Source organism: Canis lupus, chromosome X (genome assembly GCF_003254725.2).
Source record: "Canis lupus dingo isolate Sandy chromosome X, ASM325472v2, whole genome shotgun sequence".
Taxonomy (NCBI): Eukaryota; Metazoa; Chordata; class Mammalia; order Carnivora; family Canidae; genus Canis; species Canis lupus.
Genome location: NC_064281.1, coordinates 1,322,581 through 1,377,500, shown reverse-complemented (window position 1 = coordinate 1,377,500; position 54,920 = coordinate 1,322,581). Strand labels below are relative to the sequence as shown.

The window sequence follows — 54,920 nt, the reverse complement described above, 5'->3', positions numbered from 1 at the left end:
CATTCATCTATCCACCCATCCATCCATCGACCCATCCATCCATCCATCCACCCATCCACCCACCCATCCATCGATCCATCCATCCATCCATCCATCCATCCATCCATCCATCCATCTATCCACTCATCCATCCATCGATCCATTCATCTATCCACCCATCCATCCATCGACCCATCCATCCATCCATCCATCCATCCATCCATCCATCCATCTATCCATCCATCTACCTATCTAGCCAGCCAGCATGTGCCCTCCCCATTCATCCAGGCACTCACGCATGCATCCATTCCATCTCTCCGTTGATGGACATTAGGACTGTCATCACCTTTTTGCTGTTGTGAATCCTGCTGCTGTACACGTGAATCTCCACGTTTGCTGGACTCCCTGTTTTCCAGTGTTTCTGCTATATACCTGGGAGTGGTATTGCTGGATCATACAGAAAAACTTTTTGGGGTTTTCTGTTTGTTTGTTTTTGTTTTGCTTTGCTATTTGATTTGCTGCCAGAGGGTTCTCCACAGTGGCTACACCAGTGCCCATTCCTATGAACAAATGTACCGGGGCTCTGATTTCTCCACACCCAGACCGACTCTTGTTATTCTGTATATTTTGGTTCTAGCCATCCTGCTAGGGATGCGCTAATGTCTCTCCGTGACTAGGTTTTGCATTTTCCCGGTGAGTAGGGTTTGCCGTGAACATCTGCAGCCCCTTTGCACACTCAACGCCCCTGTGAACAGCCTCGCACACGCTTTGAGCAGCACCAGCTCCAGGGCGCTCGCTCGCTTCTCGCCAGCTGCCTCATCACTCACCTGAGCTTGGCTTCTTGGTGGGTTCTGTGAAACAACAAAGAGAAAACGAATTCAATAAATCATTGACAACGTGTCCAAAAGTCACAGAAGGAACCATCAACACTCTAATACAAGGTGTAGATTCCAAGTCCCCTATTTCGTGTTTTGAACACACATCCCATTGCGTAGGTAGGGGGGAAAACGGGACACGGTTACGATCTATAGCTACCAGTCTTCCCCAGGAGCTGGGCAAAGTTACGGGGGGGGGGGGGGGGAGGAATTTAGCCAGAGGATCAGCTCGGCTCATTAGCACGTAAGTTAGAGCCCAGCCTTTCTGGAGGCGATGGAGAGAGACTCTGCACACCTGCAGAGAGGCTAACTTAGCCAAGACCATGCACAACAGGTGGGAGCCCACCTGGTACTATGCAGGCCAGGAAAGCGGCCCTGTTTCTGGTGAGCAGAGGTAGGAGAGGTGGACGCGAGCTTAGGGACCTACTTCCTGCCTCCTCAACGATGCTTATGTGCTTATCCATTCAACAAACGTTGTGTGAGCGTCCACGGGTGCAGCCTGAGCGTGGACGTGGCCCGAGACCCCGCTGGCGAGGGAGGCGCCCCAGACCCCAAAGCAACCCCGGAGCTTCTGCAGAAGCAAAGCCCCCGGGAAACACGGCCACTTACCAGGGTCATCCAGAGCGTCGGCCAAGTCAAAGTCACGTTGACCTGTGGAGGGGACAGTGGGTAAGTCGCTGGGACGTGAAGCGTCAGGGGTGCTGGCTCCTGGCTGCTCCCTCTTTGCCCCGTGTCCCCGCTCAGCCAGACAGGAGCCTTGGTGCAAAGCTCAACCCCCCGCGAGAGCTCAGCGCAGGGTCAGAGGGTCCTGCTGTCCCCCTGTTTGCTGGACGTGTGCCGTTTGCAGACACTGCTGGGTGCTGGGCATGTGCCAATGAACCCCGCAAGCCCTCCGTGCCCAGCTCTTTCAGGGGGACAGGCGCGTGAGCACCCCTCAAGGCAGGGGCGGGATGCCTCAAGGACCACAATGCATGCCACCGGCAAGGGCACGTCCTGTGCAAGCACATATGGAGGCCTTCCTGGAGGAGGAGGTGAATGACCGATGCACTGTTTTGAGAACAAAACACCCAAAGGAGAGAAAGTAACATGTTTAATGGGGCTGAACGGCAGACAAGAGCAGTCAGGCGGACGCACACGAAAACCCACAAAATCCACACACAGGGCCTTGCAGCCCTTCTGCAGAGGCGGCCCCCGAGAAGGCGGCTGTATACCTGCTGCTCCGGCTGCTGCGAAGCCCCAAGTCGACGAGGCTCAGAAACGAGGCTCAGAACCGGCTGTTTCCCCGTGTTTCACCCCAACCCCAAAGCTCCTATTTCACCGCGACCCCAAAGCTCCCCAAGAGCTGAGCCCCAGGCAGCGGGTTATTACTTTTGCTTTGCAAACAGGGCCCTGCGACAAAGCCTTCCCTGGGCCCCGGGGGGCGGGGCGGGCTCCCCCGGGGGTGGTGGTTCTGCTGCTCTGCAATCTCAGGCCTCCCTGCTGCAGCCGCTTGCACCACCTGGTGCTTTCTTTACCCGCACTCCCTGACCTGCTCCCTCTGGAAGAGTTAACCTGGTGACCCACGAGCAAGTGCATTTTGTCTGAAACAAAACAAAACATTAAAAAAAATAATAAGAACCAGAAAATGTTTAGGATGAGCTGAGAGCGGCCCCGGCCGCCCCAAGTTTGTCTGCAGCCCATGGACACTCCTTCCTGCAGGCCTTTCCACCTTCGGCCGCATCCAGCGTCATCGAGGGAACATCAGAAGACGTTTCCATCATTTTTTCTTTTTAAACCGCTTCCTTGAGGGGCGCCTGGGGGTGGCTCAGAGGTTGAGCATCTGCCTTGGGCTCAGGGCGTGACCCCAGGGTCCCGGGATCGAGTCTCATGTGGGGCTCCCTGCGTGGAGCCTGCTTCTCCCTCTGCCTGATTCTCTGCCTCTCTCTCTGGGTGTCTCATGAATAAATAAATAAAATCTTCTTTTTAAAAAAGAAATAATAAAGCAGCTTCCTTGGGCTAGCATCTGGCCATTTGAAGCGCTCCCGAGCGCCAGCAACCACCAGCTCCATCCATTTCCAGAATGTTCGTTCGGCTGCGTGCCCTCTGCCCTTCCCCTGATGGAATCAATCCCACTGAGTGGGTTGGGGAGGGAGGGTCGCCCACGGGGCACCAGGTGCAGGTGCCAGACCAGGAGCTGGTTTCTGGGGGACTTGGGGGGCGGGGGGCGCACAGGGCCAGGTGGCCATGGGAGGGGGGTCTGCTGGCCCCCTGTGCGCTCCGCTGTGCAAGCACCCCTCTCCAGGGGGAGGCCCTGCAGGTTGACTAATAACCATCGCCCTGCTGTGCTGGGGGTGCCTTGCCCCCGAAGCTCCAGACACCCCCCAGCCCCCCCGAAAGCACACCCGCACCCACTAAACTGCTCCAACCAGCTCCGACCACGCCCGGCGTCCCAGATCAGCCAACGCCTCTGCATGTTATCTGCGCGGGACAGCCGGCCGTGACACCCATGCCTTCACGTGCCTGTCCCCGCGTCGCCACCCCCCACGCTCCACGCCCCCTCCTTTCTCAGCAGCACCGGGTGAAGCCCTGGGACACAGGGATGAGGGCCGGTGACCAGGCAGCCAGAGCTGCACCCTAGGTCTTGCCCTGCGGGCCGGACTCAGGTGTGCAGGGCATTGTCCCCAGGGGCCTCCTGCATCAGCTGGCGACACAGCGTCAGGCACTTGTGTGCAGCACACTCCGGTCCTCCAGGCCCGGAGGGACCCAGCGGGCATGCCCTGTGCTCTCCCGAGGGGCTGCAGCCACCCCCCCAGCCCCGCGGCAGGGGTCACCATGCATTTCGGGTCCTAGCTGGGCCGGGAGGTGTCGCAGGCTCCCGATGTTGCTCCGGGGGCTCAGCCTGCTCACCAGGCCTTCGCTCCCGTGGCCACGATTTTCCGATTTTCCACCGTGGAGCCCAGGAGGTGGGGCCGCATGTCCCAAGATGTGTTTGTGATCGGCTCTCCGCTTAGCGAGCTCGGGGACGTTTAATCAAAGCCACATGTCTCGGATTTGTGACCCCAGGAGGAAGCAGCATCCTGTGTGCCGGGGTCGTGAGGCTGGCGATCCCGCTGACATCCCGGGGTCGGGGGGCTTACGGTGCAGTTCGTGCTGCTAGGGAGGCTGAGGTCACCATTATGCACAACAGTCCCCTGCTCCCCATTCCCCATTTTGTGTGTGCGTGTGTGTTTTTTTTTTTAGAAAAAGCTATTCTGGGGTCTTTGAGTAGCATTTGCAGGAACTTTGTCGTCTCCAAGTACCAGACCGGGAACACCAGCCCAGTTTGACCCCTGATCGGACCCTCCCGTCTGATCCCCACTGCACGTGTGACTCCGGGGTCTCTCAGCTTCTACACACACCCTTGAGCTGACACGACAAACGGCAACATGCAGACCGCAGGACTGTTGTTGGAATAATAAGGACACCGCGCGGACGCCGTGGCTTCGCAGCAGCGCGTCCCCACCACTTGCCCGCCTGGCCGCGGCCGCCACGCACAGCACACAAGTGCACGCCCGAGCATCCCCTGCAAGCGCTGAAGGACCGCCCGCTCGGATCTAAGGGAGAGAATGGGCCCCAGGCAAGCCGTGAGCAAAAGGCCGAAAAAACACCAGCAAGCACAGCATGAGTATCACGCGACGCCGTGGACTTTAAAGAGGGTGGACCGCGTCCGCAGGGTGGCCCGTCACCCACACGGGAGTGCAGACGGGCTCTGAGAGGCTGTGATTCGAGCCCACATCCCTGTATCCGTGTCCCCCGCAGGAAATAAAAGAAATGCTTTTCCAGGCATTTATTTATTTATTCATATTTCTTCATATAAGGTTTTCTTTCTTTATTCAAGGCCCAGGCGGGTGTGGGTGCACGGCCGCGGGAACAGCTCAGCGCATGTGCATGAGTCTCTGGGGCGCTCACGAGGTTTCCGTGTGCACCGGGAGCAAGGGTTACGCAAGACGGCCGGGTTGTGAGTCAGGGCACTTCAGTGCACGAACGAGCGGGGATGCCATGAGGGACACTGCCCAGGGGCGGCCCGGCGGCTGCTCCGTGGAGCCGAGCAGGTGACCCCGCGGCTCAGGCCGCCCCTGGAGCCCCACCCCGTCCGGCGTGCCCTGCAGCTGAGCACAGCTGAGCCTCTCCGTGCAAGGCCAACCAGCTGTCCCCGTTCCCAGCGTCCCCAGGTGCCCTTTGGACGAAAGCCCGTGGGAGGGACATTCTGGTGGGATGGAGCGGAGGCGCTCACCCCACCCCAGGGCTCGGCGGAAGGGAAAGATTTTGTGCATGGAGAGCTGCGTGCACACCAGGGCTGTTCCTCAACCTCTGACCTTCTGCCTGTGTGGCTCTCAGACCCTCGCGGGAGTGTGATTCAGCCGTCATCTGCTCCCGTGCAGATTCCGGATCGGATCGGCAAGTCTGGGCGAGGCCGAGGCTGCATTGCTCAGCAGCTCCCAGGGGGTGTTGCGGTTGCTGCTGGCCTGGGGACCCCACTTTGCAAGTCCACCGTCCAAATAGGAAAGACATGCTTCCTCCCTGCTCTGTCCAGTGGGCCGAACCCTCCAGGACCCACTGAAGAAGATAAGAGCCGAAGAAGAGCCTCAGGCTGCTTCTTCTCAGAAGTAGGAGGGCAGGCCGCTGTGCACCGGCCATGGGGGCCCCCGGGCATGCGGCGTGCAAATATTCCAAGTCGATGCCACTGGGGCCACCTTGGGAGCAGCCCTGTCAGTAAGTCCAGGAAACTCCAAGGGATGGTCATGGGTCTTGAGCACACACAGCTCTGTTCACTTGCAGAAGGAAACCCACCCCCTTTTGGTGACTTGTATGCACATGGGACCCTGCTGTTTCCCCAGACACCCCTGAACACGATGCATCTGGCCTCATATCCACCCCGAGCGTGAAAAACTAGAGAGGCCCATTGATGTCATCTAGGGTGGGGGCTCTAGATGCTCCCCACGTGCTTCTGAAGTCCTCTGGGTAAGAGGCAGGGGCTCCCCGAATTACCAACAGAGAAGGTCCCCCTGGGAAGCTAGGAAAGCACCCAAGATGGGGCCCCAGAACCAGGCACTGGGACCGGGGACTCTGCATCTGGACCCCATCCCCCAGCATTCCTGACTCCCGCCACCCAGCAAAGTTTCCCATCTACCTCCCCAGAGGATCGGCACTCTGTCCAGGTCATATTTCACGGCGATCCACCAGGATAAAAACAAAACACCATCGGAAGAAAACGTTTTGAAAACTCTTGAGAACGGTTTGCCCCAGGGTCGCCCGGGAAAGCCGTCTGCACGCTCACGGCATGAGAGGACAACGCTTTGCACGCAATGCACCCTGTTCTCTCTCTTTTTTAAAGATTTATTATTAATTAATTAATTAATTAATTAATTTATGAGAGACACAGAAAGAGGGAGAGGCAGAGACACAGGAGGAGGGAGAAGCAGGCTCCATGCCCGGAGCCCGACGTGGGACTCGATCCCGGGACTCCAGGATCACGCCCTGGGCCAAAGGCAGGTGATCAACCGCTGAACCACCCAGGGATCCCCTGTCCCCCTCTGTTCTCAAGAACGTGGCCGTTTCTACAGCAGCTGCGCTCACCACCGAGGCGCCCCCTTCAAGGGCGCAGCTCAAGGTCACAGGGAAAGTAGGGACGCAACATGATTAAACAGCCCTGGATCCACCCCAGTCCTGCAACAGAAACAAACAGCGATATTTCTGCGAACACAGCTGCAGGAGCCCGGGTGCTGAGAACGGGCAGAAAGACCATGGAACCCTCTGGAAATCCAGCAGCGTGGGTGTCTCAGGCAGTAGAAGTGGATATATGAAAACATTCTGGATGGTTCATATTTTGTGTGGACGTGGCCGGGCAATGGTGCCTGGATGTTTGGTCAAACACTAGTGTAGATGTCACCGCGCAGGTATTATCATCTGCGGTCACGTGCCAGGAAATCACATCCCCCTCCGTAATGTGGGTGGGCCTTCTCTCATCTGTTGAAGGCCTTAAATGGAGTGAGGTTTCCCGGAGAAGGGACTCAGACTCAACACGGCAGGGTTGCATCCTAGCTGAGCTTGTAGCCTGCCCTGGAGGTTTCGGACCTGCCAACTACACAGTCCTGTGGGACAGTTCCTTAAAATATATCTGAGTCTGTAGATTGATGATGATGATAATGATGAGAGAGAGAGAGAGAGAGAGAGAGAGATGAGTAGTTGGTTGTATGGATGTATGGATGAGTGAGAGAATGCATAGATGCATGATGGATGACTAGATGAATGGATGGATGGATGGGAGGATAGATGGGTGGGTGAATGGATAAATGATGGATGGATGGGTGGTGCATGGATAGATATGATAGGTGAGTGGATGGATGGATGGATGGATGGATGGATGGATGGATGGAAAAACGGGTGGATGGGTGAGTGCATGGATAGATATGATGGATGGATAAATGGATGGATGGATGGATAAATGGATGGATGGATGGATGGATGGATGGATGGATGGAAAAATGATGGATGGGGATCCCTGGGTGGCGCAGCGGTTTGGCGCCTGCCTTTGGCTCAGGGCGCGATCCTGGAGACCCGGGATCGAATCCCACGTCGGGCTCCCTGCATGGAGCCTGCTTCTCCCTCTGCCTGTGTCTCTGCCTCTCTCTCTCTCTCTCTGTGTGACTGTCATGAATAAATAAATAAAATCTTTAAAAAAAAAAAGAAAAAAGAAAAGATGATGGATGGATGGGTGAGTGCATGGATAGATATGATAGGTGAGTGGATGGATGGATGGATGGATGGATGGATGGATGGATGGATGGATGATGGATAGGTGAATGGATGGATGGATGGATGGATGGATGGATGGGTGGATGGATGGATGGATGGGTGGGTGGATGGATGATGGATAGGTGAATGGATGGATGGATACATAGATGATAGATGGATAGATGGATGGATAGACGGATGGATGGGAGGATAGATGGGTGGGTGGATAGATAAATGATGGATGGATGGGTGGTGCATGGATAGATATGATGGATGGATAAATGGATGGATGGATGGATGGATAGATAGATATGATAGATGCATGGATGGATGGATAGATGGCTGGGCAGATAGATGAATGGATGGATGGATGGATGGATGGATGGATGGATGGAAGGATAGATGGGTGGGTGGATGGATAAATGATGGATGGATGGTGGTGCATGGATAGATATCACAGATGAGTAGATGGATGGATAGATGGGTGGACAGATAGATGGTAGATTGACAGACAGACAGATGTATGTACGTAGAGGTGGACAGATATTAGATAGGCAATATTTAGGTAGGTAGGTAGGTCAGACAGACACACAGAGGCAGACAGCTAACATCAGATTTCCCAGCCTGAGGACTAGCAACATTTGGGGCTGGGTCACTCTGTGATGTGTGCAGCAGACACCGGGCGGCACCCATTGAGGACACCAGCCCCCTACTCACAGTTGTGACAACCACACATGACTCCAGATACTGCCAAGGGTCCCCTGGCAGCAAAGCCACCCCTAGTTGACAATGGCGGTCTGTCACATGTCTCCGGAGGGGATGTCACTTCCGGCCTGGCCGTGCAGGCTGATGATGCGTCACTGAACGGGAAACCCCAAAACAGCTGCCTCCTGGTGCCACATATCCATGAGTCTCCACCCAGGGGTCAACCAGATGGCCCAGTGCTCAGTCATCATTCCTTCCAGGGAGCCCTGACGCTGCGCGGCGTGACTCTGGGTGCTTCTGAACCTGCAGATGCCGAGTCCCACCCACATGCCCAATGAGCATCTCAAGGGGCAGGGCCTGCGTGGTGCCTTTAATCCAGCTCCTCCCAGATGACTCTGCAGCAAGGATTGGGAAGCGCCGCCCTACATAGCTGGGCAGATCCAGCCCTGCCGATGGGCCTGGTGACAAAACAGGCTCCAGTGACCCAACTGGCTTTGGCCTTCACACTCCTACATTGGCTACATCCAACGTAGTCGGAGGCGTGAGGAAAGAGGCAAAAACCAAGAGACACTCTTGGTTGTCTTTAGAGTGTGGCCTGTCCTGGTGGCCTTGGGCAGGTGTCCCATCCTCCACATATCACCATCTCAGAAGCAAAACCAAAACGCCCTGCACAGCTCCATGCAGCAGGCGACACGAATAAATGCCACAATCCGTGGAAAATAGGAGAAAAAGATGCATGGGAACACGGGAACGTGGGTCACGGAAAACAACAGCCTGTCTATAAGGTAACGTCGCTCTGGCGGAACGATGGAGAGATATCTTAGATACGTGGAAATATTTCCTTTTTTTCCTGACAGACCGAACCCACAAGCTGGCCTCGGCAAGTTTCTCTTCCGCTTCGGCTTCCTCATTGGGACCGCAGGCAGAGGACGGAACCCTGCCGGGCCTCAGTTTACGCATCTGTAAGGCGGCGGCACACGTGGCAGCGACATCGGGCTGCGTGGCGAGCAGCGGCGTGCGTGGTGTGCCGGACGTGTCAGCGTCGCGCCACGCTCAAGGGCTCTCTGCTAACCGATCCCGCAGGTGCCCGAGGACCCGCGTGGCCCCTGAGGGCGTTTCCCTCCCTTCTCCCTGCACCGTGCAGGTGCACTTGTCCCAAGCGGGGACCTTCCACCTCCCGTTGACCCCACGAGGTCACGACAATAGACTCTGGGATGCGCTTTCCGCGGGAGGCGCTGGGTTTGCAGCTGCGCTAAACGCGAGCTGTCCCGTGTGACCCCTGCGCCCGCACACCTGGCCTGGCATCACCCCGCCTGCGGAGGCTCCCACGTGCCCTTCGGCACGTGCACACGCAGGTGAGACTCCCAGGTGACCCTGCCCGCAGCGGTGGCGTCTCGCTGCGCCTCCCGCGACAGCACATCGGGGACAGAGACAACCAACGCCTCGTCCCTGAACGTGTGTCGGTCGAGATAAACGGGAGGCGCCCCGGGTAACCGACACCCCACACACACCCCATGCCACCTGCTGCCCGCGCTTCCATGCGTGCAATGGGGTCTTCAAATGCGCGGAGTGGAGAGGGGGTCTCGATCCCGCACCCATGGGTGCGTTCCGGTTCCTACACACCCCGGCCTCGCCCCCGACACACGGAAGCCCCGCATCCGGAGGCAGCCCGTGTGCCCCCCCCCCCCCCCCCGCCCTCGCCGCCGCCCTGGGTGTAAACAACTCACATGTTTCCATTTGTGGCCAGGGGCGGGCCGTTCACCCGAAAGCTGCACAATCGGGCAGAGGCTCTCCCCTCTGCCCCGACCCCGAAGCCCAACCAGCCCCGGGGGCGCCGCCCGCACACCAGCCAGCTGTGCTCCCGCTCTGTGTCTCTCAGCCGGGCGGTGACAGCTAATACCGCCCCTCAGGGGAATTGAAAACACCCATCGCCCCCTCCCCGCGGAGATCAAGCCCCCAGAAAGACAGGCCGGGTTTGCAAAGCAGAACAAAACAGCAGAGCCGGGGGCTTGCCTCCAGGCGCTGCCGGCCTGCACCGGGCGGGTCCAGGTCCGTCCCCTGGGGCCAGCAGGACTCCTGTCCCCTGTGCCTTCCCAGAAGCCACATGCCCATCCCTGCCATTCCCGTCTGGCAACTCACAGTCGTGTATTCGGGGGAAGCTGCGCTGGAAGGAGTTTTGCAAAGCGGCCAGAGCGCCAGCCCAGCACCCACGGGGCTCCCCCTGGGGCCTGAGCGTCTCTCACCTTGTGTGCGCATCAGAAAGCCCAGCATCGTGACGCACAGGAGGCCCCACCGGCTCCCCATGGTTGGCGGCGGCAGGAAGGAGCCTCGGTGGAGGCCGCAGCCCAGAGGCTGGTGAGATCCGGCCTCCCGGACCCCACCCTCGATGTGTTGACTTCCTGTCTCCCGGCTTGGAAGGAAGGGAGGAGATGTTTCAAGCGGAAAGTATGAACCAAGCTGCAGTCCCTTTGCCAGAGGCTCGTGAGCCCCGAGCTCAGATGCCAAACCCCACGCCCTGGAGCCCGAGAGGCAAGTGCTTGCACGCCGCAGGCCGACCCGGAGTGGCGCCCGACGGCCAGCCCTCGGCCCGGCAGGGAAACTGGCATCGTCACCTGGTGCCAGTGGGCCTCCCTCCGCTTCGGGAAGCGGGCGCACCTGCTTGGCAGCTCTGCTCCCTGCAGGCGTGGGAGGCGCCACAAGATCAAAGGTGCCAACCCTGAGCCCGGGAAGGACACTCCCTACCTCTGGACTTCCAGATGCCCGGCTTTCTGCCTCCCGCCTCCAGAGCGTGGGACTTGACACAAGTTCCCACGTTCACTCAACAAACGTGGTCTGGGTCTGAGCCAGGCCCACGCTGGGGGCCCCCGGGAATGCGGTGATGGAGAGTGATTCCTTGTTCACCAAGAGGAGGGGACGTGGAAACTTAAACCAGATGGTGGCAGTGTGACATTATGTAACATACAGATGAGACCTTGGGCGGCCCCCGCAGGCTCCGAACTCAGCTGGGCGTTGCAAGGGCTTCTGGAGAGGCTGGTAGCCTCCAAATGATTTTGAAAGCGGAGTAGGAAGGACACAAAACGGGGAGGGACACAGTGTGGGCTTGAGGCCGCTCAGGAGGAAGCAGGAAACCCAGGGCCACTGTGCGGGGGGGACAGCTGTAGGGGCGCTGTGCACGTCAACTGTTACAGACTGAAGGTTTGGGGCGGGAGGGGGGGGTGCAAATTCATAGATTGCAGCCTTGTCTTTCCACCAGGTGGTGATGGAGGTGGGCCCTGTGGGAGTGATTACATTGACATCAGGTCATGAGGGTGGGGTCCCCATGATGGGATTCCAGTCTTTATAAGAAGACAAAGACGCAGTAGAGCTCTATGACGTGAGGACACGAGGAGAACACGGTGTCTACACCCCAAGGAGAGGCCTCAGGGTGAACCAGTCTTGGTCCTAGTGAGGTCCCACACTCCCAGCCTCACCCTGCCTGGATCTCAGGTCATGAGGGTGGGGTCCCCACGATGGGATTCAAGTCTTTATAAGAAGACGAAGACTCAGTAGAGCTCTATCATGTGAGGACATGAGGAGAACACGGTGTCTACACCCCAAGGAGAGGCCTCAGGGTGAACCAGTCTTGGTCCTAGCGAGGTCCCACACTCCCAGCCTCACCCTGCCTGGATCTCAGGTCATGAGGGTGGGGTCCCCACGATGGGATTTGAGTCTTTATAAGAAGACGAAGACGCAGTAGAGCTCTATGACGTGAGGACACGAGGAGAACACGGTGTCTACACCCCAAGGAGAGGCCTCAGGGTGAACCAGTCTTGGTCCTAGTGAGGTCCCACACTCCCAGCCTCACCCTGCCTGAATCTCAGGTCATGAGGGTGGGGTCCCCATGATGGGATTCGAGTCTTTATAAGAAGACGAAGACTCAGTAGAGCTCTATCATGTGAGGACATGAGGAGAACACGGTGTCTACACCCCAAGGAGAGGCCTCAGGGTGAACCAGTCTTGGTCCTAGTGAGGTCCCACACTCCCAGCCTCACCCTGCCTGGATCTCAGGTCATGAGGGTGGGGTCCCCACGATGGGATTCGAGTCTTTATAAGAAGACGAAGACTCAGTAGAGCTCTATCATGTGAGGACATGAGGAGAACACGGTGTCTACACCCCAAGGAGAGGCCTCAGGGTGAACCAGTCTTGGTCCTAGTGAGGTCCCACACTCCCAGCCTCACCCTGCCTGGATCTCAGGTCATGAGGGTGGGGTCCCCACGATGGGATTCAAGTCTTTATAAGAAGACGAAGACTCAGTAGAGCTCTATCATGTGAGGACATGAGGAGAACACGGTGTCTACACCCCAAGGAGAGGCCTCCTGGTGAACCAGTCTTGGTCCTAGCGAGGTCCCACACTCCCAGCCTCAGCCCTACCTAGGTGTCACACTCCCAGCCTCTTTCCCACCTGGATCTCAGGCACCCAGCCTCCAGGATAGTGAGAGCTAAGCCTGTATTGTGTAAGCCGTCCCGTCCTTGGCATGTTGTCATACCAGCCCCAACACACGGACGTGCCAACTAGGACAAATGCTCTCCAGGTGAGGACTAATCATTATTTGCCTCCTTCCTCAGTGACACAGAGCGTGACTCAGCTCCTGTCCACGTGACAGCACCTGATAGATCACTCGCGATACCCTGTACATCCCGGACGTAATATACTTTCCCTGCCAAAGCCTGACTTGTCCGAGTGGGGATGGCAGGATGGCATTTGGATGCCAACGGTGCTGCGCAGTCGACACTGGGACCCATTTGCCGCTTCGTGGGCCACCACAGCAGAGAATGCATCTGCCCTGATATTTATGGGCTTTGTCCGACTCGGCATTTACGGCTACTCCGTATTCCTAATCAAAATACGCCATAGCCAATGTCTCCAGCCGCCCGAGGTCCATTGTCTTTTGTGTCTCGTTTTGTCCTGGAGCAAAGGAAGCTAATGACCGCGTGGAACGGAAGGTCAGGACCTCTTGAAAATGATTTTATGGCTGTTCAATCCCCCCTCCCCGAAACAAAAATCAGGACCATGGACTGAATTGGGCCTTCAAGAGTGAGGGCAAATTCCACGGAGGGAAAGGGAAGGGAGAAGGTTCTGGGTGAGCAAAGCGGAGGGGGTGCAGCTCTGTGCTCTCGTGTCTGGGCTTTGATAATAAGGTCTGTGCGGGGTCCCCGGAGGGTTAAACCGATGACCGGCCGGGTCTTGACTTTGCTGGCCCTGAATGCTGTATAAAGATTGTGGGTCTTCTGCAGGCAGGGCGGACAACACCCCACTCATAACCAGGGCATGATGGAGACGCGGTCCTCACGTGAAGGGAAGCCCACTAGTCGCCAGGAGATGAGTTACAGATGGGGCTAAATTTTTTTTTAAGATTTTATTTATTTATTCATGATAGATATACACAGAGAGAGAGGCAGAGACACAGGCAGAGGGAGAAGCGGGTTCCCTGCAGGGATCCCGATGTGGGACTCGACCCCGGGACCCTGAGATCATGCCCTGAGCCAAAGGCAGATGCTCAACCGCTGAGCCACCCGGGTGCCTCCACGTGAGGCTAAATTTAACGGAAGGATATCACAAAGGCTGTTGCTGCCACGCTGGGGGAGGTGACGTGGGCAGAAGTGGGGGGGGGCGGTTCAAGCATCGTTTAGAGAGAGAACCAGCGGAAACACGGTGGTCACATTCCATCACAAGGGGACCTTCAAAATACTCTTCTACGGATCTGGAGAAATTTCAGTCACTAGCGTACGGCAGAGCGAGGATTCACACCCAGGCAGCCTGGGGGAGCTTGGGTGGCTCAGATCGTGATCTCAGGGTCGCGGGATCGAGCTCTGCGCTGGGCTCCGTGCTCAGCAGGAAGTCCGCTTGAGATTCTCTTCCTCTCTCTGCCTCATCCTCTGCTCTTTCTCTGTCTGAAATAAATAAATCTTTAAAAAATGTAAATGTAGGGAGCCTGAGTCCAAGACGTGTGCATCCTTAACCCGTCCCGCTGGTGGCTAGCCCCAAGCATGTGCTCAAACATCGCCCGTGAAGGTAAACTGAGGGGAAAATTGGATGAAGGCGGCTGGTGAAGGGAATGGAAGTGACTGTGGAGTGGGTCGAGTTGACCCCAGAATGAGAGGACGAAGTCAAGCGTGATCGGCAGCGCTTGGCTTCAGGAGTGAACTGTTCTCCCCCAGTGGCTTGACTTTCCGGTGAATAACGGACGCATCTGTTTCCCGGTTTCCTGAGTATTTTTCACATCTGGACGACTCAAGTCTCTCACCCGGCAACTATTTAGCAATGACCTGCTTGATGAGAAGCATGGTGAGGTGACATGTGCCACTGAGCTAACTCACGTGGCGCCTTCAGGAGATACTCAAGTAGGCGTTTTGGGATGGCTTGTGTCTCTCTTCAGAGGGATACGTTATAGTCCTAACTGCCAGGAGCTCAAAATGGGACCTTATTTGGAAACAGGGTTATTGCAAGTGTAAGTAGTTGACATGGTCCACGTGGGCCCAGAGACGGAAGACGAGACATATCAAGTGTCTGGAACCTGAGAACTTCACCTTGTTTGGAAATAGGGTCTTTACACATGGGAGTAAGTGAAGGGTCTGAGATGATCGCATCCTGGATGAGGTGGCCCTACATCCGACGACAGGGGTCCTTCGAAGAGACAGAAGAGGAGACGCAGGCGCAAAGGAGGAGCCGTGTGAGGATGGAGGTGGAGACGGGAGGGACGCGGCCACCAGCCCGGGGACGCCTGGGGCCCCAGACGCTGGAAGAGGCAGGAGGGACCCCCCCTCCCCCCGGAGCCTCCGGAAGGAGCGTGTCCCTGCCTGGCCTGGATCTCACCAACCCCATGTGGGTCTCAGATGTCTGGTCTCCACACCGGGGAGAGGATACATTCCTGTGGTTGAAGCCACCTGACTCGTCATTCTTTGTCACAGCAGCAACAGGACATTCCTACAACTTGCATTTTTTGAAAAAAAAGGGGGGGGGGGGAGGTAGTAGGCATCAACATTTTTCTTGTAGCACAGAAATCCACCCTTGAACCCCGACGTGCTAGCCGTTGGTGGACCCCACCACTGCCACGATATCAATGCCACATCCTGTTAATCAGCGCAATCATTCCATGCATCTCGTTTGTGTTGCTCTGTGTGACTTTTTTTCCCTGCGCCTCTTTTGTTGGGTTTTTGGTGTTTTTTTTTTTTTTTTTTTTCCCTTCCATCAAAGAAGATTTGGACTCGGACAAAATGTAATAGTCCTGAAAAAGGGTTGGAGCCGAACGGAATGCGTCTCCCAAGCCCACATCAGCCCTCCCTGACACGGTGACCTGCGCGAAAAAGGCAGGCGATTCACCGCAAAAGCATTGTCAGGACACAGAGCCCGGCTTTTCCGGCGGCCGCTCCGAGGTGGAGAAGGCATCCAAGAGGACGGCAGGGCTGCCACGCCAGACGACTGCGGCAGCCTGCGGCCGGCATCACCGCCCAGAAGCACTCAGGTGCCGGGAACGCGGTCCGAGATGTCACTTGCAGTGAATTAACCACTCTGCCCCCCCCCCCCCCCGCCCCCGCCGCCCGCCGTCCAGGACCTGCGGTGCTATCCAGGACGGGAACCCAGGCCCAGAGCTTTCAAGCTCCATCCGACTTTGCAAAAATTTGCCCTTTCGTTCCTCTTTCCCCACAAAAGGCAAACAACAACAACAAAAAAAAAAAAAAAAAAGGAAAAAAAAAAAAAACAATAAACACATCAGTGAAGTCGGAGGCACTCCAAGGAAGCACCAAGTTCTTTCCAGCTTCTGTTTGGAATCCATCTGGAGAAGAAATACAACAGGGTGGCAAATCCAGTGATTTATTTCCCCCCTATTTTCTCAGTTTATTACGTGTTCTCCCGCAGGCTCTGTGATTAAGCCGCCGTTGCACAGACACCCGTTGACCGACCCTTGCTGGCTGCCTACCTCCACGTGGCACAGAAGAATACAAAGTCACCGTTTCCGGGAGGCTTCGAACCTGCCTGATAAGTGGAGTTAGTGCACAAGTTAGTGCACAAGTGCATTTTATTTATTATAAAATAAAATAAAATAAAATATAAAATAAAGTAAAATAAAATAAAATATAAAATAAAATAAAGTAAAATAAAATAAAATAAAATATAAAATAAAATAAAATAAAGTAAAATAAAATAAAATAAATAAAAATAAAATAAAATAAAGTAAAATAAAATAAAATAAATAAAAATAAAATAAAATAAAGTAAAATAAAATAAAATAAAATAATAAAATAATAAAATAAAAACTAAATCTTGGTTGTGAAAGCTGTGTCTAAACCATCTTATCCCTCCCCCCCCAAAAAAAACTAGCTTTAGGTAAAACAGACATAAAAGGGGAAACGAATCCTGATGTTTTTTGCAAGTTTTGTTTCTTTGCACTTAGAATATGTGTGCATATTTCTTGAGCTCCTGGTGCTCTGGTCTGCTTCTGCGCAGAGCATCATTGTAGAGCGACTTTACCGATGCAGGTAAGGTGTGGGTGCACACAGCAGTGTGCACGCTTGTGTGTGTGACGCTTTTTATGTATTTTTTAAAAGACTTTAATCTATTTATTCATGAGAGACACACAGAAAGAGGCAGAGACATGGGCAGAGGGAGAAGCAGGCTCCCTGCAGGGAGCCTGACGTGGGACTCGATCCCGGGACCCCGGGACCCTGGGATCATGCCCTAAGCGAAAGGCAGACGCTCCACCACTGAGTCCCCCAAGCTGCCCCAATACTGCATGATTCAGAAGGCCATGGGCACATAGACACAGAGGTGGGACAAGCCAAGGGACGCTCAGGACCGCCAACAGCCCCCAGAAGCTGGGACACAGACATGGAGCAGACAGTCCCCTGGAGCCCCAAAGAGGAATCAGTGCCGTCCACACCTTCGTCTCAGACTTTGGTGTCTGGATCGGAGCAAGAACACGGTTCTGTGGTGGAAGCTTCCCCATCTGTGGTCCTCAGTCACGGCCACCTCAGGAAACCAGAACACGACGGTTTCGTATGTGGTGACAAAAATATCTTGGAACCAGACAGATGCAGTCGGAGGCACAATGTTGGGAACGTGCTACATACAGGGCAGGCATGAGGGTTTTGTTTATGCTCTTGGCCCTTGGCGCCAGATGATGACCTAGAATGACCCCATCCCAGCATGATGAGGGTGGGGAGCTTGGACGTGGATGAAGGGATGTGGACAGCTTCCCTCAACCCCATACAGATGGATATAAGGACAAAAATTTGCAGAATATAAAATGCCTGTCTCAATCACCCCAGGCTAACGATAAAAATGCAAAGAGCTGCAGGTGTCGTGGGAAGTGGAGGCAGCCAGCAGGGTGCAGGGAGGTGAGGAGCCCAGGGCCGCGTAGGGGGCCCACGACCTCCAGAGTGGGACCTCTGACGACGTGCCTCCTAGCAAGTGTTGTCTCTCTGGAAAATAGAAGTAGGAATGATCCGTGTCTACACGTGAGCTCAGAGGCTGGAATATTTACAATATTCAATAAGAAATGATGGAAAAGCATGGAGATTAGTGTTGGAATCAAGGTACGTCTGCGTGGAAGGCGGATGAACCCGACGAAAGCCAGCGACATGGATCAGAAATTAAAAGCGCAGAAATGGGGAAGCGTATCCTCCAACCCTCATTTGAGAACCGAAACTGGAGACACAACAATAGTACAAAGTCATAAGGATGTAGTGAATGTTGAACAATTAGAAGGAAATTCTTTGTTCAAATCAATGCAGTGGCATTTGAAATCTCAGGAAACATGGATGATTTTTCCAATGAAGAAGTGGAAATAAAATTTAAAAAAAATTTTTTTTAATTTTTGTAAGACAGAAGCCAATTACCCCCCCTACACACACACACACCCTCTTGCCTAACAAAGCTGCCCTCAGACAATAAACATACAGACGCTCCGACAAATGTATAATGTCAGGGATTCCTTGGTGGCAACAACCTGCACACAGCTCACATCGCCTGGCTAAATACATCATGACCCAGGTTGAAACCCTCTAACCGTAAAAAAATAAAATAAAAATAAAATAAAAAAATAGAAAGAAACCAAACCCTCTAACCATGTTACTGTGTCCCATTAGCCCTTACATACATTTTCTAATCCTGATTTCAAAACCGTGACACTATGCCTTCTTCATATAGAAGCCTGAAAATGATTAAACAAAGCCATTTTTGTCAAGATACCTAATGACCAAATGAGCCACCTAATTCCAATTTGATTTCTCAGAAGATGCTTTCTTTTCATGTCAATGTGAACTCAAAGCGGTTCTACAAAGATGGGCATCCACCCTCCATTAAAAAAAAAAAATCAGTGCCATTGATGTATCGCTTAAATGTAGATTTATTTACAAAGGAGTCATGATTTCATATACCTTAAAAAAAAATACCCATGGTCTCTGTATTCTCGTCTTTAAGGAGACATTTACGCTGATGGTATGACTGCAATGCTTACAAAAATGTCAATGTTGTTCACAGAGTTACAGAGTTTATGCATTTTTAAATTACAAAGCAAGTTTGCATGTGGAATCTGACCTTAAAGGCTCATTTGAGAAGAACGTGGATACTTCTGTGCTGTGTTTGTCACCTAGGTTTCGTGCTAGCTAAGCAACAGGGCCCAAGCGTATTAGATAATCCAGCCCTCAGCTGACAACTGGTCGACCCCAACTCTTGAGAGGTTTGTGTTATGTCCTCCAGAATCCAGTGTCCTGTCCAACTCCGTACACACTTGAGCCACAGGGGGGTAGCTATTTGCAGAATGAATTAATGAATGGATGTGATACACACTCAGGGGTCTCAACCATTTTTTTTTTTTTTAATTTTACCACTTCACAGACTCAAAGGTTACCATCGATGAAAAACAGGAAAAAGAAGTTAAATGCAAAAAGAGCCAGAGACCATGCTCCCCATTGGATCTTGAGAATGAAGCTTGAAACCTCGTGGGCAATGGAGGGAAGTAGGAGCTAATGGAGGGATAGTGTCCGGGGAGGGATGGAGTCCTTAACACAAGGGACGAAGGCTCAGGGGCCCACCGCCCAGACTGCCAGCAGTGTTTCTGAGCTTCCAAGTGACAAAGACCCATGATGGATGACTGATACTTCCACCCCAGCCCTTCCCCTAAATCTGGTGATATGTGATGGCACACCATCCAGGTGTGATGCCAGCATACCCCTCGATGGGGACTGATGTGTGTGAACCTGGCTTGGACAACATGCTGCACCTCTGAACATCACTACTGATGATGAGATGTGCATCCTCACGAGCATGCCATTCTCCGCACAACTGTCCTAACAGATTTGCATGAGCCTGCCGTGTCACTGGAAGCTGATGAAGGTGTCCTAATTCTTCTTCAGCGGAGGGAAGTGTACGCACCTAGAACATCAGGGCTTCTGCACGTCATGATGTGAACACGAAGATCTCAACGAAGCCCTTTGCAAACTGCCACATATAAGCATGCATCTCTGTCGCCTTGTGCGTGCATGTGCGTGTGTGTGTGCAGGGCCCTACATTGGGGACGTGCTTCTTGACGTAGAAGAGTCATTGTTTATTTCAAGGAGGAAGAGTTGATGCTTTCAGTTCATTTCGAGTCTTTAGGACACAAAGCAGGAGGTCCTCTGCCACAAAGCACTTTTACCGCAAAGTTAAAGCAAGCTCTCACATCAAAGCAGTTAAAACACTTTGTAAGGACGTTACAGTTGGCAAATTTCTACAAAAAAAAAAAAAACCCACAGAACAAGAGGGCAGTACCTGAATGCAGGGTGGTATCTGATGCAGGGGAGAATCTGAATCTACAGGAGTATCTGATGAAGAGGACTATCTGAATGTAGGGGAGTATCTGGATGCAGGGCAATAACGGATACTGGGAAGTATCTGATGTAGGTGAGTAGCTGAATTGCAGAGGAGTATCTGATGTAGCGGAATGTCTGGAGGCAGAGAAGTATCTGAAACAGTGGAGTATCTAAGTATAGAGAAATATCTAATGCAGGGGAGTATCCGAATGTAGGGGGGTATCTGAATATAGACAAGTATGCAATACAGGTGAGTATCTGAATGTACAGGAGTATCTGATCCAAGGGAATATATGAATGCATGGGAGTATCTAGACATGAGGGAGTATCTGAATACAGAGAAGGATGTAACCCAGGGGAGTATCTGAATGTCCTTGGTGTACCAGACCAGAAGAGGCAAACAGGCAGAGAAAGAAAATCCCGAAAATGCAGGGGGATGCTTCGGTCAATCAACTGTCTTACAGTCCCAGAAAAGGCACCACGGGGTCTATTCCACTACTCTCCACAGCCTCCTTTAAAGGTCACCCCATGGCAAGACATTTAAGTAAAAAGTACTTGGTTTTTTATTTTTTTATTAGTGTGGTGTGAAAAAAAATCTTACCCAATGAAGGAGGTTCTGAGGACACTAATTGAAGGCTTATGTCACTGTATCCAAGGGTCAATGCCAGGGGACGGTTGTGTTTAATTCACACGTTGTTGGTCACACGACCCAGAGTTCCGGGTGGGGGAACTTTGTGGGGTCAGCGTTGGATTGATGGGCTGACTGTGATGGACGATCGGCCTTTCACACCCCACGGGGAAACGCCTAACGGCCACGGATAGCGTGAGCGCCATTCCCCTCGGGATGCAACCCGCGGCACGAGTATCCCTCATCTACCCAGCGTGGTGCAAACAGGCACAACGCATGTCAAGGTCAAAAGAAAGAGTCTCAGCGTGAACAAAGGCATGGACAGGATGGGGCTGGATCCCGGCGTGGCTGGCTCTGCCCTGGTGCCTGCGTTTGTCGGGAGGACGCAGCAGGCCAGACTCGTCCTCCTGCGGGGATTGTCACAGAGTCGCATTTGTGGCCAAGCTTTTATTTTTCCAGAAGAGTCCACTGAACTGTCAAGGACAAACAGACAAGGAATGACTTCACACGGCATGCCCAGGTCTCCCGAAAACCCGCATGTCACCATCTGCGCCTCAAACACTTCAGACGCAGGTGACTCCCTCGCTGCGGAAGACGAATGCAGGCCAAACACATTGCCGACAGAAAGCAAACACCAACTCTAACCTCCCAGGGGAAACAGATTCAACAAATTTCAGAGTATGATCAACTCTAGCTAGAAAAAAAAAAAAAAAAAGATACCCCAGGAAAAGTAGGGAAAAAAATAGGAGAAAGCAATTTCTCCCACTGACTTCTCTGACACGGCCAAAAACATCTGTGATCTGCCAAATCTCACCACACATAATTTTCTTAATCAGGTGCCGTGGTTTTTATTAATTTAAAATGATTTGGGACTACCATTTTTCTCATCAAGTCATTTACGGTGTAGAGGTCTACTGTGCATTTTTGGGGACTTTAACAATGATGCCTTGTGTGACACATCTCTCCCCATTTTGAAGTTGCCGCAAGTAAGACATGCACTTCCTAAAAGTGCCTATTTTTCAAATTCAAAATAAGTAAAAATCTCATGGAAAATTCATTTGCACACCAGCCAGCCTACCTCCCGAGCATGTAGTAGCCACGAGGGGGGCACCGCGGGCCAAGTCTCATCATTGATCGTTAAAGAGAGTCGGAGACAACAGTGGGTGTCATCTGAAAGCCTCAAGCCCCAGAGCATCTACACAGCATCACTGGAGCCCGTCCCCTCAGAAACGTGGGTACAGAGAGGAACTCATGCAATGCCCTGCAGTGCGCCATGGAGCTGCGCAGAAGCACGGCGGGAGGACAGAAGATACAAGGGCTGGTGCCCGGCTGCTCACCTGGTTGCTCGGCGTTGGTGCTCTGCTGGTTTTTCGTGCTGGTGTCACCTTGGTCGGCTGAAAGGAAGCACAAAAGATGCCCCAAGGGGATGAATACTAAGAATGCACCCTAATGTCACTGTCATTGGAACCAGCTCCCCGCCCTCCTATCCACCCCCCACTATCAGTGGGGCCAGGAGGGACGGAGATGCAGACCCGCTCAGTGCAGCCCCATCCACAGGGAATCGAAGATTAACAGGACATCACAGGGTCCCGTTGGCTTGCTTTTGGGTTTTCTTGTTGTTATCTGTTGCTTTTTTTTTTTTAATTCTTAATTCTATTTTGAAATCTGCCAAACACACATCAGAGCAGACACGACCAAGGCCCCTAATCGTCCCTCCACCCCCAAGATCTACAGCACGAGTTGACCGAATTCAAGACAGCGGACAGATTTCACAGGCAAAGAGGCGTTTATTTCTCCATAGTGGTGTCGCTCAGGAACAGCGGCCGCAAAGGGGCCCGAGCAAACGACATCCAAGACCGTTCACAAAGCTCAAACTGTTATACAAAATACATTGCTTTTAGCGGGGTGGCGGGTGGGGGGAGAATCCTGTCATGAAAAGACACACCATGTGACTTCTGCTCCAGGTCACACAAGAACGGGTCCCAGTGGGCGTGCGAGAAAGCCCGTAATCTGTCCTCCGTCCCCCAGCCTCCAAAAAAGGAGACCCAGACGGTTGTAAGAGAGCCGTAAGTGCACACATGTTGGGTCTCGTGCTGGCAGGGCAGGTGGCGGCCATGGGAACACACAAGGTGTAGAGCGAGCACATGGCAACAGGACAGCTCATCTGGTGGCGACTGAGAACACAGCGGTACACGCCCGCGAGGAGCAACAAGATGGACTAATGGCCACATCCGTTGTGGCGGCAACACGTCAAAGGGCATCTTCTGATGCTTCTTGACGTTGCCGTCACACACCGCCAGCTTCCGAGGAGAACCTTCTGGAGGCAGCGGTGTAGGGAGGGTGCCGCGGAGCGAGCAGGTGGATGCTGCATGGTCCACGACCCGTGTACGTGCCCTCTGGGGAGAAGGACACAACCTGCGCTCCCCGGAATCAGCGTGCACGGGGGACAGAGCACTAACGCCAGCACCGTCGGGGTCAGTTGGCTGTGATTCAGACGTGGCTTTGCCCCCCAGGCGGTTCTCCCAGATTCTGCTGGTAATGCTGTTTGCTGGAGCGCCACACGGCCATTGGCAAGCGCCAACTCTTGAGAAGGACCCCAGCTGAGGTGCCCACCAGGGATACACAGCCAGATTCCCCGTCTCCCCAGAGGAGACCCATGCAAGCCCTCGAGACCCAACCACCCGTAGCCCCGTTGTGCCACAGGCTCTTACAGGGAGACCGGCCAGGTTCTGGGGAATCCACTCTGCATCCAAATGTAAAAACCCAAGCACACCGCATCTCAACATACACACAAAGGCAATGCGCGTGCTTTCCTGCGGCCCTAGGGACCACGTGTGGCTGCTAGAGCGGTTATGGAATTTGCAGCTTTCGCGGCTCTCCGTGCCTGGGGATTATTTAAGTATACACACAGCATGCATTTGGAGGCAAAACCATGGCCCTGGGGGACCACTGACCAGCAGCACCTCATCGTAGGCCACACTGAGGACTTGCTTCTCAGGGGCACACAGGTCCAAGTGCTAACCTGAGAGCAAGCGTCCTTTTATAAGAACTAAAACACACACACGCACATCATCCAAAGCACCAGTCAATGGCCACGGTGACAACTGAGGGGTGACCAGACTCAAGAAAAAACCATGCAGGGCCCCCATGACAGCTCACCTCCCCATCCACCAGCCATGCTAACCCCAGAGCCGGCCAGCGATCCAGCCCCGACATCACCACCACCCACCCCACCCCAGGCCGGAGGCGATGCCAAGTCTCTGCATGAGGTTGAGATGAGAAAAGCGATTTATATGCCCGAGGGAAGGAGATGCCCAGATGTACGCAGGGGTAGAAAAAACCTTTAGGAAAAAAAAATAATAAAGAAAAAGAAAAAACCTATAGGTGATTTTACGTTTACGGGGATTTCCAAGATGCACGGATTCTCACGTGTCGGCACAGCCACCCTGATGTCACCTAACTTCAAAATTCTCAGATCGTGACGTTTGTGGGTCATTCCTAAATAAGTGGATATTTTTCTTCCCCCCCTGGAGAAGTGGGATAGCCACCCATTTAATTAAAAAAAAACTGGTCAGAGAGACAGCAAGGACCTGCTTCGTGGGATGCGGCGTGTGGCGGGGAAGTCAGACGTTAAGGGCTGCGCTGCAGGATGAAACGGAGTAAGCGGTGGGCTTTGCGTCAGGAGGACGCGGCCAAGGCTCGCGGCTCCGGCGGCCCATTTGCGGAAACACGAACGCGGCAGCCAGGCGGGAACTCGAGGAACGCGGGGAAGCGCCCCACGTGCGCCACCCGCCACCATCTCTCTTCCCTTGGCTTTAAGTTTACTAGAAAATATTCTGCATTCCTCTTGGTGTCCTGAAGCTACGTATGCGTGAACGCCGTACGCGGGTAGGAGCTTCCGTGCATGTGGAAGGGGGACACGGTCGGCTGGGAGGCGTCCCAGCGCCACGGCAACGGCTAGCCACGGGGACGAGGGCAAGGGCCAGGCTTTGCTTTAGACTCTGCGTCTCAGCGGACAAGCCCTGATCGCACAGGAGCGGCTCCGGGCTTGCACACGGCTTTCTGCTTGTCCCTACATCTTCGGCTCATCTGAAACGAAAGGTTGAAAAATGAACAAAAAAAAAGAAAGAAAGAAAAGAAGAAAAGAAAAGAAAGAAAAGAGAAGAGAAGAGAAAAGAAAAGAAGAGAAAAGAAAAGAAAAAAGAAAGAGAAAAGAGAAAAAAAGAAAAGGAAAAGAAAAAGAAAAAGGAAAAAAAAAGAAAAAGAAGAAAAAGAAAAAGAAAAAAGAAAAAACAAAAAGAAAGAAAAAAGATAAAAGATAAAAGATAAAAGAAAAAGAAAACAAAACAGAAAGGAGGTAAACTTCGGAGAGGTCCACACATGTCCAAAGCCCGAGGCAGCAGCCGCCGCTGTTACAAAGGCACTCTTCGGGCAGGAGCAGAGCATGATTTTAGGATTTTAGGATTTTCTCTTTTTTTCTTTTTTTTTTTTTAAGCGATGCTGAAAGCCCGAAGTGCCATGGAGGAGCCAAGGAGAGATGAAAGCAAAATCAAGGAGGACAGGGAGGTGGAGATGGGGATGGATGCAGCTCACGCCAGCAACGCCTCAAGCATCCGCTGCGGACATCAGGCGGACAAGCCCGCAAGCAGCCAGAACCAGCCGAGACGACAGCGTCGTGCCCGCCAGGTGACAGCTCTGTGAAAGCAGGTCACCACCCACGCCATTTGCCACTCAAACCGGTCACATGGAGCCAGCACAGCAAACCACGCATCACGTCGGTGGGGAGCCCACGCCCCCAAACGGCTCTAACAGGCCAGCACGCGTCATTTGCAACAAAACCACGTTACACTCTTGGGGACACATCCAGACCTCCAGGAAGACAGGACACATCTACCAAATCCCATCGGCCATGGATGCCGGGCATCAGCTCGGAACGAGATACTCAAAGCGCTTCAGTACATTTACAGCAGGTCGGCTCGTATTTGCCGGATGCGTCTCGGGGCTGAGAGCGCCCCCGTTTGCGCCCAGTTGATGGCGCCCGGGTCAACAGACACCACAAAATTCAACGCAGTGACAAGGTCCTGGAAAACCACCCTCTTTATAAATAATCACTCTTCCAGAACAATGGTTTTCCCCCCAAAACCATGGTTCCTTCAAGCAGTGGGATGCGCCGTGGCCACACCCTTTTTAGGAAACGTCCAAGCTCGCAGCTACCCGTGGATGCGCACTTCTTGACCCCCATGAAGAAAACCCATCAATATTCCTATACAGATGCCCCGAAAGCTCTAGGATCTTCCAGGGCCCAATGCCCAGACCCAACACTTCATTTCTACCTCTGTTCATAACAACGCATCACGGAGACAAACACCGAGTTCCCCACTAACACAGGTCGAAAACACCAAAATATCAATTCCTGGACTCCAAAGAGATACTCACTGTCCCGCGTTAGCGTCTTGGGGTTTATAGAAAAAGAGCACCCGGTTTTCTTTATCTTAACGCTGGGCATTTTATGGCTACAGATAAAGGTCCTTAACAACTGATATCGGAAATACCAGCCTACTTCCCTTCTTCCAATCCACCACTTTTTTCCCACCAATTTTTTTTTTTTTTTACTTTTTCTTTGTGTGTCTAAATCAGCTAAGATCCCCAACTCCAATAAAACCAGAAAGCAAATCGAGCTTATAAAGTTGGCCCCAATATTCAATTGGCTCATGCAGGAGAAACTGTACGAAATCCTGGGTAAATGAAGACTTTAGCTCGCTGCTCAGTAAGCATGTGTTGAGTTCCAGAGCACCCTGAGCACATTCTTTTGGGAAGATGCTTTTATTTTTGAAATTTGTTAATTCAACTATTTCTACCTGGGGAATTTTCCGTTTTCACCCCATGTTAGGAACACGAATGCTTCAAAGACCAAAATACAGGAATGGGGTACAGGGGGATGGAGAACACTTGCTTTCCCAAGTTCCTAACCCCACTCCAAGTATCGGACAATGTCAAGTCCATTAAGATTTTTGGGTCCTTCCCCCAAACCGCTGTGACTTGGCATAGTGCCTTGGCATATGAATGTCAAATTGGCACCATAACATCCAAGGGGGGGGGGGTGCGTATATCCCAAACACAAGGTGATATAAATGCCTTATAACTCCAGAATCCAACTGGATTTGGAGATCCAAATTGGGTTTGAAAGTCACCTACAGATTTTCAGAAAATCATTGTGCCTGGACTTCCCATACCTCCTTCCCTAGCAGGCGTGCCTTTCCCCTCTCTGGGCTGGGCATCATGCTCTGAGCTGAGCATCTTCAGAGAGGGGGTAGAAAAGAAGTCCATTTTGACACGTCCTTGACCTTGGTCATCTATTTGGGCACGTCCTTGACCTTGGTCATCTGTCCATTGGGCACGTCCTTGACCTTGGTCATCTGTCCATTTGGGCACGTCCTTAACCTTGGTCATCTGTCTATTTGGGCACGTCCTTGACCTTGGTCATCTATTTGGGCATGTCCTTGACCTTGGTCATCTGTCCATTTGGACACATCCTTGACCTTGGACATCTGTCCATTTGGGCACGTCCTTGACCTTGGACATCTGTCCATTTGGGCACGTCCTTGACCTTGGTCATCTGTCCATTTGGGCACATCCTTGACCTTGGTCATCTGTCCATTTGGACATGCTGGATGCTCAACATTCAGACAACCAAGCATGGTTTCCCAAGCAACTCTGATGGAAGGCACCCGGTCACATGTGGGAAATAGACATAATGAAGCACCCTTACCCTCAAAACAGCAGCTTATGTTAAATCTCTGAACCCATAAGCTCTTTGGGTTCAGGCTACAGATGGAGTCTGTGCATCTAAAAATCTCTAAAGATGGGACATTAAGGGCAGACTCCCTGCCTATAGTCAAATTTTGTATCACCATCTATTCAAATCTTTTTTTCCCCTAAGATTTCATTTATTTACTCATGAGAGGCAGAGGCAAAGGCAGAAGAAGATGCAGCCTCCCTGCATGGAGCCCGATGCGGAACTCGATCCCAGGACCCCGGGATCACAACCTGAGCCAAAGGCAGACACTCAACTGCTGAGGCATCCAGGTGCCCCATCTTTTGTGTATTTCCCTAGAGTCCTCGGGCAGTGATCCATGAGAATGGAGCTCAATGGCTGAGTATGAATCTGGACTTGAAACCACAGGTAGGTTGAGACGTTCAGACACTGTGAGACTCCACCCACAGCCCAATAGGACCCCCATCAGAGTCCACCCCTCGTGTTCACCTTACAAGAGGAAAGTCAAAACTTTGAGCAACCCAGAGATGCATGAACACGAGCTATGTTCAAAATACAGCTAACTGACACCATGGCAAATCCTATGTAATCCAGGAACTCTTGCCTATCTTGTCTCAAAACAGCCAACGATGGAGTTCCAACCCCTATGTTGTTGGGTGTGACATCCTCCATATTCCCCTATAAATTTTATATCCTACCCAAAAACCCTCCCAAGCACTAGTGAGTACGGGGTTATACCAGAAAGGGAATCAGCTGCCCCACATTTTAATTCCCTTGGTTGGGGTATCCCGGGGTGGCTCAGCAGTTTACCACCTGCCTTCAGCCCAGGGTGTGATCCTGGGGACGCGGGATCGAGTCCCACGTCGGGCTCCCTGCACAGGGCCTGCTTCTCCCTCTGCCTGTGTCTCTGCCTCTCTCTCTCTCTGTGTGTCTCTCATGAATAAATAAATAAAATCTTAAAAAGAAAATTCCCTTGGTTGGGGCAAACAATATGGCGGCCATCCCAGCCATCACTCTTGTCATAAGAGTGATGAGGAATGACAGCGATTATAAATAAGGATGAATTAACATTTCCATGAGCTAACATTTCTTCAACCAACCTGTCAAAACTTTCACACACAACCTATGGATCCTCACAAAAGTCCTATGGTGTGTAGATGATCATCTCTCCCTTTATAGATGGAAACCCCAAAGACAGGGGTGGTTAGTGACTTGCAAATTCCACACAACTCCACCTGGGCGGCGCTGGAATGGAAGCTACAAACTCTGGTTCTAGTATTTCAGCGATCTCTTGGACTATCAGCGGCCTCACACAGGTCTCACGCCAATCAGACTTCTGGTGTGTTTTAGTTTTGAGAAAGCACAGATTTCAAGTTAGCAAGGCACAAACGAAAGGAAGCAGCCCCCAAAACCTTACCGTTTTCTTTGAAGCACAACTTTTTCTTCTGGTAGGCGATAAAGCTAGAAATCGCTCCGGCCACGGCCACCACGACAGCCCCAATGATGCCAGGGACTACCCCAGGGGAGTCAGCTGTGGGAAGAAGCACACGGCACCATGACTGGGGACACTCGTGGACAGCAGACCAGGCACAGGGCAGGTGGCTGGAGGCCCCGCTCACGGGAAAAAGGTGGGATTGAGTGTCAAGACATAGGGTCACAGGGTGACCGTGGAAGAAACCCCACTCCTGAGCCGTGTCCAACTCCCAACACCACATCCAATCCGTTTGCATGATACGAAGGGCCAGCCATACTGCTCCCCGAAAGTCACATCTGGAATCAGAATTCATTTGACTACGTGCGTGCACCGCTTCCAATGCAAAACTGGTTTCCCGTGGACGACACACCCTGCCTCCTCCGATCCCTATGGCCAGTGCAGGGGCCCTAACAGGTTGAGGTGGAAGCTCTGAGGCGAGGCAACATGGCCCACAGTGTGTGGTACCCACCTGGGACTACTCAGAGGCTGTGTGGCATCATTCTCACCATGTATTTTCTGAAAGCGAAAGCCGCTGACCCCCTTCGGTACTTTTGTTTGATTTACGCCACGATGGAGTTTCCATGCACCATCAGTAACTCTCACGCTACGTGTAGCTGTGCCACGTTGACTTGACAGCTAGCAATTTCTCGGCATGGTGGGTACACAAGACGTCCCGCTCCATGAGTCGGTCAAGGATGGTGTGGTGGTTAATTGTGTCTACTTGACTGGGCTAAGTGGTGTCGCATGGCTAGAAAAACATGCCTTCCGGATGCGTCCGTAGGGATGCTCTCAGAAAAGCTAAATGTTTGTATCTACAGACTACGTGAAGCAGGTGGTCTTCACCAGTGAGGATGGGCAATGACCAATCCATAGGGGGCCTGAACAGAACAGAGTGCAGAGAAGGGACATCCATCTTCGGCTGCCCTTGTGCACAGACACTCCTGGTTCTTGGGATCTGAGACTCGGGCGGAGACTTACACTCCTGGCTCTTCTGGTTTCCAGTCCAAAGTACTGGGACTGAACCACACCAGTGCCTCTCCTGGGTCTCCAGCTTGCAGGCAGCAGACCACGGGACTTCTCAGCCTCATAGTTATGTAGGACAATTCCGTATAATCAATCTCTTTCTGTACATTTATACCTATGTGTATCTATAGATAGATCCCGATGGTTCTGTTTCTCTGGGCAACCCAGGGTAATATAGATGGTATTCCTTCTTAGGGCACTATGGGAAGATGAGTCAACGTAACCTGTGGGTCACATCAAGACTCCCTTGCTGAGTCTCTTAAAGAACGTCTACCAGATACTCCAGCAGAGCGCTTGGGACATGGCCTGGCACAGAGCAATCGCACTTTGATGCTTCTCGCCATCATCTTTAGGATGACAGAGCCAATGCTACAGGTTTGGTCCTGACCACTGCATTCCACTTTTTCTCAACAGTGCATATAAGAAACCCAAGGCATCAGAAACCACGTGTACGTACCCTGCTCCTCCCCGTCGGGCCTTTGGCTTCCGCCGCCACCACCGCCACCGCCTCCTGCAAGGGAGGAACAGGCTTGCAGCAAGTTGCATTGGGAAGATTTTTGGTAAAGGAAATCTCGTAGCAAAGATCAACTCCTGGGACCTTGAGTTGTGAAGGGAGTCACAGAGTCCTTTGTTCCCTTTGTTGAGTCCCTGCTTTGCTAAACGTAATCATCGGACTTGTTCCCATTTACCTGACAGAGGGGCTCAGCTCCTGAGTCAGAGCACCCGTCCCATGGTAGGCTGCAGGAGACCCAGTAAGTCCTGGGTGCCTCAGGGATCCTGACTGCTCTTGGGAAGAATCCCATCCAGGGCCTTGGAACCCACCCATGGAGACGCGGCCCATGGCTATGAGGTGATCCGAGGGACATTCCTGTTGACTCTGAGGATATATACAAGTGACCCTTAAACAACAGAAGAGGATTAGGGGAGGCAACACCATACAGAGTCGAAAATCCAACTTTTGATTCCTCCCAAAACTTTACTACTTACTAAGAGCCTCTAAACTGCAAGGCTTCCCGATAACATAAATAGTTGATAACATATACGTGATGTGTTCTATGTGTTCTACGCTGTATTACTGTATTCTTACAATAAATTAAGCTAGAGAAAAGAAAACGTCATTAAGAAAATCGTAAGGGGGAGGCCTGGGTGGCTCAGCGGTTGAGCATCTGCTTTCGGCTCATTTCATGATCCAGGGATCTGGGGATCGAGGCCCACATCGGGCTCCCCGCAGGGAGCCTGCTTCTCCCTCTGCGTGTGTCTCTCATGAATAAATATATAAATCTTAAAAGAAAATCATAAGGAAGGGAAAATACATTGACAGGAGTGCATTGCATTCATTGAAATAAATGCACACGTAAGTGGACCCACGCAGACCAAATCTGTTTTGTTCAACGGTCAACTGCAATATACGTTAAGACAAATTATAAGTAAATATAATAAATAAATATAAATATATTCTAACTTCCATAAACACAGAAATCATTACATTTATCTTATGTGTATATTTTTATTGACTTATATTCTATGTATTATATGTAGCTTTGGACCCTAGTCTAACCTAAGATTTTAAAGAGAGAGTTAGGAAATCTGCTTTTTGAACTGTAATGCTGCCAACGAGGGTCACATGAGCTCATTCTCAGGGCTTTGATTTCTATGTTCATTAAATAATAGGACACGCCATTGGAGACACCCAACAGTCACTGAAAAAAACAAACAGGTGATCAGCAGTTCAGATGTCTGAGAAGTGCCCGATCAGCTGACCTCCAGCCCCATGGACATGGTGGGTAACTGAACCATTAACACAGCTCCTAGGGACCAGCCTCTCTGGGGCAGGTCTTACGGTCCCCACCCTTGATGCGTTTACAAATGCTGGAGATCCCAAGCGAATTCCAAGCAGCTGACTGTAACTTTGCTGACGGCTAAGGGTGTAGACCCTAATGTCATTGTGTTCAGCAGGTGGGTGATAGGGAGAAAAGAGAAGAAGTAGTAACTTTACCTCCATCTGAAGCTCCATCGACGAGATCGGAATCTGAAAAGCCACCTAGAAGATAAAAACACAGCATCATCTGCCATATTGGGGCTCTCGGGAGGGTCTCGATGTCTCGGAATGAAGAAAAACACTATCGGAATCTAAAGCAGATCTGTGGCAGGGGGAATCCAAGAGGGGCTCTACTTTATAGAAAAAAAAAATATTTCAAATATACAATGACAACTGAATTCCCAATTCTACTTTAAAACTCCTAAAATTGGGGATCCCTGGGTGGCTCAGTGGTTTAGCGCCTGCCTTTGGCCCAGGGCGCCGTCCTGGAGTCCCAGGATCGAGTCTCACATCGAGCTCCCGGCATGGAGCCTGCTTCTCCCTCTGCCTGTGTCTCTGCCTCTCTCTCTCTCTCTATGTCTATCATGAGTAAATAAATAAAATATTTTTTAAAAATAAAAAATAAAAAAAATAAATAAAACTCCTAAAATTAGTCTTACCGAAGACTTTGCTAGAAAACCTGAAAAAGATACCAAAAGAAATGGAAAGCATCCAGCAGTCTTTTGGGTGGAAAAAAATAAAATAACCTCCAAGGGACCTGTCTGGTATAGATTCAATGCCCTAAGGGCCCTCAGTCTTCACTCTCCTCATCTTGGTGGCATGTCGATTGCAAATGATTTTTTTTTTTTTGCAAATGATTTTTAAATCAGATGTATATGGATCTTTATATTCATATTTTTCTTTCCAGTTTTCTTGTATTTGAATCATTTTGCCTTGGCTAGAAGACCCATATTAAATTTCACCTGTTGATTCTGGACTCAGCCACGTGACTTACTCTGGACAATGGTAAGTCGGCAAAATGGGAGCCAGGTCAGCATCTTAAATTAGCCTCTGTTGGGGTTGATGCTCTTGCCTCTTGAGAGGGACTCATTTAAAAGCTGGTAGTGGGGTGAAGGAGACACATAACGGTGACCTTAGTCACCCCAGCTGAGGTGACCCAAAAAAGCCAACCCCAGAAGACCCACCAGGTGACCACAGACACCTGACAGCCATGCCAAGGTCAACCAAGGCTCGCCTAGACTCGTGACACATACTAAACAAACTTTTAAAAATATTTTATTTATTTATTTTAGAGACTGAGAGAGAAAGAGAGCATGAGCGGAGGGTGGGGGGGAACACAGAGGGGGAAGGAGAGAGAATGCCAAGCAGACTCCATGTTGAGCGCAGAGCCCCACGTGGGGCTTGATGTCACAACCCTGAGGCCCTGACTTCCGCTAAAACCAAAAGTCAGGTGCTCAACTGACTGAGCCACCCAGGCACCCTAAGACATAACAAGTTAAAAAATTTTAAACTACATTGGAAAAAAGAAAAAAGAAAAAAGAAACTACATTGGGTTCAGGCACAGTGTATTAAGCAGCAGTAGGTAGCTGATACACGTCAGACTTAATCCGTCAGTTTAATAAAACCTATCATGACCCAGTATGATTTATTCCAGCAAGTCAAGGGTGTATTTTATAGTGAGACATCCTTCCATATACTTTGTCATATTCACGAGTTAAAAGAAAAAAATTGCTCATATGCATTGATGAGGACATGCACTTGATGAAATTAAATATGGGTCTTCTGGCCAAGGCAAAATGATTTAAATACAAGAAAACTGGAAAGAGAAAAATATAAAGATACATATACATATACATCTGATTAAAAATATATGAAAAATAATATCATAGTCTTTTCATAAATGCTGAACGAGGAACGTAAAATAATTAACAGGTAATAAGGATTCGTCGTTCAGCGGCTAGTGAGGAAAGATGGACGAAATTCACTTCTGTATCACAGAAAGAAGCAGGAAAAATAAAGGGCTTACAATGTGTTCACAGACAGAAATACAGACAGGGAAGAGCAAATCCAGAAATATGCTTATAGGAATAGCAACATGAAAGAAGCACAGAAAACTGAATCCAAAAGAAAAAAAAAAAAAAAAAGCTCAATTTTGCAGACAGTCGGTGTTCTCCAAATTGATTTCTTGTTGGAAAGCATTCAAATGAGAATAAAGACAGGGTTTTACTTCTTCCGAGAAGGATGAGGGACAATGAGTAAGCGATTGTTACATTAAAAGGAAAAATCAAAGAGCCGCAAAGAAGCGGGGGAAGCTGTTCAAGCATAAAAGACCCCAGGGGAAAACACACACATATACACACGCATTAAAAGACTCACTTGCCAAAAATCAAATAAATAAAAATAATCACTGTCAAAAATACTGAAATGCTAAAATGGGGGGGGGGGGAATGTTTTCATAATAAAAGAATGAAAATAGGATCTCCAAGTGGATGAAGCAGGCTTCTCAATCAGGAAGGAGAGGCCGGTTATCCTCAAACGTAACCCAGAAGTGGAGACAGAAGCAACCACAAAAGAGAAACCATACGAGGCCAACAGAGACACCGAATTTATTTTCCTTAATTTGAGAAAGAAAGTCAGGAAATAAGGGCCTGGGGCCATGCAGCTTTTCACATGATCCGTCTGGCAACCGTTTTCAGGCTCGGTGATGGTGTGCAGGAGGGATGCCCGTTTGCACAAACAGGTGGACCAGGGTGAACTGGTATAATTTGGACAATTTGGAGAAAAAAAGGTCAAAAACCAGAGCACACACTGACCTGAATATTTTGACTTCCAGAATCTCTTTTAAAAAATAAGAAACAGGGACACCTGGGTGGCTCAGTGGTTGAGCGTCTGCCTTCAGCTCAGGTTGTGACCCCGAGGTCCCAGGATCGAGTCCTGCATCGAGCTCCTTGCAGGGAGCCTGCTTCTCGCTCTGCCTGTGTCTCTGCCTCTCTCTGTCTCTCTCATGAATAGACTAATAAAATCTTAAAAAAATTAAAAATAAGAAACAAAATGTATTTTAACTTTATCCTTAAGAAAGAAGGCGTCTTAAGTTTGCTTTGGGAATCATCATTCTCCAGCATCAGAAGAAACCAACATTTTCGACATGAAGCATGTTCCAAGAGTATGACCGTCATTAAAAGTCACACGATAAAAACGGCCAAACAGAATGAAACAAATTCTTATGAAATTTAATAAACAAACAACAAAATTAGGACAATACGAACAAAAGATTGACATTGGGACTTAGAATTCGGGGCATTTAAATTTACGCCTGAAACACTGGCGACCCAAACCACCAAAATCTTGGCGGTGGTATACAACATGGAGAATATGTGTGTTTTTTCCGTGTTAAAAATTAAACAAATCTAAAGGAAGAAATGCACTCGGAATCGGAAGTCTTGACAGTCATTCAATTCAGAAAGCAGGTGGTAGTCAGATTATTCCAAGTATATCAGGATGTGTCAAAAGAAGGCAAAAGGGCTGAAAATCCACTAGCTACTCTAGAGAGAAACCAGGACCTCATACTTCTCTCCAAATCCATTCTATACACTGAGGGGCGCCTGGGTGGCTCAGGCAGTTGGGCGTCTCTGGATTTCGGCGCAGGTCATGATCTCCAGGTGGCGGGATCCAGCCCCACGTGGGGCTGTGCGCTCAGCGTGGAGTCTGCTTGGGATGCTCCCTCTCCTCTACCCCTCCCCGTGCTAAGCATGCTCGCTCCATCAAAAAAAAAATTTTTAATTGAAAAAATAAAATAAAATCTTCCATCGCATTTTTGAAAGAGTCCACGAGACCTCGCACGTCGATTGCAGGAAACCAAAAGGTCAAATCCTAACCAGAAATATCGTTTGGAAAACTGGTCTCCTGCTCCTGGAAAACCACCATGGCCTTGTGCCAGAGAGACCCCCACCCCCACCCCATGAAGCCCACGCTAATCTGAAATGACCTCTTCTTGACTGTAGCGTGAGACACGCACAGCACACCTCGCAGGGTAGGGGGTCTTACCAGAAGATCCAGGCTGGTTGGGGTTGGGATTAGGCTTCGGTTTGGGTGGATTAGGCGGCACTGGGTCATCTATTGGTAAAACACAAGCATTACCATGTATGTGTACTTTGCAGTCAGCAAAAAAGACCCTCAAAAAAACAAAAAACGAAGCCAAAAAACCCAAAAACCCGCATCGGTTTGCCTACGGATGGTTTAGCAGACAGTAGACGTCGGTGGGAAGCCGTACACGGCCACTGCCCATTCTACGCGCCATGGCCCAGCTGCCCTACTTACACTTACCTTTGAGAAAATGGAACCTTTCTAATACTTCCACGCATTTCCAACAGAAATGAAAGCAGGTGTCTGGACCAGAATTGGAGGGACCCGGCTCCAAACCAAAACGCGGGGCCCCTCGTTCCAAGCGCACAGAGCATTTCAAGATGGCGGCAACAACACCCAAGGGAGCGACGGGCTCCTTGTGGGAGAGGGCACGGGTCCCACGGGCGGGGAAGGGCGCTCCCATTGACCTAATAAGTGGTTGCAAGGCCGACAAGCCTGGTTCTTTGTTGTTGTTTTTTTTTTTTTTAAATAAAAGCAAAAGCAGACCTGCAAAAGCCAGAAAGCCAACCACGGCCAACAAGACGCCACTCCCTCCGTGCGCGTGGTGGCCGCTAGCTCTTACTTCACACCTGCAAGGCTCTTGGGGATGATGACAGTCTGGTGATCACCAGCAGCTCAGCCACCCAGGAGACTTCCGAGAGGTACTTACTGTTTCCTCCGCCGCCGAGGGCGTCCTCCAGACTGAACCCGTCATCGTCTGCAAGGGAAGCAGGCCGTGAACACCCAGGAAAGGATTCGGGGCCCTAGACAGATGGAGGAGACCCTGCATCCCTGCCTCCCTAAACACTTCTCCGAGTATCTGACCCAAGTCCCAACACAAGAGTCAAGTCCCTGAAAGGAGCAATGGAGCAAAACAAAACCCACAAAACAGAAGGTCCCAATCCACGGCGCCATGCCTGCGGGCTGAGCTGCAGTTCCACGCTCCGCCTGCCAAGAATGTTATGGAAAAAAACCTATTAAATTAAGAACAATTTTTTTTAAAAAGCCAACAGTGGTAGATGTCCATGGTTTGGGCATCAGTTTTTGTCTGGGTGGCAAAGCAGGAGCGGATCAGACCCCCATTCCAGATTCCTGGCTTTCCTGAGAAAGACACGGGGACAAGGACTGGCAGGTGTGTCCTCGCAGTCGGCAATGGGGTTCACTCACGGGTTCTACGGGCATCTCAGCCCCGAAAATCGCTTCTCCTAGGAAACGAATATCCAAAAACAGAGCGAAAGCAGGCAGAGGTGCTGCACAAGGGACCCGCGAAAGCATCCCCGAGGCACGTCAGCCCTGTGTTGCACAGAAGTCATGGGACTCCATGACCGGGTCACAATGTCCGTCCAGTAGGAACCAGTCTGCGTCCAGAGCCCCCGAAACCGCTCGTCTCTGTGCTTGTCTACGACTCGGGGCGAACAGGAGGGCGCGCACCGCCGGGATCTCTCCCGTCCGTGCCACCCGCGTGTGCTTCTTACCAGGGCTGGGTTTCTTGGGGGGCGCCGTGGGCTTCTTGTCATTGTCTGCAGAGAAGAGACACAGAATCAGCAAGTCCTGCGGATGGGAAGCGGTGCCAACTCTCAAGGAGTTGCTCAGATTGCTGCATGCAATTTGTAGAGTCGGCAAACGTCCAAAACACCACTTTCCCTGATTGCTCAGGCGGTGGCAGCGGTTGGAGCATGAATTCCGAGCCCGCCAGGACCCCCATGGACAGGTGCGCAGGCGGACGTTGGCCCCGGTTTTCACTGAGACCAGGAGCGTGGGTGGGGGTTATCCCACCAGGAGGGTTAATATCTCCCACCCGGAGCGTCCGGATTTTCCTCGCCCTGTGTGACTCCATGAACTCCAGCACACGCGTCGCTATACCATGTTCTGATAAAACACTCATCCTCTGTTTTAAGTCAATACTGTAACGGTTCACCTCCCATCTTATAAATAAATATTAAATTTTAAGAGGACTCACCGCCAAGGGCATCCGACAAATCGAAATCTTGACCTACGAGGACAAAGAGTGCGGTTAGAAATCGAGGACGTAAGAATGTAAAAATCAAGAAGAAAACACCCCAGAAAAGGGCCTAGGTTTCGTGATGCGTGTGGCATTGAGTCGCTCTTTAAAATGTATGGCGCAAAAAAAAAATAAATAAATAAAAATTAAAAATAAAAAAATAAAAAATAAAATGTATGACGCTTTCTAAAATATAGAGAATGTGTAATAGAACTCGTCATCTATCCGAGAGGCTCACGTCGACGGCGAAAATAAGACGCTAGTTCACGTCTGAATGATCTGGAAGTTCAGCAGCAGTGACGACAGTAGGAGAACGTGGTGATTTTGCCCGAGCGTCATTCGCGAGCAGCTGACGCTCTGAGATCATGAGTAACAATTTTCCATACGTGGTGGAAAAGACACACGAGCAGAAAAATCCCCTTTTATGACCGACTTCCCTGACTACACAACTAACACAGGTTCCTGCAGAACCACTAGACGACCCAAGAAATTTGGAGGAGTGTGCACAGGCTGTCTGGTCAGCGGCGAGGGCAGTGACCGCAGGCCGGACAGTAGCCGAGAGGACCAGACCCCAAGGGGGCAGCTTCCCCACCTCAGGGAGCGCTAGACGTTCAACACCCCACAAACGTGCCATGGGGCCACCTCCATGTGTTCAGGAAGGAACGTGCGTGGGGCACGTTTCCGTGAGGCAGCAGGTGGAGAGTTTATCAACACCAAAGACCTCACTGGGCATGTGCATATACATGCGCGTGCATTGTGTGTGGGACTCCGTATGTGCCGTGGGTGTGAGCGTGTGCGTGCACTGCATGTGCACATGCCTGTATATGTGCACACTGCACGTGAACCCTGCGTGTGTCTGCACTATGCACGTGCATCCATTTGCACTACAAGGGAGCACATACGTGTGCACTGCTGCATATGGGTGTGTGCACTGCACATGAGCCTGTTTGTGTGCATTGCCTACCAACACTATGTATGTACACTGCACTGAGCACACATGTATACATGTGCACTTCACACGAGCATGTGTTTGTGTGTACTACATGAGCACATGTATGTGCACTGCACGTGAGCATGTGTGTACATGTGAACACTGTGTGCACTGCACGTAAGCACATGCGTATGTGTACATGTGAACACTATGTATGTGCACTGTGCGTGAACACATGTGCACGCATGTGCACTGCACGTGAGTACGTATGTGTGCACTCCACTGAGCACATGTGTATGTGTACTATGTGTGAACACTATGTATGTGCACTGCACATGAGCACACATGTATGCATGTGAACCGCATGTGAGCATGTATGTGTACATGTTAACACTGTGTATGCACTGCATGTGAGCACGTATATGTGTACATGTGAACACTTGTGTGTGCACTGCACGTGAACACGTGTGCACTGCACGTGAGCATGTGTGTGTGCACTGTACTGAGCATGTGTGTATGTGTACTGCATGTGAACACTGCACTGCACATGAGCATGTGTATGTGTACTACATGTGAACACTTGTGTGTGCACTGCATGTGAACACGTGTGAGCACTGAACGTGAGCATGCGTCTGTGCACTGTACTGAGAACATGTGTATGTGTACTACACGTGAACACTATGCACTGCACATGAGCACGTGTGTATGCGTACATGTGAACACTGTGTGTACACTGCACGTGAGCATGTGTGTACTACATGTGAACACCGTGTGCACTGCATGTAAGCACATGTGTATGTGTACATGTGAACACTATGTATGTGCACTGCAGTGAACACATGTGTATGTGTCTGCACTGCATGTGAGTACGTGTGTGTGCACTCCACTGAGCACTTGTGTATGTGTATTACATGTGAGCACTGTGTGCACTGCACATGAGCACGTGTGTATGTGCGCTGCACTAAGCCCGAGTGTATGCGTACTACATGTGAACACTGTGTGTACACTGCACGTGAGCATGTATGTGTACATGTGAGCACTGTGTGCACTGTACGTGAGCACGTGTACACTGCACGTGAGCATTTGTGTATGTGTACTACATGTGAACACTGCACGAGAGCACATGTGCATGCATGTTCACTGCATGTGAGCACGTGTGTGTGCACTGCACTGAACACGTGTGTGTCCACCACACATGAGCATGTGCACGTGGGCTGACCATGACCACTGACCTGGGACTCACTCTCCCTAAAACGTCCCCCTTGAGTCACCACAAGCAACCCGGAGCCCACTGTTCCCAGGACCCCCAGGTCAGCCAAGGGCAGCAGTGTCAGTGGCCCCCTCCTTCCCAGCCTCGTCCCCAACGCCTGCGTGACCCCGGAGGACGCGCTCGGCCCCACAGCAAGGGCTTGGCTTGCAGCCCGACCTGGGGGCTGGCGCCCCTGCAAGGTGGCCGTGGGCCGAGGTCACCATGCAAGACCCTGAAGCCTTCAGCTGGCATCATTGCAGCCTGGACCCCATGTCTCAGGATTCTCCCTGCCCCGTGCCCCTGGGGACCCCTGTGTCCTGGTCACGAAGCCACACCCTCATCACGTGCTCCCCACGAGGCTACAAAATCCCACCGCACCCTGCCCGTTGTGCGGATACCCGGAGGCCAGCTGCTCCAAGGCTGTGCCGACGTTTGCACCAGGGGTGCGCCACATCCTCATCAGCTGAAACCCCCCAGGGACAGTCGGGAAATCCAGTGATCCGACAGCAGGAAGCCCTCCCAATCTAGTTCTATCCGAATGCAACCTATCCGTCTACACAACTGGTCTACCCGTTGCAAGCCCAGACTGCTGACTCTGTGACATCAGGGGCGACCACGTCAGGGGACTCCGGGCTCCCCTGTGCCCACTGCTGCCCACACTGCCTCCTGGGGCCAACAGAGCCAGAGAAAACAGCACCAAACCACCCGGTTTGTCTGCCACCACCCAGACCCGGAGCCTGGGCCCCGTGTCCAGTGTGCAAGGCACGTAGCTCCCTGGTCCAGCTGCAAGTGGAGCCCTGTGCGCGGAAGCCTGTCCAGCCCCGTGGCTCCAACAGCCCTCCAAGCTGCAGATGTTCACGGGAACTCAGCGGTGAGTCACGCAGGGCGAGGCTCCCCCGGCCGAGCGGACACATGAGTCACCCTGATGGCACCACCTCCCCAGCAGCCCCTCCCGCCGTCTATCACCCAGTCATGCGGGGACACAGGCTGCGCCACGTGCTGTCCCCAAAACCCTCAGGGTGGGCGTGTGGGCGGGTACTCCGGACTGCAGATGCAGCCCTGCCTGGATCTCCATCCCCCCTGGATCCCTGTCTCCCCTGAACCCCCATCCCCCATGGATCCTCATACTTGCTGGATCCTCATACCCCCAATCTCCTTCCCCCTTGGATACCCATCCCCCCTGAACCCCCATTCCCCCCAATCTCCATCCTCCCGGATACCTGTCCCCCCTGAACCCCCATCGCCCCTGATCTCCATCCCTTCCTGGATCCCCATGCATGCTGGATCCCCATCCCCCCTGATCTCCATCCCCTCCTGGATCCCCATGCATGCTGGATCCCCATCCCCCCTGAATATCCATCCCCCCTGAACCTCCATCCCACCAATCTCCATCCCCCTGGATACCTGTCCCCCATGAACCCCCAACCCCCAATCTCCATCCCCCCAGATACCTGTCCCCTCTGAACCCGCATCCCCCCTGATCTCCATCCCCCCGGATACCTGTCGCCCCTAATCTCCATCCCTCCCAATCTCCATCCCCCCAATCTCCATCCTGCCAGATACCTGTCCCCCCTGAACCCCCGTCTACCCTGATCTCCATCCCCCCAGATACCCGTCCCCCCTCAACCCTCGTCCCCCCCGATCTCCATCCCCCCTGCATCTCCATCCCTCCTGGATCTCCACTCACCAGATCTCCATCCCCCTTGGATACCCATCCCCCCAGTTCCCCATCCCCCCACTCCGCACCTCCATCCTCCCCAGTCTCCATCCACGAACCCAGCCAGAGTCGAGTCTCTCTGAAATTCTATCAGGACGGCGCACCATTGCAAACACAAAGCAGGACAGAGATAGTCGTAATAATAAATGACAGAAATGACAAATGACAGGATTCATATGAGGAACTTATGTGAATAATAGAAATAAACTATAGGTGTATATTCAGAAGAAATTATGTCTGTTTCATATATACTGAACAGAATCCTATATAGAACATGGAATAAAGAATAAAAATAAATAAATAAATAAATAAATAAATAAATAGGAAAAAAGAACATGGAATAAATGGTAGATATATATTTGGAATAAATAATATTTTTTCATATATAGAAAATATAATATTGTATGTAAAATATGGAATGAATTATAGACATACACGTAGATTATATTATGCATATTATATCTGATTATGATGTGCAGGATATTTATAATATGAACTCAGAAAACATCAGGTATGTAATGTTTTATAAGACTTATAATGTTTTAAAATAAATTGTGCAAATTGCTAATTATATAACTTACACAGGTCTTCTAAATCCTATAGATAAATTATAAGTCATAGAAATAAAATTTGAATAGGAACAAAATATCGGTGATGAATTATAGAAACTGTAAATCAGGTTATTTATGATCATACACAGAACTTACACATTTATAAATAATATGTAAAATGAAATACAAGTAATAGAAGTAAAATCAGAATACAAGTGAAACAAAGTATAACAGTTTCTGAAAGTCACTAATTATGCAACTTATAACCTATACACGGAATTCATAAACCATGTGAGAAACAAGTCATAGGATTAAAATATGATCATTTCTGATAAAGCACAGACGCTGGTTGCACGCGATCACGTGTTATCATTTGCACAGAGCTTATTAATTACATAAATACGTGAATAGAAATGAATTCCAGAAATACAAGGAGGACAAAACTCCACGACACATATTCACCGTAAAGGCTAGAAAGCGCCGATCGTGTCATTTGCGGACGTCACCCGTCCATGTAGACACAGACACCCAAGTCAGGGAAGGTGACGGGAGCAACAGCAAGGACGCAGGGAGGGGCTGCTCAGGTTTTCGCGCATTTCCTGGGAGGAGCAGCGTCGGTGAGTGTGCACAGTCGGTGAGTGTGCACAGTCGGCCGCGGAGCCTCCTACAGGGAGGGGGGCCTCCCGGGTGACCACAGGGGCACAGGGAAGGCCCCAGGAGTGCAGACACCCCCCGAGTGCGCCCGTGTGAGCCCCGCAGCTCACGAGGGCGCAGGGCATTGTGCCCCCGAACAGCACGCGGTGTCACTTGACCTTCCCGCCTCGGGGACGCCCCGATCCCCCGGGCAGCGAAGGGCGCATCGCTTCGGAAACACCTCGGCGCACATCCCGCCCGTCCACCTGTCCTCAAGTATTCGCTGCGGACAGAAGGACAGCACGAGCGGGTGACGGCGGGTGACGGCGGGCAGCGGGCAGCTCCATCCCACGGCGTGAGCCAGCCCGTCCCCCGGGCGGAAAGCAACACTCGGGCGCTGAACCCACGGCGTCTCCCCGGCGCCCCCCACGCCGCCCCTACGGATCTATGAGTCCAGCTTCCCAGAGACACTCGAATTCACGACACCACATGAACCGTCTTGCACAATGACTCAGTTGGCGGCCGCTGGCCGGTGAGCGATGAAGACCAAGGCGACCGGATACGGGCGACACCCCGACAGCGGCACGTGGGGCCCTGAGCACCCCGCGTGGCGCCGCTCAGCCGTGTCACCTCGCCGGCCGCACAGAAGCACCTGCCTCAGGACCCCCTGGCTCATCGTCTTGGGGACCCTCACAGCCCCGGGGGCCGGGCCGTGGCGGCTGTGCCAACATAGTCCTGATACGTGGGGCCGCCACCTGTGTACCTGCTTTTCTCACCATCTGGATGCCGCTGGCCCTGCCGGCCGGGACCCTCCGTGCCTGACACCCCAAAACACACCCGAACCTTCCGTTCACTCATTGCTGTGCCTCGTCATCGGTCACGGAAGGCACGTTCTACACATTGTCGGGATTGCTGCACACGGATGCTCCGCCGTCGCTCCTACGGGTACGGAGACATACGGGGTAAGGACCCCGCAGCCGTGGGTCGGTGCCCACCGGCGACTCGACCACAGCGCCTGGTTTTCTGCGTGTTCCGGCTTCATCACACCTCACTGATCGCTGTTGTTGACTCCTCGGCTCTGCCAAGCCCAGGGCACAAAAATGCAAAAGACGTGGCGCTGCGCAGACAATGGAGAGGACGCTCGTTGACGGCCCGGAGGCTGGGCGGTGACTTAGATACTCTGCACTTTCTGTGCCCGTCCCCGAACCCGGAGGGTCCTCATTTGGGAGCTCCAAATAAAGGTTAGCGGGCGGGCGAATTCACAAGGGTCGAATCCATCACTATGGAGGAAGCCCTGTCCGAACTTCTGTGACACCCAACACGTGTTGCTGTGTGTTCCTCAAACCTTTAAGCCCTACCCCCAACAAAGCCTGCCAGGACTCTGTGGGTCTGGAGTGAGAACCATAGCCTGAGATCACCTACAGTCCTCATTCGGATCCTCCCCTGCCCATACACGCCAATCCCTTCTTTGCATGCCAGGAAAACTCCTATTCATACCTCAAAGCCCCGGGGAAAATGCTGCCTCCTCTGGGAAGCCCTCTGTCATGCCTGCTGGACACTGAACCACGGACTTGCACGTCTAGCTTTGCTTTACAAAATCAACACCCCCAGCCTGAGAAGTCCTCTCTCCACTTTGTCAGGCTTCCACTGCTATGAAGGGCTGTCTATACATGGAAACTTGGTGGCCTTGGAGGTCCCACCTGCGAGGAGCCCTCTCTGACCCCCTGGGGGAGGGTGGTCGCTGCTCCCCTTCACCACAGTGCAGCAGAACAGATGTCTTGCTTGTTACTGCCCAGGAAGAGAAGAGAGGATGGGGGCCAGGTATCTCCTCCCCGGGCCCCCAGCACACAGCATGCAGAGAATTCAGATACCACCAGGAGTTCAATCTATGCTGCCTGAAGGCATGCGTGAGAGCCAGGGCCTGGGTGTGGGCATAAGCGCACAGATGGACAGGTGAGTGGGCTTGTGCGTAGATGCGAGAGTGGGTGGATGGATAGAGAGTAGACAGGCACATAAAGCTAGATAAAACAAAAAAAATGGTGTTAGTTATGAATAAATGATGGAGGATAGATGAAGCATGGGTGGACGGATAAATTAATAGATGGACAGGTAGGCAGATGGATGGGTGGGCAGATGGGTGGGTAGGTGGAAAATGGGTGGATGGATAGATGGATGGATGGATGGACTAATGGACAGATGGGTGGATGGATGGACAGATGGGTGGAGGGAGGGACGGGTGGATGGAAGGAGGAATGAATGGATAGATGGACGTGTGGATGGACTAATGGACAGATGGGTGGAGGGATGGATGGACAGATGGATGGATGGATGTGTGGATGGATGGATGGACTAATGGACAGATGGGTGGGTGGGTGGATGGATGGATGGATGGATGGACGGATGGATGGATGGGTGGATGGATGGATGGAATAATGGACAGATGGGTGGAGGGATGGACGGATGGATGGATGGATGGATGGATGGATGGATGGATGGATGAGCTGATGGATGAGTGGGTGGATGGGTGGATGGATGGATGGATGGATGGATGGATTAATGCATGCACAGAGGGATGGATGGACAGAGCATGGAATCCATGAGGAGGTGAAGAAGCCTCAGTGACTGGTCTTGGGTACGCTGGCTACTAGGATTCAGAGTTCTGTTCCACGTGCAGTGCAGTTCCACTAAACATACAACAATCTCCTGTCTCCTCGTCAAGCCACATTACTGAGCGAGGCAGCTCCCTCTGTGGTCTACACAGCCCCACGTGGAGAGCTCCAAGCAGGTGCCAATGCCGGAGCCCAGTGGCCCCAAGGCCCAGGTCTGGCCATCCAACATAAATCTGACATCACAGGTAGGCCCGGGCAAGAGTGACTTCTCCAAGCTCCCAGGGGTCCCTGCTGTGGGGCCAGGCCCCAGAACTCGGATATAAGCCTCCAGTGGCCACTGAGGGCTCCTGAGCAGGTCTGCAATGGCAGCCATCGCCCAGGCAGCAGGACAGAGAGCAGAGGAGGGAGGCAGGCAGGGGGAGGATGAACAGCCCTGAGCCCAGGATCTTCTTCACCTGAACACTCAATAATTGGTTTAATATAACCAGTTTCCCCCACAACTTTATGCATTTTATCTTGAGCATTAAAAAACATGAAGTATTGTGAGAAGTAGTCCCCACAGCCGTCCTAAAAGCGCCTGATTTAAGTCCAGGGAAGACACTAGTTAAGGGCTGTTTCATTTATCTGAGAAAAAATGTCAGGGGTAGGGGTGTGAGTCTTGAAATAAAGAAAAGGGAAGGGGAAGGGGAAAGAAATTACAAAGAAAAGGAAGAACGAAGAAAAAGAAAAAGGAGAGAAAGAAAAAAAAGAAAAGAAAACAAGGCAGAAATAGAGAAAGGAGCATGCATCGAGACTCAAAAAAAAAAAAAAAGAGAGACTCAGAAGATGAAATCAATGGGATCTGCTAATGGATGGAACAGGGGGCGACGGAGCTGGCAGGACTGAAGGGTGGCTCTTCCTTCTGAGAGTCTGGGCAAATGGCCACATCAAAAAGACAGGAATGAAGGAGGAGGCGTAAGCCGAGGACAAAATAACGAGAAGTTCCAGATACAGAACATTGGAGACACCACGGGTGCAACCACATAGACCTGGATTAGGGGCTAACCTGGGGACAGTCAGGGCCGGGGCCTCAGGGGAGGGCGCACTGGCAGCCCAGGAGGTGGACGGGGAAGCTTCCTGACCTGTGGCAGGACACAGGGTGCCCAGCTAAGGCTCATCCTCCTCTCTGTCATGCCCGCTCCCCGACCCCTTCCCCGACTCCAGGCCAACTCCCTCTTGTCGGGAGGCAGAGAATCTGACCCACGCGTCACCCGGTGCTATGCTCATGACTCGCCAGGATGAGCCCAGCTGCTTTCAGAGCAAGGAGACATGTCCACCTCCTGGGGGCCATCTGGGACAGGCTGGGGCATCTGTCTCAGCTATGTGTCTAGCACCTGAGTCTCTGTCTGTCCATCCATCCTGTCTATGTATCGTCCATCCATCCATCGCTCCAATCTATTTATCATCTATCCATCTATTCATCATATCTATCATCCATCCACCTACCCACTCACCCATCCATCCTTCCAATCTATTTATCTATTATCCCTCTCTCCATCTACCCATCCATCCATTCTATCAATCAATCTATCTATCATCTATCATCCATCCACCCACTCACCCATCTACCTACTTATCCACTCATCATATCTGTCTGTCCATCTATCTATCTATCCATCCATCCATCCCTACATCTATGTATCTATCCATCCATCCATCCATCTACCCGAACATCCATCTATCATATCTATCTGCGCATCTATCTAGGTAGCTAGCGATCCACTGTACCACCCATCTACCCATCTTATCTATCTATCCATGCATCCATTTCCCCATCTATGTATCTGTCCATCCATCCATCCACCAACCCATCCACCCATCCATCCACCATATCATCTATCTACCTGTGTACCTACCTATCCATTCTATCCATCCATCCATCTACCTACTTGCCTATTCATCTATTTATGAATCCATCCATCCATCCATCCATCCATCCATCTACCATCTATCTATTCCATCTATCACCTATCTCTCAGCATGTATTATCAACCTATCCATCCATCCACCCATCAAGTGTACTATCTCGATCACTTATCATCGACCTATCAGTCATCAGTCAATCCATCCTCTATCTCACCCTTCAAGTGCTACCTCTCTCCAGCCAGGCCACAAGTCCTCACGCAAGCCCCCCAGCAGGAAGGAGGAAGGGGCCACGGCCTCATCTTTCACGCAGCGTCCAGCCTGGATCTGAGCAAGAGTCAGCTGTTCACGATGACCTCCCGCTCGCTGGGACCCCAGCGTGTTGTTCCTTTCCTGCCACATCATGTGGTGCTGCCTCACATAGCCGACTCTTCCCCTTCCCATCTCCCTTCCTCCTGCTGGGGTGCCCTGGGCTACACTCTGTGCTGAGTTTGGGCCAAACACCACAGTTTCCATTCACACTGAGCACAGAACCCACACCTTCCTCTAAGACAGCTAACAGCCTCAGAAGGAAACTGGCAATACCAACGTTCTTCCTTCATACTGACGAAATGGACCTGCCTCCAAGACCCTCTGCCCCCAAGACAACGTAATCTGTTTATTCTTTGTCCATGCATAACACGGGTCCACGGTGCACCCCGGCAGATGGATGCATCCTCCATTCTGCAGCCCTTACGCTTGCCAGGGAGCAGCAGACCAGCACTCAGAGCCTGTGGTAAATGCAGCAGCAAAGGGAAGCAGCCAGAAATCTCTGGCCGCATAGTCTCAGGATGAGTAATGCCTTGCAAAGCATCGGAATGCAGCCTCTCCTCCGGTACTTCAGCCGCCCTTCTCAGGGACGGCAGTTCATTTGAGAACTTAAAATCACTATTTCAGAAAGCACTTGCTTGGAGTGACTGTGTTGCCCCTCACGCAGATCCTGATATGCTGCAGTGTGAAGGCGCCTCTTGAAAACAGAGGGGACCATCCAGAACGTCCAAAGCAGAGGGGACCTACCCGAAACTTGCAGAACGGAGGGGAACCATCCAAAACTTGCAAAACAGTGGGGACCTGTCCAACACTTGCAAAACAGAGGAGACCTGTCCAAAATTTGCAAAATGGAGGGAACCTATGCAAAACTTCCCAAATGGAGGGGGCCTACCCAAAACTCCCAAAATAGACGAGACCTATCCAAGACCTCTAAAGCAGAGGGAACCTATCCAAAATGTCCAAGCAGAGAAAGGAACACGATTTGGAGGGGCTCTGTGTTGGCACGGGCGTTGAAGCACTGCTGCCTGCCCTCCAGGGCCACAAACGCAGGTGGTGTCTTGGCCCAGCCCACCTGGACGCAGAGGAAAAACAAAAGCCTCAGAGATGCTTACTGGGCGGGGCCTGGGCGGGAACACACAGGTGCTTTCACCTCCAGGGAGTTTTCTTCATTTCAACCGTCTCAGGCCACACAGGGAACTCTCGCCCCGTTCCCCCACCCCCAACCCCCCGTGGGTCCCAAGGTGCCACCGGAGAAAACACCCTGGTTTGATGGCTCGCATCTGCCTCTCTCTGCCTCGGAGGTGGGGGGGGGGGGTGCAGGAAAAAGGAAGTCTCTGGTTTCCTGCGTAGGGGATTTTAATAACCCCACTAGCCAGCGAGCAAGTGTGAGCACACCAGGGATAATAGCAGGGCTGAGTCATTCCGAGACAAAGCTGAAACACTCCCAGGTGCCATATCCCCAAACTGGTCTAACGACCAGGCAACGGAAAAACAAGAAACTCGACAAAGACAAGTGCTCCGTCCCCCTATGAATTCACTCAGTGTAATCAGGAACTTTGGAGAGTGACCATCTCTCATCCAACACACCCGCACACACGGGGAAGGGCGTCGCGTGTTGGGTGGCGAGCCACGTGAGGCACCCAGAGCAACGCGGCGGGCCTCCCAACCTGGCCCGTCGCCCCCAGCGGGGCTTCCTGCCCCTCGTACCTCTGTCACAAAGCCGTCCCCGTGGGGAGAAGGCTTGTCGCCTCGTGACCACCACCCACGACACGTTTCCTGCCCCCTCACAGATTTCCCAACGGATGCCACCAGCAGGAAAGAGTGGGCAGGCACTTGTTCTGCGTGGACTTAACATGCTCCCTGGTAGCAATCCTGACTCGCGGTAGGCGTCGTCCCGAGACCTTTAAAAAACCATCCCTTGCAAGAATCAAAGGACGTCCCAGTGCGGTCTGTGCGGATTCACTTGGGACGGACGCCCCAGTGTCTGAACCAAGCACATGCAGACGCAGGGACATGTCTTGTGCCCCCCGTGTCTTTCCGACCCCCACAAAGGCCGGGCATCCTAAAAAGCACTCCTCCCACGTCTGGGCATCCAAATAATCCCACTTCGAGCCGAAATGATGACTTTTTAATTTTTAATTTTTTTTGAGGTAGGCCTTCTGTGGGTCGGATCTCAAACTCAGCCCTCCCCCCCCACCCCGATCGAGACCTGATTGCAGATCAAGAGTCAGATGCTCAACCAACGGAGCCAGCCAGGTGCCCCTGGGATGCTGAGTTAATTCTGTAGGAGTCCTGGGGCTCGCCGTGTAAGTCATAAAACACGTACGAATCTTTTCCCCCTTAAAGAAGCCACAGCGCGTTGGAAAAGCTCAGTAGGTGGAAACACTGCGACGCCCACGTGCGTGGGCTGCTCAGTGTCCCGCGGGGAAGACTTCTGCTGACAAAAGCGCCGGATTCCATGCGTGAAAACCAGCTCAGGTGGCATTGGTCACACGGCTCCCCGAGCCACATCCACTCCTGAACGAGACCAGGTGGCCAAGAGACAACCCAGATGAAGGGGGAAAATATCTACCAAGGTCAAGTGTTTGCATAGCTCGACATGCAAAAAAATAAAACGTAATAATAAAAGGAGGCGCCAGCCTCGTACACCGAGAACGGGAAAAGAGCCCAAGCACGGAGGCCAACAAAGCGCAATTAAAAGTTTTATCAGAGCCCAAAGGGCAGGCCCCTGCCGGCAAATAGGCGGACCCGAGGAACCCCATTTCCTGTGCCCGAGGGAGGGAGGGAGGAAGGGAGGGAGGGCAGAAATGGGCATGCAGGCTGCGGAGACCGGAGCCACCAGGACACTGCCGACGCCAAGGCCACGGCGTCCTGGGCGCTGCGGGCTGCTGAGCGGAGTCCCTGTCTCGGCTACCACAGGCCACTGGCAGCCCGCCCCCAGCTGTCCTAACTCAAAAAAATAAATAAAAAAATACATAAACAAGAAATAAAAATCCAAAAATAAATAAAATTAAACGACCCTAGGCACGTCCAAGTGAAACGTGAAATTGCCTCTTCCGGGTCGTTCCCTCTGGATCCCGCCTCCCATTCCCATGGGAATCTCTTGAGCAAGCCAGGAATCTCGGCCTGGGGGGTGGTGGGTCCCGAGGACTTTGAAATGCGCTCCTCCTGCTCCGGGCTGTTAAAAGCCAAGGTCTGTCCCCAGGCTCCAGAGGGCAGCGTGCAAAGCGAGCCAAACACCTATTTCTGTAGGAAAGTGTGCTCGGAATTGAGCCGAGAACACACTTCCCTAATGGAAACCCGTTGGCATCCTTAGGGCACCTGATTCCTGCCCCCCAGCCCCCCAGGAGCACCAGGATGGTGGGTGAGCGGATGGCGTGTGCATCACCGCGTACTAAAGCTCCATCCTAAAAAAAATAAAAAATAAAAAATAAAGCTCCATCCTCCCACATTTCTCTGCTTTTTTTTGGGGGGGGGGATGGCGTGTGCATCACCGCGTACTAAAGCTCCATCCTAAAAAAAATAAAAAATAAAGCTCCATCCTCCCACATTTCTCTGCTTTTTTGGGGGGGACGAGGCTGGCTCGCCTCTCCTCCTGCCCTCACCCCGCGGCCCCCAGCAATGTCACCCGTGTTGCACTATCTGCATAGAAATCAGGTAATTCCGGGATAACCGAGCTGCGGGTTTTTCTAAAATAATAATAATCATCATAATAATAATATAATAAAATCACGAAATGACTTCTGGGGCCCCCAAGGATATAGGGCTGCCCCAGATCTGTGATGCTTTTCCCTGGAACCCTGGCACACGAGTGGGGGGGGGGACGTGCTCAAAGAAAACCGCAGGAACAGACACCCAGACCGATGGGCGAAGGCGCATTGCAAAGAAAGCACCGAGACCGCCTTACCAGGGACCAAAAAATTAATTAAGTTGTAATACGGTAAAATAAAAAGCAGCCAGGGCCAAAGGAAAAAGGGTATTTGCATAGGAGGAAAGAGGGAAACCGCAGAGCCAGCCGGGGTCCCCCCCGACAAGCGCCCTCCCCAGCAGCTGTGAAGTGCTCCAAGATGCTCCCCCCAGACCCACCACAGCGCGCGGGGCGTCCTGCGCATCCACACACCCTCCCTGCAACACCCAGGGAGCCAAGGGCGCCAAAGTCCAGGCCTCCCCCCGCGCCCCGCGCCCCGCCCTGACCTGGAGGTCCCCCAGAGCAGGAGCATGCCCAGCACCACCGGGCCTCCCGTCGGGGTGCGCGGCGGCACCATGTGTCCAGGTCCCAGCAAAGCTGTCCTGAAGCTCCCGCGCGCTGCGCAGCGCACCGTGTGGCCTGAGTCAGCGGGTGGGTGGCTGGCTGGGTGCACGGGGGGGGGGGGGGGGGGGCAGCGGGGGGGGGGACAGAAGCCAACCCAGGGGCGGGGGCGGCTTGAGCCTTGCCACGCCCCGCACAATCTGAGCTTTCCTTTAGAGACGACAGAGAGAGAGGGAGAAAGGGGACGCCAACTTCCACTTAGAAAGGAGAGCGAGTGGACGAGGCGCAAGGCTCAGAAGCAGGCCCGGCTGCTGCGTGCGCAACGGGGGGGCCTCCCCTGCGCCTGGGGCGGGGGGGTCTGTGCCGGGGGCGGGGGGCGCACGGGCAGGGCGGCCGCTCAGGACGCGGGTGTGCCCCGCGCGCGCACGGAGCCTCCCCCCTCCCGCGGCCCCCGGCTCGGGCACCCGCCTGCGAGAACGTGCCCGGCGCTCGCGGCTGCCCCAGTCCCCCACCCCGCTGCCCGCTGCCCGCTGCCAGGCCGCACAGCCTCGGCCAAATTTAGGCCGGGAACGCAGGGCGTGGCTGCGCGCGCTCCAACCCGGCCGGGGCGCGCGGAAGGGGGGCGCCGGGGGACGGGGGGCGCACCCGGGCCGCTGCAGGGGCGCCGAGGGGCGCGCGCGGGTCCCGGGGCCTCACTAGCACCAGCGCCCACGCGCGGCCCCAGCGCCGCCAGCTGTCGGAGCTGGCGACTTCGCAAAGACCCGCCCAGGAAAAAGTTGGAGGAGAGTTTAGGCCGCGTCCCCGGGGCGTTGGCTGCCCGCGGGCACGCGCGTCCCGGCCGCCCGGCCGCCGAGGGGAGGGCCCGGGGGTCCCCGGGCGCCCCCGGCCGCCCCCCCAGCGCGCCCCCGCGGCCCTCCCCGCCGAGCGCTGGCGCCGCGCGCGTCCCGAAGCGGGTCCCCGGGCCCCGCGCCCGCCCCCGTGCGCCCCCAGACGCTCACCCCGGGCGGGCCGCAGGGTGCCCAGCAGGCCGAGCAGCAGCAGCGCCACGGCGGCCCGACGAGCCATGGTGCGCCCGGCGCCGCGCAGGACGGTCCCGGGAGTGGGGCGAGCGCTGGGCGGCGGCGGGAGGGCCCGCGGGGCGGGGCGGGGCCGGGCCGGCGGGGGGGCTGTGGGTCCCGCGGCCCCGCCCCGGCCTGCGCTTCCCCGCCCCCGGACGGCGCCGGGCGGGCCCCTCGGGGGAGGGGCGAGCGCGGGGGCGCGGCTACCCCGGGCGGCGCGGGGGCGGCCCGGGATCCCCTCCCCGCTCGCGCCCCAGGGCGGCCCGGGAGACGCCAAGACTCTGCTTCCTCCCTGCTGGGACACCGGGGGCCCCCCCACCGCCCCCAAGGACCCCACAGGGCCGGGCGGGGGCACGGGACCCCTCCCCGCTTGGAGAGTGCGGGTCCCCCCACCGCCCCAAAGACCCCAGGGCGGCATGGAGAGGCCAAGACTTTCCTTCCTCCCTGCTGGGACACCGGGGGCCCCCAGACCGCCCCCAAGGACCCCACAGGGCCGGGCGGGGACACGGGACCCCTCCCCGCTTGGAGAGTGCGGGTCCCCCCACCGCCCCAAACACCCCAGGGCGGCATGGGGAGGCCAAGACTTTCCTTCCTCCCTGCTGGGACACCGGGCCGCCTACCGCCCCCAAGGACCCCACAGGGCTGGGCGGGAGCACGGGCCCCCTCCCTGCTCAGGAGGTGGGGTCCCTGCCTGTGTCCACCTCCAGCGCCTGACGCTTCCCCCCCGCGTGGAAGAAGCAAAGAGAAAGGACACTGGGAGGACTTCCTCCCTGCTCCTAAGGGGTGGGGACAATGTGAAAGGCTCTCCTTTGCCGGGAAAGCTGCTCCCCTGCCCCCCCCCCCCCCCGTCGGTCCCCCCTCCCCTACCCCAACCCCAGTCTGACGGCACAGAGCCTGGAGCTCGGGTGGGGGCTTCGGGCCGGGGCAGTGGCCCACTCCCCAGCGTCAGGGGGGCTTCCCTGGGGGGCGTCCCAGGAAGCCCCTCCCTTTCCCGTTGGGAGCAGCTGGCATGCAGAGGGACTCTGGCGGGGCCTGGCCGTGTCCACTATCCACGTTCTCCCGAGGCGTTGGCTCAGGTTGTGTCCGTGGGCCCTCAGGGTACAGAACGTGCCAGACCCAGGGGGCCATAGCCCAGACGGTTCCCGCGGGCCACCCTGCGCCCTACCCGCCTCCCCTCATGGCCGCCTGGCTGCACCCCGCAGGACCCCGGACCCCTGCTCTCCCCGGGCCTCCCCGCACCTGTCCAGCTGTGACCCACGGCCACCTACAAGGCGGCAGGCATCCTGCACCCCCCTGGGGCAACCACACGGACACTTACCTTTAAAGGGTGGCTGTCGGACCCTAGGCACCTGGCACCCGGAGGCCTTCTGACCCTATGAACCTGGGGGCCTTGGCCTTACACACCTGGAGGCCTTCTGACCACACACCTGGAGGCCTTCTGACCACACACCTAGAGGCCTTCTGACCACACACCTGGAGGCCGCCTGACCACACACACCTGGACTGGAGGCCTTCTGACTGTAGGCACTTGGAGGCCTTCTGCCCCACACCCGGAGGCCTTCTGACCCTATGAACCTGGGGGCCTTGGCCTTACACACCTGGAGGCCTTCTGACCACACACTTGTGGAATCCTTTTGACCGTACACACCTGGAGGCCTTCTGACCACACACCTGGAGGCCTTCTACCATACACACCTGGAGGCCGCCTGACCACACATACCTGGACT

At 53.1% G+C, this 54,920-nt stretch overlaps 2 protein-coding genes and 1 long non-coding RNA gene across 8 annotated transcripts in view; all 3 read right to left on the bottom strand.

Moving 5' to 3' along the window:
* XG (Xg glycoprotein (Xg blood group)) overlaps positions 1-10,949 on the bottom strand; it is a 27,672-nt gene extending 16,723 nt beyond the window's left edge. Inside the window, exons 1-3 of one of the 4 annotated variants that reach the window (XM_049107737.1) lie at positions 10,556-10,949; positions 1,464-1,505; positions 807-830 (exon numbers count right to left, since the gene is read on the bottom strand). In XM_049107737.1, coding sequence (XP_048963694.1) covers positions 807-830; positions 1,464-1,505; positions 10,556-10,616 — 127 coding nt within the window. In that variant the 5' untranslated portion in view covers positions 10,617-10,949. Of the gene's footprint in view, positions 1-806; positions 831-1,463; positions 1,506-10,039; positions 10,191-10,555 lie in introns of those variants that run through there. The other 3 variants (XM_025435497.3, XM_025435495.3, XM_049107738.1) reach the window with 3 other exon arrangements.
* A 7,731-nt stretch (positions 10,950-18,680) lies between these two features.
* Positions 18,681-53,287, bottom strand: CD99 (CD99 molecule (Xg blood group)). Of its 3 annotated transcripts, XM_025435493.3 has the most exons (10): positions 53,134-53,282; positions 37,944-37,976; positions 37,459-37,503; positions 36,654-36,701; positions 35,906-35,974; positions 32,039-32,083; positions 30,500-30,553; positions 28,963-29,076; positions 22,108-22,164; positions 18,681-21,243 (listed from the first exon to the last, which is right to left on the bottom strand). In XM_025435493.3, exons 1-10 carry the CDS (start codon positions 53,198-53,200, stop codon positions 21,218-21,220), a joined length of 558 nt encoding a protein of 185 aa, XP_025291278.3. In that variant the 5' UTR covers positions 53,201-53,282; the 3' UTR covers positions 18,681-21,217. The 3 variants fall into 3 exon arrangements, with proteins under 3 accessions (XP_025291278.3, XP_048963697.1, XP_048963696.1); XM_049107740.1 differs by lacking the exons at positions 18,681-21,243; positions 22,108-22,164 and adding an exon at positions 22,538-24,859 and having other exon boundaries at positions 53,134-53,284; XM_049107739.1 differs by lacking the exons at positions 18,681-21,243; positions 22,108-22,164; positions 28,963-29,076; positions 30,500-30,553 and adding an exon at positions 30,612-30,919 and having other exon boundaries at positions 53,134-53,287.
* Positions 25,235-28,956, bottom strand: LOC125754702 (uncharacterized). Its single transcript, XR_007409487.1, has 2 exons — positions 27,276-28,956; positions 25,235-27,245 (listed from the first exon to the last, which is right to left on the bottom strand). It is a non-coding gene; the product is annotated as an uncharacterized LOC125754702 (long non-coding RNA).
* Positions 53,288-54,920: the final 1,633 nt, after the last annotated feature.

What these genes read in the sequence shown, in the direction of transcription:
- CD99 (XM_025435493.3), bottom strand. Translation starts at nt 53,200, where the DNA reads ATGGCTCGTCGGGCCGCCGTGGCGCTGCTGCTGCTCGGCCTGCTGGGC. An exon ending in TTTGTCGGATGCCCTTGGCG is followed by an intron (nt 37,504 to 37,943) that starts GTGAGTCCTCTT and finishes TCTTCTCTGCAG; the next exon opens with ACAATGACAAGAAGCCCACG. An exon ending in GTTGTGCTTCAAAGAAAACG is followed by an intron (nt 22,165 to 28,962) that starts GTAAGGTTTTGG and finishes GCTTCCTTTCAG; the next exon opens with CCGACCAAGGTGACACCAGC.